The sequence below is a fragment of the Zea mays genome, chromosome 9, assembly GCF_902167145.1.
Source record: "Zea mays cultivar B73 chromosome 9, Zm-B73-REFERENCE-NAM-5.0, whole genome shotgun sequence".
In the NCBI taxonomy this organism is placed as follows: domain Eukaryota; kingdom Viridiplantae; phylum Streptophyta; class Magnoliopsida; order Poales; family Poaceae; genus Zea; species Zea mays.
In genome coordinates, this window is record NC_050104.1 from 154,881,695 (window position 1) to 154,953,329 (window position 71,635).

The window sequence follows — 71,635 nt, forward strand, 5'->3', positions numbered from 1 at the left end:
AGTTGTAGCACAACTCCCCCTAAATATGTGCATCATTCACACATGGACTTTTAAGGTCCGGGGTTGCTTTGTACAACTTGATCACCATAATTAAGCAACAAAATGCATAAAGAACCATGATCAAAGGCATAAAACACATGTATGCTATAAATCAATCCAAGTTCCACGAATCTAAGACATTTAGCTCACTACGCAGCCTGCAAAAGGTCTTCTCATCTAAAGGCTTGGTAAAGATATCGGCTAGCTGGTTCTCAGTGCTAACATAAAACACTTCGATATCTCCCTTTTGCTGGTGGTCTCTCAAAAAGTGATGCCGGATGTCTATGTGCTTAGTGCGGCTGTGTTCAACAGGATTATCCGCCATGCGGATTGCACTCTCATTATCACATAGGAGTGGGACTCTGCTCAGATTGTAGCCAAAGTCCCGAAGGGTTTGCCTCATCCAAAGTAGTTGCGCGCAACACTGTCCTATGGCAACATACTCGGCCTCAGCGGTGGATAGGGCAACGGAAGTTTGTTTCTTAGAACTGCAAGACACCAGGGACCTTCCTAAGAATTGGCACGTCCCTGATGTACTCTTCCTATCAACCTTACATCCAGCATAATCGGAGTCTGAATATCCAATTAAGTCAAAGGTAGACCCCTTTGGATACCAAATCCTGAAGCAAGGCGTAGCGACTAAATATCTAAGAATTCGCTTCACGGCCACTAAGTGACACTCCCTTGGATCGGATTGAAATCTAGCACACATGCATACACTAAGCATAATATCAGGTCTACTAGCACATAAGTAAAGCAAGGAACCTATCATAGACCGGTATGCTTTTTGATCAACAAACTTACCTCCCTTGTTGAGGTCGACGTGTCTGTCAGTTCCCATTGGAGTCTTTGTGGGCTTGGCGTCCTTCATCCCAAACCGCTTGATTAAGTCTTGCGTGTACTTCGTTTGGGAGATGAAAGTGTCGTCCTTGAGTTGCTTCACTTGGAACCCAAGGAAGTAGTTCAACTCGCCCATCATCGACATTTCAAACTTTTGAGTCATCACCCTGCTAAACTCTTCACAAGACTTTTGGTTAGTAGAACCAAATATTATGTCATCGACATAAATTTGGCACACAAATAAGTCACCATCACAAGTCTTAGTGAATAACGTTGGATCGGCTTTCCCAACCTTGAAAGCATTAGCAATTAAAAAGTCTCTAAGGCATTCATACCATGCTCTTGGGGCTTGCTTAAGTCCATAGAGCGCCTTAGAGAGCTTACACACGTGGTCGGGGTACCGTTCATCCTCAAAGCCAGGAAGTTGCTCTAAGTACACCTCCTCCTTGATTGGCCCGTTGAGGAAAGCGCTCTTCACATCCATTTGGAACAACCTGAAAGAATGGTGAGCGGCATAGGCTAACAATATTCGAATTGACTCTAGCCTAGCCACAGGAGCAAAAGTCTCCTCAAAGTCCAAACCTGCGACTTGGGCATAACCTTTTGCCACAAGTCGTGCCTTGTTCCTTGTCACCACTCCGTGCTCGTCCTGTTTGTTGCGGAACACCCACTTGGTTCCCACAACGTTTTGCTTGGGACGTGGCACCAGTGTCCAAACTTCATTTCTCTTGAAATTATTGAGCTCCTCCTGCATGGCCAACACCCAGTCCGGATCTAGCAAGGCCTCTTCTACCCTGAAAGGCTCAACAGAAGAGACAAAAGAGTAATGCTCACAAAAATTAACTAATCGAGAGCGAGTAGTTACCCCCTTGCTAATGTCACCCAATATCTGGTCGACGGGATGATTCCTTTGAATCGTCGCTCGAACTTGAGTTGGAGGGGCATGTTGTGCTTCTTCCTCCATAACATGATCATCTTGTGCTCCCCCTTGATCACACGCCTCTTCTTGATGAACCTGTTCATCGTCTTGAGTTGGGGGTTACACCATTGTTGAGGAAGAAGGTTGATCTTGCTCTTTTTGTTCCTGTGGCCGCACATCTCCAATTGCCATGGTGCGTATTGCGGTCGTTGGAACGTCTTCTTCATCTACATCATCAAGATCAACAACTTGCTCTCTTGGAGAGCCATTAGTCTCATCAAATACAACGTCGCTAGAGACTTCAACCAAACCCGATGATTTGTTGAAGACCCTATACGCCTTTGTATTTGAGTCATAACCTAACAAAAACCCTTCTACAGCTTTGGGAGCAAACTTAGAATTTCTACCTTTCTTCACTAGAATATAACATTTGCTCCCAAAAACACGAAAGTAGGACACATTGGGTTTGTTACCGGTTAGTAGTTCGTATGACGTCTTCTTGAGGAGGCGATGAAGGTAGACCCGGTTTATGGCGTGGCAAGCCGTGTTCACGGCTTCCGACCAAAACCGCTCGGGGGTCTTGAACTCTCCAAGCATTGTCCTCGCCATGTCAATGAGCGTCCTGTTCTTCCTCTCTACCACACCATTTTGTTGTGGTGTGTAGGGAGCGGAGAACTCATGCTTGATTCCTTCCTCCTCAAGGTACTCCTCCACTTGAAGGTTCTTGAACTCAGACCCGTTGTCGCTCCTTATCTTCTTCACCTTGAGCTCAAACTCATTTTGAGCTCTCCTTAGGAAGCGCTTGAGAGTCCCTTGGGTTTCTGTTTTATCCTGCAAAAAGAATACCCAAGTGAAGCGGGAAAAATCATCAACTATAACAAGACCATACTTACTTCCTCCTATGCTTAGGTAGGCGACGGGTCCGAAGAGGTCCATATGAAGTAACTCCAGAGGTCTTGATGTGGTCATTACATTCTTGCTGTGATGAGCACTTCCCACATGTTTACCTGCTTGACAAGCTGCACAAGGTCTATCTTTTTCGAAAGTCACATTTGTTAGTCCTAACACATGTTCTCCCTTTAGAAGTTTGTGAAGGTTCTTCATCCCCACATGTGCTAGACGGTGATGCCACAGCCAGCCCATGCTAGTCTTAGCAATTAAACATGCATCTAGACCGGCCTCCTCTTTTGCAAAATCAACTAAATAGAGTTTGTCGTCTAGTACACCCTTAAAAGCTAATGAACCATCACTCCTTCTAAAGACAGACACATCTACATTTGTAAATAAGCAATTATACCCCATATTACATAATTGACTAACGGACAACAAGTTATATCCGAGCGATTCTACTAAAAACACATTAGAAATGGAATGCTCGGATGAAATTGCTATTTTTCCTAGTCCTTTAACCTTGCCTTGGTTCCCATCACCGAATATGATTGAATCTTGGGAATCCTTGTTCTTGACGTAGGAGGTGAACATCTTCTTCTCCCCCGTCATGTGGTTTATGCATCCGCTGTCGATAATCCAGCTTGAGCCCCCGGATGCATAAACCTGCAAGGCAAATTTAGGCTTCGGTCTTAGGTACCCAACTCTTGTTGGGTCCTACAAGGTTAGTAACAATGGTCTTAGTGACCCAAATGCAAGTTTTATCTCCCTTGCATTTTGCCCCTAATTTCCTAGCAATCACCTTCTTATCCTTTCTACAAATTGCAAAGGAAGCATTGCAAGCATGATAAATTGTAGAAGGTTCATTACTTTCTTTCATAGGTACATGAACAACATTTCTCCTAGGCATATGATGAATAACATTTTTCCTAGGTATATCATGCACAATAGAAGAACTAGAAGCAGGCATAACATATGAATCATAAGAATAATTCCTATAAGCATTTCTAGAGAATTTTCTATCACTATAAATGAAAGCATGATTCTTTTGAACACTATTAGCCATAGGGGCCTTCCCTTTCTCCTTGGCGGAGATGGGAGCCTTATGACTTGTTAAGTTCTTGGCTTCCCTCTTAAAGCCAAGCCCATCCTTAATTGAGGGGTGTCTACCAACAGTGTAGGCATCCCTTGCAAATTTTAGTTTATCAAATTCATTTTTGCTAGTCTTAAGTTGGGCATTAAGACTAGCCACTTCACCATTTAGTTTTGCAATAGAAGTAAGGTGCTCAACACATGCATCAACATTAAAGTCCTTACACCTATTGCAAGTCACTACATGTTCTACACAAGAACTAGATCTATTTACTACTTCTAGCTTAGCATTTAAATCATCATTAACACTTTTTAAACTAGAAATAGTCTCATGGCAAGTAGATAGTTCACAAGAAAGCATTTCATTCCTTTTAACTTCTAAAGCAAGAGATTCTTGGACATCTACAAATTTATCATGCTCTTCATACAAAAGATCCTCTTGCTTTTCTAACAATCTATTCTTGTCATTCAAAGCATCAATTAATTCGTTGATTTTATCAATTTTAGTTCTATCTAAACCTTTGAATAAACTTGCATAGTCTATTTCATCATCGCTAGATTCATCATCACTTGAAGAAGCATATGTAGTACTATTCCTAGTGCATACCTTCTTTTCCTTTGCCATGAGGCAGGTGTGATGCTCGTTGGGGAAGAGGGATGATTTGTTGAAGGCCGAGGCAGCGAGTCCTTCGTCGTCGGATGAAAAGCAATCCGAGTCCCACTCTTTGCCAAGGTGTGCCTCGCCCTTCGCTTTCTTGTAGGTCTTCTTCTTTTCCCTCTTCTTTTCTTGATCCTGGTCACTATCATTATCAGAACAGTTAGCAATAAAGTGACCAACCTTACCACACTTGAAGCAGGAGTGCTTCCCCTTTGTCTTGCTCTTGTTGGGATGCTCCTTGCGACCTTTGAGCGTCGTCTTGAAGCGCTTAATGATGAGGGCCATTTCATCTTCATTTAGCCTGGCCGCCTCAACTTGCGCCACCTTGCTAGGTAGCGCCTCCCTGCTACTTGTTGCTTTTAGAGCAATGGTTTGAGGCTCGTGGATTGGGCCATTTAATGCCTCATCAACATATCTCGCCTCCTTGATCATCATTCGCCCGCTTACGAACTTTCCAAGTATCTCCTCGGGCGTCATCTTGTTGTACCTAGGATTTTCACGAATAGAGTTTACAAGATGCGGATCAAGGATGGTGAAGGACCTTAGCATAAGCCTGGCGACGTCGTGGTCCGTCCATCTCGTGCTTCCATAGCTCCTTATTTTGTTGACCATGGTCTTGAGCCTGTTGTAAGTTTGAGTTGGTTCCTCCCCCCTGATCATTACGAACCTTCCTAGTTCGCCTTCCACCAACTCCATCTTGGTGAGCATGGTGACATCGTTCCCCTCATGCGAGATCTTGAGGGTGTCCCAAATCTGCTTGGCGTTATCCAAGCCGCTCACCTTATGATATTCTTCCCTGCACAATGATGCTAACAAAACAGTAGTAGCTTGTGCATTTTTGTGAATTTGTTCATTGATAAATATGGGACTATCCGTACTATCAAATTGCATTCCATTTTCTACTATTTCCCATATACTTGGATGGAGAGAGAACAAGTGACTACGCATTTTGTGACTCCAAAATCCGTAGTCCTCCCCATCAAAGTGAGGAGGTTTACCAAGTGGAATGGAAAGTAAATGAGCATTGGAACTTTGCGGAATACGAGAATAATCGAAAGAAAAGTTTGAGTTAACCGTTTTCTTTTTCTCCTCGTATTCGTCGTCCTTTTGGGAAGAGGAAGACTCGTCGCTGTCGTAGTAGACTATCTTCTTGATCCGCCTCTTCTTCTTCCCGTCCTTCTTCTTTTGACTCGAGCCGGAGTCAGTGGCTTTGTCATTCCTCGGCTCGTTGAAGATGGACTCCTTATCGTTGACCACCATCCCCTTTCCCTTAGGATCCATCTCTTCGGGCGATTAGTCCCTTTCGTGAAGAGAACGGCTCTGATACCAATTGAGAGCACCTAGAGGGGGGGTGAATAGGTGATCCTGTAAAAACTTGAAACTTAAAGCCACAAACTTGATTAAGTGTTAGCACAATGAAATCAAGTGGCTAAGGAGAGCTCTTGTGAACCACAATTGACACAGTGAAAAACAATCACAAGAGACACAAGGATTTATCCCGTGGTTCGGCCAAGTACAATACTTGCCTAGTCCACGTTGTGGCGTCCCAACGGACGAGAGTTGCACTCAACTCCTTTCAAGTGATCCAATGATCAACTTGAATACCACGGTGTTCTTCTTTCTTTTCTCTTTCCTGTTTGCGAGGAATCTCCACAACTTGGAGCCTCTCGCCCTTACAATGAGATGATCACAAAGAAGCACAGATGTAAGAGTGGGAAGAGCAACACACACAAGCATCAAAGCACGAGCACAAACACGCACACAAGTCACAACTTGAGCTCTAAGATCACACACGGAGTTCTCAACTCAAGAGGAGCTCAAATTGCTATCACAACGAATCAAATGCGCTAGAGAGATGTCTTGGTGCTAAGAGATGATCAAAGAATGCTTGGTGTACTCCTTCATGCGCCTAGGGGTCCCTTTTATAGCCCCAAGGCAGCTAGGAGCCGTTGAGAGCAATCCAGGAAGGCAATTCTTGCCTTCTGTCGACTGGTGCACCGGACAGTCCGGTGCACCACCGGACACTGTCCGGTGCAGATTTCTTTCCTAATCTGGCGCAACCGACCGTTGACGATTAGGAGCCGTTGGCGCACCGGACACTGTCCGGTGCACACCGGACAGTCCGGTGCCCCCTTCTAACCGTTGGCTCGGCCACGCGTCATGCGCGGATTGCGCGGCCGACCGTTGGCTCACCGGACAGTCCGGTGCACCACCGGACAGTCCGGTGATTTATAGTCGTATGCCGCCGTTCAGTTCCCGAGAGCGGCCTTTTCACTAGAGCCAGCCTGGCGCACCGGACACTGTCCGGTGCACCACCGGACCCAGTGCACCCAGACTGAGTAGAGTCTTTTCCATTTGTCTTTTCTCTGATTCTAGCACTTAGACAAATATGTTAATACACAAAAACCAATGTACTAAGTCTAGAATCATACCTTTGTATTGATTTGCACTTTGTCCACCATTTGGCATAGTTTAACACATAACCATTTGTGTTGGACACTTAATCACCAAAATACTTAGAAATGGCCCAAGGGCACATTTCCCTTTCAGTCTCTTCTTCTTCTCGTCCCTCTTCTTGTGACTCGAGCCTGAGTTAGTGGGCTTGTCGTCTCTTGGCTCGTTGAAGATGGACTCCTTTTCCTTGTCATTGACCACCATCCCCTTTTTCTTAGGATCCATCTCTTCAGGCGGTTAGTCCCTTAAATGAAGAGTATGACTCTGATACCAATTGAGAGCACCTAGAGGGGGGGGTGAATAGGTGATCCTGTAAAATCAAACACTAAATAGCCACATACTTGATTATTAAAGTGTTAGTTAAATCAAGTGGCTATGGAACACGCTCGTGCGAACAAAACAATCACCAGAAGCAACACACGAGACACGTGATTTTTATCCCGTGGTTCGGCCAAGTAACACTTGCCTACTTACACGTTGTGGGGTTCCAATGGACGAGGGTTGCACTCAACCCCTTTCAACCGATCCAATGATCCACTTGAATACCACAACTTTCTTCCTTATAGTCTTTCTCCCGTTTGCGAGGAATCTCCACAATTTGGAGTCTCTCGCCCTTACAATGATGATCACAAGAGAAACACAGAAGTAAGGGAGGAGAGCAACACACACAAGAGTCAAATACGCAGCCAAGCACACATACAAGTGAAGACTTGAGCTCAAAGTACAACACATGGAGTTCACAACTCGAATGGATCTCAAATCACTAACACGCGAATCAAATGCGTGGGAGCGGAGTCTGGATGTCTTAGTATGCTTAGAGAATGCTTGGTGTTCTCCTCCATACGCCTAGGGGTCCCTTTTATAGCCCCAAGGCAGCTAGGAGCCGTTGGAGATCAATTTAGAAGGCCATTCTTGCCTTCTGTCGAGTGGTGCACCGGACAGTCCGGTGCACCACTAGACAACCACTGTTCATGTCCGGTGCGCGATCCCCTTTCATATCAGGCGCATCCGAGCGTTGCTCCTCGGGGCTGGTTGGCGCACCGGACACTGTCCGGTGTGCCCAACCGACCGTTGGAGCGAGACACGCGTCGCCCGCAGATTGCGCAGCCGACCGTTGGCCGTGAGCGCCGTTGACTCACCAGACAGTCCGGTGCACCACCGGACAGTCCGGTGAATTTTAGCCACGTCGCCTTCTTCAATTCCCGAGACCGACGAGTTTGTCACGGATGACTCACCGGACAGTCCGGTGATTTATAGCCGTACACCTCCGTCGATTTTCGAGAGCAGCCGGTTCAACGCCGGCCAGCCTGGGGCACCGCACAGTCCGGTGTGCCAGGCCGAGCTGGAGTTGGCTGCACACTGCCAATTCTTTTCCATTCCTTTTCTGCTTCTTTTGTCACTGTTTCTAGCACTTATACAAACACATTAGTATTCAAAAACAATGTACTAAATCTAGAACCATACCTTGTAATATGATTTGTATTTCTCTTCTTTGTTTAGCACATAGTAACTTAACCAATCGTGTTGGGCATTTAATCATCAAAACACTATAGAAGTGGCCCAAGAGCACATTTCCCTTTCACACTCTCCCAAATAAGATAGAGCCTGATGATATGTCCTAATCACACAAGTAGACCTTTGTAAATATGGTCTCCACCTATCTACTGCTAATATAAGAGCAAGAAACTCCTTCTCATAAATGGATAATTGTCTATTCTTCACTCCCAAAGCTTCGCTAAGAAATGCAATAGGTCTATTGCTCTGCATCAACATCGCTAAAAGAGAAATGTGCCCTTGGGCTATTTCTATATTGTTTTGGTGATTAGATGCACAACACACTAGGTGAGAACTAACAAATGTTAAGCAAATGTATATCTAGATGGATCAAGAATAAAGGTAAGTTCTAGACACTTAGGCAATTGTTTAATGTGCTAAACATGCTTGTTTAAGTGATAGGAACTCAATGAAGTCAAATGGAGGAAAAAGCACTTAGTGTGTCGTTGGCTAGTGCAAAGGACAATTCGTTAGGAGCTAATCATGCTAATTGACCATCTCATTTCTGCAGCTTTGCTGACCTTGGGACATTATTGGGGATAGATCCAAGGAAGGTAAGCCCCTTTGCAGAGATACTTGTGACTTTACCGCATCTTCTCGACCCTTCAGTCAATCAGGGGTGTTGTAGGTTTGTTTTGATATCTGAGTAAAACTACCGTGAAGACCTAGTAACTATGTACCATATATAGTTTTATTTCCCATGAGCTGGAAAGTTTTATTTGGCATAGCTTATACTTAAGTGTTTCTTTTTGGTATCTGATGATGTATAATTAGTTAATTATTTGTTTACTTGCTTTTTTTGTCGAATACGCAGGAGAGTTGCGCATCTTTGTTAATAGAAGAAGAGTACGAACACAAATACAAAAACAAGAGCTGGCCAACCAGCTCAACACAGAGCCGACTACTCGCTCAGAATACAACCAAGGGCTTTCGCGCCCGCTCTCACCCACTCGCTAGCAACACCAAGAGCGGAAGAAACTACGGCGTCAACTGAGGATGCCTCACTCCGGAAGCACCTTGCATTTCTCTCTTTCCAAACTTCCCAAGTCACCAACGCAAAGAGAGAATCACCGCCCTTCCTGGCGCCCGGTGGCCACAGCTCTCGCACTCTTTGCCACCAACCAAGGACTGAATTGCAGTCCGTTAGCGACGGTCTGTGAAGCCCCAATTGCGACAAAATGCCATCCCAAACTCGAAGGGAGAAGCTGCAAGTGGCCAATAGATGGTCGCAAGTTTCTTCCGCTGTATTGCAGAGGTGGCAAGTGGTTCTCGCATCGAGTCCGTGACGCCGTCGTCTGTCTGCGGTCCAGAGCCGCCTCCTCCAGGCAAGCCACAAGAAGATTTTGACCCTCAACGGCGCCCACGTCTTCCACACGATCGCGATCTCGGGTAGGTGGAGAGAGCCTTCATGGAGCAGCTGGTACGCTGATTGCACACTGAAATGGCCGTCAGACGACCAACGCAGTTTGCTATATGTGCAGCACCTAAAAGCTGCGTCGTAGATGAATCCTCTATATCACGAGTGCCAGGCTACATATAGAATTCAGGTTCCAGTTTGTTTTGTGACTTTCCGAATTTGATCATAGTTCCCAAAATTTGGATATTGACATGCTGAGAAGATAGCATCCCAGATGATTTATGAGGATAGAACGCGGGGTTCAATTGTTCAGGTGCTTAAACAAGTTCTTTTCTTGAAATAACCTATCTGATGTCTAAAAATCTCTGCGATACATTTGCCCTTGTACGATACAGTGATTTGAACCATGTTCATGCAAATATTCTGTTGGTACACAAGTTGAGGCTGTGATACATTTTGACGATGACAGGGAAGAGCTACAGCAACGGGAACAACAGGTTAGTAGTGTCTAGTTTCAGAGCTATAAAATCAGAGGGAATTGAAGTGGCTAAATTCTCCTTCTTCCTTCTTATTCAAGGAAATTTAGCTACTGTAATCCCCACCAGTTTTATCAAATTTAGCTCCTCAAATCCCTTTGGTTTTGTCGCATCTTATTCCAGAGGAATTCAGCTCTCCTTCAATCTCCGGTTTTGTCGAATTTAGCTCGCCTTCGATGCCTTTTGGTTTTGCCGCATCTTATTCCAGAGGAATTCAGCTCTCCTCCAATCTACTCCGGTTTTGTTCCTCCAATCTACTCCGGTTTTATCGAAGGTTTTGTCGAATTTAACTCTGTCGAGGGTTTTGTCGAATTTAGCTCGCTCCTCCAATCTCCTCCAATCTCCTCTGGTTTTGTCGAATTTAGCTCGGCTTCGATGCAGACACAGAACCCTCACGTTTCTATCCACAACTTACCTGAGATTTGACACCTAAGCCAACTACTATTTGGAAGAAAAATAACCGGCCTGATCGATCATCGGTTATAATTACTTGATACTTGCATATTGCTGGATTGTGTCAAAGCCGTTAACGACATCCTTGACAGCATTGGAATAGCTATTCAGATGTGAACTGATTTCAAGAACACTACTGATGATTCAGTGAATCGGCATTGGGTGGAGGATGCACGAGCATCATGCATTGGTTGAGCAAGGGGCAGGACACATGCATGAGCCTGAAAACTTGTCTGCTTATTTAGGGTACGTTTTATACAAGCGGAATCTAAACTCAGCATGCAGCAAAGCTTAACAAACGACACAACGAACACACATACATAGCCGACTGGCAGGTGGTACTCTGTACGAGTGGTGGTGATGTGGCAATTGGCCATCTGTACGAGGCCACCTGTTTATTTGTACGGAGCAGAGGCCAGCTCTGCTCGGCTGCTCACTCAGCCACTCCTGCTGAACACACCGGCACGTGCATGGTAGCGTTTCTTCAGTTTCTTGGACAACCGGTATGGCGGCTTGTCACCGCCTTCTTCCTCCCTCTCTGGCTCGTCACCACGTCCGCCTCCACCTTCTTCCTCCTCCCTCCGCCGTTCTTCTTCCTCCTCCCTCTCTCTTTCTTCCTCCTCGCGTCTCCGTGCACGCTCCTCCTCCTCTTTCTCTCTCCTCCGCTGCTTCTCTTGCTCCTTCCTGGCCCGCTCTTCTTCCTCTTCCCTCCTCTCTTCTTCCTCCCGTTCCCTTTCCTTCCTCTCCTTTTCCTCCCGTTCCCTTTCCTTCCTCTCCTTTTCCTCCCGTTCCCTCTCCCGCTCTTCCTCCTTTTCCTTCTCCTCCCGTTCCCTCCTCTCCTTTTCCTTCTCACGTTCTCCCGGTCCTTTCCCTTTCCCTCCCCCTTCCTCCTCCCGTCGCTTCCTCTCCTCCTCGGCCTTCTCCGCCAGCTCCTCAGCGCACGATACGCACGGCAGTATCGTCGACTCGCGCTGCGCGGACAGCAGCTTGTCCACGGCGGTCGGGTCCCGCTGCCCCAGCGCCAGCGCCAGCACCTTCTTCCCAATGGCCTGCAGCACGGAGCCCTTCCCGGCCAGGAACTGCGGGTGGTTTTGCCCCATGTGGGTGCTGAACCCGACGAACACGAACGAGTCGTCGTTGAACGACATCTGCGCCATCGGGTGGAACCGCGGCACCACGAAGACGTCGCCTTCCTTCACACGGAACACCGAGTTCCTGCACTGCCACCGCGCGCGGCCGCCTTCGCCTTCGCCCTCATCGCCGCGGCCTCCCGGCCCGCCGCGCCGCTTGTGACCGTGGTGGTGGTCTCCACTGCTCCCGCCCGACGGGCTGCTGCTGCTGCTGCTGCTGCTCGGGCACACCGTCTGCACGATTCCTGAACCCTCTGTCACGATGGCGATCTCCGTGGCCTTGGGGTTCCAGTGAGGCCCCATCATCGAACCCTGCAAAGAAACAGACAACAAACCGGTGGATCGTCGTTGACACCATCATCAGCACAGTGCACAGTGCAAGAAGAACCCTTTGACGTACGTGCTGAGAGATTAACATGGCGAGCTGAGACTGAGAGTGATCGCGTGCTTGATTACCGTAGTCAGGTTCACCATGAACATGCCAATGCTGGATCCGTGCAGCGCGTCGAGGTCCTTGCTAGTCATCATCCGGCTCCACCCGTAGCAGTTCTGGACGTCTGGCTTTCCGGAGTAGAAGTTGAACGCCTTGCTCTTGGACTTCTTGTCCTTGTGCTTGTCCTTCTTCTTCTTCTTCTTGTTAAGGAACTCCTCCGGATCGCGCACGCCCAGCAGAGCGTCGATGATGTTCTCGGTCCAGCCGGGTTTCTTGTCCCCCTTCTCCTCCTCTGGGTTGTAGGCTATGATCGGTGGCGGTGTCTTGGCAGACTTGATCGCTTCTACCACCTCGGGTTTGACCTTGTGGAAGATGCTATCGGTTAGCTTGCTGGTCAACAGGCGTACGCATGACGGGGCAGCCACTATATATGCAACAGTACCAGCTTTCACTTACCCCAAATCCCAGGCGAAGAACGTCTGTCTCGAACCCTTTGACCAGATTGCTGACGCTGGAGTAAGCTTCCACCTTGGGCTTCTGCTTTGATTAATTTGGCACACAACAATCACAGAAGTGTACATGCAATGCATTGCAGAGGAACGGAAGGATGAGTAGGACCGGAGGTTCATTACCGAGGGGTCATCGGCGTTGATGCCTTCGCTGGTGAAGATGGCGTAGATCCGAAGACGCTGTCTACTGGCGTTGGGGTAGCTCTGGATGTACAGGATGCTCCCCTGCTCAAAGTTGTATACGTCTCCTCGCTCCACCTCCAGGGAGCTCTGTTCGCTGCTCTCTTCTTCTATGGAAGTCACCTTGCCCCGCCCTGTCCCTCACAAATCACAGACTCATGTAACTGGTGCTCAAGTGCGTAACAAAGCAAGCTTGCCACGCCACCTACCGCTGTGAACGTAGAACACCATGTCGGCATGCAGCTGCACGGGCAGGAACAGCGCCCCGGGGTCCATGGTGATGAAGTGCAGCCGGTACGCCGTGCCCGCCGCGTCGGCGACGTCCACGGCCGAGACCGAGCCGGCCTCGCTCTCCGCCACCACCCGCCGTCGCTCCTTCTCCACCACCTGGCCGCCCACCCTCCACCTCTCGTGCTTCCCGGACGCCGCGGCCGCCGAGACGACAGCCAGGAGCAGGAGCCACCGAGCAGTCGTCGCCACCGCCATGACCCAAGCTAACTAAGGCAGCTAGAATCTCTGCTCTGAGTTCTCCCCCCGTCCCCGCACGGGCTGCGATCTGCGGAGTGGTGGATCGCGCTTTGGGCCGCTTGATAAGCAGCTAGGCTTGCGCCCTCGGGGACGCTGCGTGCGTGCGACGTGGGTGACGCTGGCGCTGTGGCCGTGCATGGGCGGCACGTGGCGCGGTGGCGACGAGAGTGATGGTCGCCGGTGTCGTGGCGCGTGAGGTGTGCCCCGCCGGCGCCACTTGGCCCGCCCTCCGCAGTGAGCTGGACTGCGCGTTCGGATATGTCCTACTCCTTGACATGCCTGCGCGGTGGGGGAGGAAAGTAGGTCTTCAGGCTGAAGTTTGTAATTTGATGGTTTGTTGGTTATCGGCTAACTGTTTTACGCTTGCTCTAAAATTAGTCGTTTAAATTAAAAAACTAAACTTAGAAAAAAAAATTAAGTAAAATATATCAAGTTAAGTACCAAATTAAACATTCTCTCAATTAATCTCAAATGGTAGATTTTTCTGTTCAGTCGCGGTATAAAACCGTATTTTTTAAGACTTTTACTTATTTCTATCTCTGCTGATTATGGTATTAAGATCCCTACTAAGTGTCCAATACTTTCATTAACTTATTACCAAAAATAAAGTATTATAGGTATTAGAAATCCTCTTAGAGTCTAATACTGTCTCCGCTCTAAAATATAGTTGTTTCTAGTCCATTTTTATTATATCTATATTTATTCAAATGATAATGAATTTATATATATATATATATATATATATATATATATATATATATATATATATATATATATATATATATATATATATATATATATATATATAACGGGAGCCCTGGGCTTCCAATAGTTAAAGGAAACACAGGCCGACCATCCCTGCAAACTGGTTCAACCAGCGCGTCCAAACAGGCGGTCGGGTGCGCCACCTGCCCCACGTCTGTTAGCGCAAAAAAAGGAATGCATGCATAAGTCAAACACGATCCAATGCATGCGCATAAATTTAGGAAAGATATGTGCGGCAGTTTCTATTTTTAAAATCCTTTATTTCCTCCATAAATTTAGGATCGCTGCAACAGCCATGCAGCTAGACGCGTAAGGACCATTTTATGATATATACTGAGACTAAATATGCTACACTGTGTTAATAATTATGCAATTCGATATACTGCGTAAAAATCTGTTACCAGCTGCATGCACACGAATTTATGATAAAAAATGTGCAATGAAAGGAAATGAATTACACGCATAGAAACAAAAAATCGTATTTAATGTTTTATTTCCTTCATAAATATAAGGTCCCTCCAACAGCCATGCAGCTAAAACACATTAAATCTAGTTTATGACATATACTGATACAAATTATACTACATGGTGTAGGTATTTATGCAATTCGTTACACTGCGTAAAAAATCTGGCATGTTGTTCACTGGTGGATGCACCTCCGGGTTGGAGCGTAATAACCTTAAGTTTTAAGCATAAAATCCCTCAATTATAAGTGTATATACCGAGCCAATGTGAGAGGTTGATAGCTCTAGTAGGTTGTTATTACGATCCTATTTTTATGGCAGATCCGAAAAATATGGCAGTCGCATGCATGCGGTTATACAGATCCTAAAATTATGGCAAAATGCATGCATGAGTCAAACACGTTCCCTTGCATGCGCGTAAATTTAGGAAAGATATGTGTGGCGGTTTCTATTTTAAATGCTTTATTTCCTCCATAAATTTAGGATCGCTGCAACAGACATGCAACTAAAACTCGTAATGACCATTTTATGCTATATACTGATACTAAATATGCTACACTGTGTAGATAATTATGCAATTCGGTATACTGCGTAAAAATCTGCTACAGGCTGCATGCACACGAATTTATGATGGAAAGAATATGCAATGAAAGGAAATGAATTGCATGCATAGAAACAAAAAATCATATTTAATATTTTATTTGCTTCATAAATATAGGATCCCTCCAACAGCCATGCAAATAAACGCATTAGAACTAGTTTATGATGTATACTGAAACAAATTATACTACACGGTGTAGGTATTTATGCAATTCCTTACACTGCGTAAAAAATCTGGCATGTTGTTCACTGGTGGACGCATCTCCGGGTGGAGCGTAAAAACCTTAAGTTTTGAGCATAAAATCCCTCAATTATAAGCATAAATACCGAGTCAATTAGAGGTTGATAGCTTTAGTAGGTTGTTATTACGATCCTATTTTTATGACAGATCCGAAAAACATGGCAGCCGCATGCATGCGGTTTCTGTCGGGGACCATAATTAGGGGTACCCTCAAGACGCCTAATTCTCAGCTGGTAACCCCCATCAGCATAAAGCTGCAGAGGCCTGATGGGTGCGATTAAGTCAGGGATCAGTCCATACGAGCGACTCGATCACGCCTCGCCCGAGCCTAGCCTCGGGCAAGGGCAGCCGACCCCGAGGGGTTTCCGTCTCGCCCGAGGCCCCCCTTTTTAACGGCGGACACATCTCCGGCTCGCCCGAGGCCTTGGCTTCGCTAAGAAGCAACCCTGACTAAATCGCCGCGCCGACCGACCGAGTCGCAGGGGCATTTAACGCAAAGGTGGCCTGACACCTTTATCCTGACACGCGCCCTCCGGCAGAGCCGAAGTGACCGCCGTCACTTCGCCGCTCCACTGACTGGTCTGACAGAAGGACAGCGCCGCCTGCGCCACTCCGACTGCAGCGCCACTTGACAGAGTGATGCTGACAGGAAGCCAGGCCTTGCCAAAGGCGCCATAGGAAGCTCCGCCCGACCCAGGGCTCGGACTCGGGCTAAGCCTCGGAAGACGGCGAACTCCGCTCCGCCCGACCCAGGGCTCGGACTCGGGCTAAGCCCCGGAAGACGGCGAACTCCGCTCCGCCCGACCCAGGGCTCGCACTCGGGCTAAGGCCCCGGAAGACGGCGAACTCCGCTCCGCCCGACCCAGGGCTCGGACTCGGGCTAAGGCCCCGGAAGACGGCGAACTCCGCTCCGCCCGACCCAGGGCTCGGACTCAGGCTAAGGCCCCGGAAGACGGCGAACTCCACTCCGCCCGACCCAGGGCTCGGACTCGGGCTCAGCCCCAGAAGACGACGAACTCCGCTCCGCCCGACCCCAGGGCTCGGACTCGGGCTAAGACCCGGAAGACGACGAACTCCGCTTCGCCCGACCCCAGGGCTCGGACTCCGCCCGGGCCTCTGCCGAACGATCTCCGCCTTGCCCGACCCGGGGGCTCGGCCTCGGCCTCGGCCACGGAAGACAGACTCGACCCTGGCTTCGGAGGAGCCCCCACGTCGCCCGACCTAGGGCACAGGCCCGCCACGTCAACAGGAAGCGCCATCATCATCCTACCCCGAGCCGACTCGGGTCATGGAGAACAAGACCGGTGTCCCATCTGGCTAGCTCCGCCAGATGGGCAATGATGGCGCCCCACAAGCTCTGTGACGACGGCGGCTCTCAGCTCTCTTACGGAAGCAGGTGGACGTCAGCAAGGACTCGACCGCTCCGACAGCTGTCCCTCCGCCAGGCTCCGTTGCTCCTCCGACAGCCACGACATCACGCCAGCAGGGTGCCAAGATCTCTCCGGCTGCCACATTGGCATGTACTTAGGGCGCTAGCTCTCCCTCCGCTAGACACGTAGCACTCTGCTACACCCCCATTGTACACCTGGATCCTCTCCTTACGCCTATAAAAGGAAGGACCAGGGCCTTCTTAGAGAAGGTTGGCCGCGCGGGACGAGGACGGGACAGGCGCTCTCTTAGGGCCGCTCGCTTCCCTCACCCGCGTGGACGCTTGTAACCCCCCTACTGCAAGCGCACCCGACCAGGGCGCGGGACGAACACGAAGGCCGCGGGATCTCCACCTCTCTCACGCCCGTCTCCGGCCACCTCGCTTCTCCCCACTTCGCGCTCGCCCACGCGCTCGACCCATCTGGGCTGGGGCACGCGGCACACTCACTCGTCGGCTCGGGGACCCCCCGGTCTCGAAACGCCGACAGTTGGCGCGCCAGGTAGGGGCCTGCTGCGTGCTGACGAACAGCTTCCCGTCAAGCTCCAGATGGGCAGTCTCCAGCAACCTCTCCGGCCCGGGACGGTGCTCCGTTTCGGGAGTCTCGAGTTCATGTCGTTCGACGGCGGCTACGACATGATACTCCTTCCACCGCCGCGCGACAACGACAATGGCGGCCGACGACCCGCCCACCGGCGGCGGAACCGACGACATCTTCCCCGCGTGGTGGAAGAACAACGTTCGAGCTCGCCCCGTCCTCTCCCCCGCCAACGGGGAAGGAGGCGGGGCAACCAAGGCCAAGCGGGAGGCCGCGCTTCGTCGGCCGTCGAGCGAATCGACGTTCCCAGCGCCCCAACGGAGGGCACGCCGGGCGTCGACCTCGCGTTCGAGACGAAGGCAGGCGCCGTCCCCCCACGACACGCTGATCCCGAGCAAGAAGACGACGCCGGCGCACTCGCGGAGAGCTTGCAGGACGTCGCCCTCGTACCTGAGACGACGATGCAACCAGTCCCCGATGTGACTACGTCGCTCCTCGTCGACCAAAAGGTACTGACTAACTCCCATCTTACGTCATTTCGACTCGACCTCAACCCGCCAAGCGACCTCGCTTTGGCGGACGCTCTCATTGAGGCGAGTGCAACCCCACTGGGGTTTCGTATGCGGTCGCCTTGGGACCGATTGACGGACGTCTCGACCTACGGGCCCTCTGGGTCCGAGGAAGATGACGATCCCAGCATCTGTTGGGATTTCTCTGGATTTGGCAACCCCAGTGCCATGCGGGACTTCATGACCGCATGTGACTACTGCCTCTCCGACTGTTCCGACGGAAGCCGCAGCCTTGACGACGAGGACTGCGGCCCAAGCCGCGAATGTTTCCACGTCGAGCTAGGGGATCCCTCCGAAGGCAACCATCTTGGCATGCCGGAGGACGGTGATTTTCCTAGGCCGGCGCCTCGCGCCGACATCCCGCGGGAGCTAGCTGTGGTCCCCGTTCCGGCGGGGGGTCACGACCCACAGCTCGAGCAAGTCCGCGGGGCGCAGGCCAGGCTCGACGAGGGAACAGGGGCGCTTGAGACGATCCGCCGGGACGTCGGGCAGGCATGGGCGGGCCAACCCCCGGCCGGAGAAATACGTCACCTGCCCCAAGGTCTCCAGCACCGCGTCGCCAACGATGTCAGGCTCAGGCCGCCGCCCGCATCCAGCGGGGTTGGTCAGAACCTGGCAGCCGCAGCGATGCTCCTCCGCACGATGCCGGAGCCATCAACCACCGAGGGTCGGCGAATCCAGGGAGAGCTCAAGAATCTCCTGGAAGGCGCTGCGGCCCGACGGGTCGAGAGCACTACCTCCCGAAGGCAGGGATACCCCTCGGAGCCTCACGCCGCGACTTCCCGATTTATGCGGGAAGCCTCGGTCTGCACCGGGCGCACGCGCAACACCGCGCCTACGGCCCCGGGCCACCTTGGCAACGAGCACCATCGACGCGACCGTCGGGCCCTCCTCGACGAAAGGGTGCGCCGAGGCTACCAACCCAGGCGTGGGGGGCGCTACGACAGCGGGGAGGATCGGAGTCCCTCGCCCGAACCACCCGGTCCGCAGGCCTTCAGTCGGGCCATCCGACGGGCGCCGTTCCCGACCCGGTTCTGAAAGTCGCCTAGAGGGGGGGGGGGTGGATAGGCGAAACCTGAAAATTAAAACTTTATCCCCCAACTAGATCCCTTGATTAGTGGTTAGAACAAGATATAATTATCGGAGTATAAAAACTAAGTCCTTGCTTGCAAAGAGTATTGCTTTCAAATAATGCGGAATTGATAAATCAATACTACTAATAAGCTTATGAGATTAAAGCAAGAAGGCTTAGGCAAGAAGAGCAATAACACAAGTTCTCTCTTGCAATGTGTTGCTTCACTAAGTGAGAGTTTAACTTAAAGCAACACCAAATAGAATTAGCCAAGAGTAGTGCAAGAGAAACTTAGAAAGGGAAAAGACAAACAAATCACAAGCAATAAGCACACGAGACACGGGTGATTTGTTTTACCGAGGTTCGGCCCTCGAAGGCCTAGTCCCCGTTGAGGAGTCCACTTAAGGACGGGTCTTTTTCAACCCTTTCCCTCTCTCCACCGATCACTCAAGGATCGGCGAGCTTTTCTTCTTCTCAAGGATCACTCTCGATCCCGCAAGGACCACCACACTCTTTGGTGTCTCTTGCTAGCTTTTACAGGCCTCCAAAACTTTGGAGGAAGTTCGATGGGAGTCAAAACTCAACGCGCAAATGAACACAAAGATGTAGCACACACTATCTCTCAAGGAATCTCACAAGGCACTAGGGCTAAACTCAATTGAGTAGCTCTCAATTGCTTGCTCTCTCTTTTGTGGCACTTGTGTTGGTTGTAGTGGTCTAAATCTTGTGTATAGGATGGATCAATGAATATATGTGGTTGGGAGGGCTTGAGTATGTCAACTAGATGACTTGGAATGTTGCTTGGGCTCCCACACTTGAATTGGCCGGTTGGGGTGGTATTTATAGCCCTCAACCATCCATATAGCCGTTGGGGCGCATCTGCCAGAAATTGCACTGGCGGACGGTCCGTAATAGAGATATGTGTTTTTGCATTGGTTCTGTCCGAGGATCATCCTGGTGTCGCGGATGGTCCGCCGCAAGGGCCCGGACGGTCCGCGCTTAGTCTGTTTTTCCAAAAAGCTTCTCCCGTCCGGAATAATCTACGGTATTCCGGACAGTCGATTTAGAATAGTTGTAGATGAACCTTTGACACCTGTAGAACATATAATCTAGAGCAAACTAGTTAGTCCAATTATTTGTGTTGGGCAATTCAACCACCAAAATCATTTAGGAAAAGGTTTGACCCTATTTCCCTTTCAATCTCCCCCTTTTTGGTGATTGATGCCAACACAAACCAAAGCAAATATATAAGTGCAGTAATTGAACTAGTTTGCAACAGGTAAGTGCAAAGGTTACTTGGAATTATACCAATTTTACATTTCATAAGATATGCATGGATGCTTTCTTCATATTTAATGTTTTGGACTATGCTTGCACCATTTGTTTTGTTTTTGCAAACTCATTTGTAAATTCTTTTCAAAGTTCTTTTGCAAATAGTCAAAGGTAAATGAATAAGATTTTGAGAAGCATTTTCAAGATTTGAAATTTTCTCCCCCTGTTTCAAAAATGCTTTTCCTTTGACTGAACAAAACTCCCCCTCAATAAAATCCTCCTCTTAGTGTTCAAGAGGGTTTTCAGATATTGATTTTGAAAATACTACTTTCACCCCCTTTTGAACACAATAAGATACCAATTTGAAATTTACCAATTGAAAATTATTAGTTTTCTAAAACTTGGTGGTGGGCGGTGCGGTCCTTTTGCTTTGGGCTAATACTTTCTCCCCCTTTGGCATGAATCGCCAAAAACGGATACTTTGAGTGAAATATAAGCCCTTAAATAACTACTTTCTCTCCTTTGGCAAATAAAACATGAGTGAAGATTATACCAAAGACGGAGAGACGGCGGGATACCGGCAAAGAGTGGATAATACCAATGGAGTTGAGTGGAAGCGATGTCTTTGCCGAATACTCCATTTCCCTTTCAATTTAAGACTTAATACATGAGATGCTCATGAAAACATATTAGTCTTAGCCTTGGCACACAATGAAGATAAGAAATATGCAAATGTACCAAAGGAAAGAGACATGATTAAAAATGATATGTCAATTAAGATTAAACAATTCTATACAATATAGATTGCTCCCCCTAAATATGTGCATAGAGAGGAAAACATTTTTTTGGTCTAAAATGCCAAGTGCACATAATTAGGTTAATGAGACCATGTCTATATCATAAAGAGTGTAAAGTGCATTGTGTCATAGTATAAGTGTGATGCTTATGACATTTTATGCACTTATGAAAGCATGTTATAAATATCTCAAGCATTTACCCTTAAGGATTTCAAGGAGACTTAAGGACCATCCACCTTTGGAATAAAAGGCAGCTTATCCTCGTTACAAGGTTAAGCTTTAAGCTCCTTGACAATAAAATTACTTCACCCAGTTTAAACAAAGGTGTAAAAATGAATGTTTGAGAAGTTAAACTAGGTATGAAGCAGGGTTAACGCATGAACATGCTTTCTCTTCCTTTTATACCAGATATGCAAGGAATGTAGGAAGATTTAGGTACATGTATAAATAAGTATTGAATGGTTTTACCTTTTTGTACCTTTACATAGAAATGCTCTCTTCATTGTGCTTTGTCCTTAGTCTTAGTCGCTTAAGACCTATACTCAAGACAATGTATGAGAATATTTTGCACAAGAGAGAGTTCTTCAACTTGTGATCCTTTTCTAAGTCATGTTATTATATATCAAGAAGATCACAAATTGCATAAATATATCATGAATTCTCCTTTTAACTTAGTGCATATCAAGATAGATGTCGATTGAAATTACCAATTGAAATCAAATTGAAATTGCATGAAGCACTAAGAAGCATAAGTGATAATTGAAGTTATTCAATGATCAAACAACAGATGCGATCAAAAGAACAACATAGACATTAGATTTTTTTTAAACAAGCTCAAATATAGGAGAATCCAATAGACATGCTACTTTAATATTGAAAGCTACAAACCTTGACAAAGGTGACAATAATTTATCAAGTTGGATTGAAATTTAGTAGCATGCCTTATGAGAAACTTGTTCTCATACATGAGACTATACGAGATTACTAAGATAACGTGCTAGTCTCAATATAATCAGGATATAGAAATAGACTCCCCCTAAAGATATGCATCAAGAATGAAAGGCAATTGAAAGAATTGGGTGGATGCTCTCATTGTTAAAGGCAAATAGGGAGAAGCACTATTTATCTTTGATCAAGGCTTATAAGATCTGCAATAAACAACTTAAGCCTTGTATTCTCACAATGAAAAAGATTTAGAATACTCACAACCACACCATTGATGCTTTTGACAAACTTATTGTCCAAGTAGGTGTTGTTTCACTTAATGTCTTTCTCTTTCATGTGAGTGTCCTCCCTTTGTAGTTGTTCCTTTTTCCTTCCAAACTTATTGAATATACTCAAGAAAGATGTTAATAGCACAAGGGAGTAAATGATGAATGATGGTTTCTTTAGATAGAAGATAAGAACAATTCATCATCCATAAGTCACATAGACATGAAGTAAATTTCTTAACATTAGTGCACATCAAAAGAAATATGCACTCTCTAAACATTTTGATCAATCACAGGAAATTTACTTCTTCACATTGAATTTATTAATCATCACTTGGAGGCAAGTCAATATGAGAACATATATAGCAAAGGCATGAAATAGATTCTAACGGACAAGTGCATTTTTAAGAATGAGATTGAATGCACATCTAGCCGACTTTGGTTTAATACAGAATCTATTCTTCACAAAGGTAGAATATGATAAATTAGAGTAAGCAACCATTGATGGGAACTATATTTGATTGAGAAGATGAGTTCTCATACCTTTGCTTTACCTTCCTTCCTATGGGTGAAGAGCAACCCTTTGAGGCTTGAGGCTTTAAACTTGCACTCACTCTCTTGTAGATTTCATAAGTGAGCTCAAGAGAAATGTTAATAGCAACATAAGCACTAGTTTCCCTTTGAGTAATCATTTTGATAAGGAATGGAAAATAGATTACTAAAGCATGGAAACTTTATAATATGAACTAGGTTATTCCATGATGCATGCTTAGTTTTTGCTTACAAAACAAGCATAGATAATTCTTTTAAGATTATGGGAATAAATCTAATTCATAACATGGAGAGCGATAGATGAAGAAGAATCATATCCAATATAAGCAGGAAGCAAAAACAACATAATCATTGGATTGACTTTTCCTTTTATGTTAAATTACGCATCTCCACAAAGAAACATACTAATGAGACTACATGGGTTACTTAGATACAAGCATTAGTCTCACTATTCTAGTTATAGAGAGAATGTTCCTTTTGTAGATGTCGTAGGGATTTGAATTCCTTACATGACATCTTATTCTTTTAGGAACTTGGAACATCTTTCTATATCTAGAATCATGGCAATAATAGGATAATAAGTGTAAAACATGCCATGAGTTACTTAATATTGTAAAACATGTAGATTGCCATAGTATAGGAATGATGAATATACAATCTACCATATGAGAGGAACTTCTTCAAAGAATGGTGATATAATTTAAAGATACTTGAAGTGCTTTATTTTTCTATGTGACTACATAAGACACATAAGAAATGATATTCTAAAATATTTGCACTTAAAAGCATAAATGTTACCATCCTATGGCTTTCCTCCATGTTGTAGGTCTTGACTTTTCGGCATAGGATTAATTCTTTATTTCCTACAACATTAATATCTTCCCGAGATGATATGAGTTTTTTAGACATAATAATTTGAAATAACCTTGGGTCAATCTTGGATATGTAGATCACTGTAGATTGATAGCTTGAGTTAAAAAATTGAATTGACTCTCTCAAGCATCCCAAAGCTTCATACCATTTCCATCTCCTGCAAAGCTTGTCAAGCATGTTTTGGTACCCATCGCTTGATGGGTCCATTATGGTTAGTTAACAAAGATCTAGGAACCCAAATGTCCTTTGCGCTAGCGTTTGGCAAATTCATTGCCTTTCTAGCACAAGTTGCAATTTTGGGTTGCCTAGTTATATATGAATCAAATGACAAGCTATGAGTGGAGGAGTTACCAATGGGACAATCATTGCATTGATGTCCCTTTTCCCGGCATGTGTAGCATAGGTGTTTTCCAAGTTTTGAAGATTTCTTCTTTCCTTGTTTGTTGCTTGCTACATGGTTAGTAAAAACTTTCTTTTCTAACCCTATGCCCTTTTGTTTTAAATGGGGACAAGATTTAATAAAGTGTCCCTTCTTTGAACATTTAAAACAGAGTTTATCATCCTTGTTAATAATCAAGCCATTTTTAATATAGGGATATGATCTAATCAAGTGCCCCTCTTCAAAGCATTCACTACACTTCTTGATTCTATTTGTATGAAGTGTAACTTGATTATTACCTTGGATGTTACCTTTTATGGAGGCATAGTTGAGGCTTTTGGAAAAGGTATTGATTTTCTTCTTTTGCTTTCTCCTCTTGGTAATCCTCAAGTCCTTGACATTTTCTTCAAGGGATTTAGTGCATGCCTCGGTTGTTCCCGTCTCAAGCTTCTTCACCATGTGATCACGATTATCTTGAGAAGGTTGAGCAATGCATTTCCCTTTGAGTTGTGTCAAGCTCAATTTTAGCCTCTCATTTTCTTCTTTGAGCTTTTGAAATGTATCATCGTTTGCTCCTGCAGATTCTAGCTCAAAAGAAGATTTGCTTGTCGACGGACAACAAGCATTAGCACATGGTAATGTAGCTTCAATTTGAACACATGTGCAAGAGTGAGGTTGTTGGGATTTTAAGTTTTCTATCACAACCTCATGAGTAATATTCAACATGATATGATCATCCATAAGATTTTCATGAGAGCATAAGAGCATATCATATTTTTCTTGAAAAGCTAGATTTTCAACTTTTAACTTTTCTACTTGGTCCTTAAGCAAGGTATTACTATTTACTAATTGAGTGATACAATGTAAAGAGTTATCTTGCTCAATTGAAATAGTTTCATACCTTTGGACCAAATTAACATGAGAGCACTTTAGCTCCTCATGTTCTTTAGTCAACTCGTCAAAGTATTGCATTTTGATGGAGAGAATATCTTTTAGCATTTGACGAGCTTTGCTTTCCTCTTTCGCTCTTTCTAGAAGTTTGAGCATGACCGCCTTATCTTCTTGGCTTAGGCGAGCGTAGAGTTGCACGGAGCTTCCTTCTTCCTCCTCACCCTCATTTGTGCTTCCGCTATCATTTTCATTAGCCACACAACACATGTGGGAATTGAAATGGGAAGACAAACCTTTTGGAGAGGTGGATTCATCGTTTGGTCTCCATCGGTTATTTTCTTCTTCTTCCTTGCAAGGGTTAGTATCACAAATACCAACGGAAGTAGAAGCACAAAAGGAACTATCATGTTTGGACTTATCAAATTTAGTTTTAATTCTAGTCCAAATATCATGCACATCACAAATAGGTTTATCATATTTTATTATGAAGGCATGATAATCTTCTTTGTTAAGGGATTTACTTAAGATGTCATAAGCTAGATAGTTTAAGTGAATACATCTTAAATCTTCTTCGGAGGCATTTTCCCTAGCATAGTTAGGAGGAATAATACTCTTGTCTAAAATTTGTTCTAATTGAGGATCTACGATTCTAAAGGCATTTATCACTCTAGTAGACCATGAATCATAATTAGAACAATCGGAAAGCAATATCTCAAGAATTACCTCCTTCGGAGTTGTCTTCTTGTTCTTTTGGGATCTTCTACGAGCCATCACTTCGAGTTGTTAGACTCAATATGAAGTGCCTAGCTCTGATACCAATTGAAAGTCGCCTAGAGGGGGGGGGGTGGATAGGCGACTTTCAATTAAAACTTTATCCCCCAACTAGATCCCTTGATTAGTGGTTAGAACAAGATATATAATTATCGGAGTATAAAAACTAAGTCCTTGCTTGCAAAGAGTATTGCTTTCAAATAATGCGGAATTGATAAATCAATACTACTAATAAGCTTATGAGATTAAAGCAAGAAGGCTTAGGCAAGAAGAGCAATAACACAAGTTCTCTCTTGCAATGTGTTGCTTCACTAAGTGAGAGTTTAACTTAAAGCAACACCAAATAGAATTAGCCAAGAGTAGTGCAAGAGAAACTTAGAAAGGGAAAAGACAAACAAATCACAAGCAATAAGCACACGAGACACGGGTGATTTGTTTTACCGAGGTTCGGCCCTCGAAGGCCTAGTCCCCGTTGAGGAGTCCACTTAAGGACGGGTCTTTTTCAACCCTTTCCCTCTCTCCACCGATCACTCAAGGATCGGCGAGCTTTTCTTCTTCTCAAGGATCACTCTCGATCCCGCAAGGACCACCACACTCTTTGGTGTCTCTTGCTAGCTTTTACAGGCCTCCAAAACTTTGGAGGAAGTTCGATGGGAGTCAAAACTCAACGCGCAAATGAACACAAAGATGTAGCACACACTATCTCTCAAGGAATCTCATAAGGCACTAGGGCTAAACTCAATTGAGTAGCTCTCAATTGCTTGCTCTCTCTTTTGTGGCACTTGTGTTGGTTGTAGTGGTCTAAATCTTGTGTATAGGATGGATCAATGAATATATGTGGTTGGGAGGGCTTGAGTATGTCAACTAGATGACTTGGAATGTTGCTTGGGCTCCCACACTTGAATTGGCCGGTTGGGGTGGTATTTATAGCCCTCAACCATCCATATAGCCGTTGGGGCGCATCTGCCAGAAATTGCTCTGGCGGACGGTCCGTAATAGAGATATGTGTTTTTGCATTGGTTCTGTCCGAGGATCATCCTGGTGTCGCGGATGGTCCGCCGCAAGGGCCCGGACGGTCCGCGCTTAGTCTGTTTTTCCAAAAAGCTTCTCCCGTCCGGAATAATCTACGGTATTCCGGACAGTCGATTTAGAATAGTTGTAGATGAACCTTTGACACCTGTAGAACATATAATCTAGAGCAAACTAGTTAGTCCAATTATTTGTGTTGGGCAATTCAACCACCAAAATCATTTAGGAAAAGGTTTGACCCTATTTCCCTTTCAGGTTCCGACCCCCGACTACTATCACAAAGTACTCGGGGGAAACGAGGCCGGAACTGTGGCTCGCGGACTACCGCCTGGCCTGCCAACTGGGTGGAACGGACGATGACAACCTCATCATCCGCAACCTTCCCCTGTTCCTCTCCGACACTGCTCGCGCCTGGTTGGAGCACCTGCCTCCGGAGCAGATCTCCAACTGGGACGACTTGGTCCAAGCCTTCGCCGGCAATTTCCAGGGCACGTATGTGCGCCCCGGAAATTCCTGGGACCTTCGGAGCTGCCGGCAACAGCCGGGAGAGTCGCTCCGGGACTACATCCGGCGATTCTCGAAGCAGCGCACCGAGCTGCCCAACATCACCGACTCGGATGTCATCGGCGCGTTCCTTGCCGGCACCACCTGCCGCGACCTGGTGAGTAAGTTGGGTCGCAAGACCCCCACCAGGGCGAGCGAGCTGATGGACATCGCCACCAAGTTCGCCTCTGGCCAGGAGGCGGTTGAGGCTATCTTCCGAAAGGACAAGCAGCCCCAGGGCCGCCCATCGGAAGAGGCTCCCGAGGCGTCTACTCCGCGCGGCGCCAAGAAGAAGGGCAAGAAGAAGTCGCAATCGAAACGCGACGCCGCTGACGCGGACCTTGTCGCCGCCGTCGAGTACAAGAACCCTCGGAAGCCCCCCGGAGGTGCTAACCTCTTTGACAAGATGCTCAAGGAGCCGTGCCCCTACCATCAGGGGCCCGTTAAGCACACTCTCGAGGAGTGCGTCATGCTTCGGCGCCACTTCCACAGGGCCGGGCCACCCGCGGAGGGTGGCAGGGCCCACGACGACGACAAGAAAGAAGATCACCAAGCAGGAGAGTTCCCCGAGGTCCGCGACTGCTTCATGATCTACGGTGGGCATGCGGCGAATACCTCGGCTCGGCATCGCAAGCAAGAGCGCCGGGAGGTCTGCTCGGTGAAGGTGGCGGCGCCAGTCTACCTAGACTGGTCCGACAAGCCCATCACCTTCGACCAGGCTGACCACCCCGACCATGTGCCGAGCCCGGGGAAATACCCGCTCGTCGTCGACCCCATCGTCGGCAACGGCAGGCTCACCAAGGTCCTGATGGATGGGGGCAGCTGCCTCAACATCATCTACGCCGAGACCCTCAAGCTCCTGCGCGTCGATCTGTCCTCCGTCCGAGCAGGCGCTGCGCCCTTCCACGGGATCATCCCTGGGAAGCGCGTCCAGCCCCTCGGACGACTCGACCTCCCCGTCTGCTTTGGAACGCCCTCCAACTTCCGAAGGGAGACCTTGACGTTCGAGGTGGTCGGGTTCCAAGGAACCTACCACGCGGTACTGGGAAGGCCATGCTACGCGAAGTTCATGGCCGTCCCCAACTACACCTACCTGAAGCTCAAGATGCCGGGCCCCAACGGGGTCATCACCGTCGGCCCCACGTACAAACACGCGTTCGAATGCGACGTGGAGTGCGTGGAGTACGCCGAGGCCCTCATCGCCGACCTGGAGAACCTCTCCAAAGAGGTGCCAGACGTGAAGCGTCATGCCGGCAACTTCGAGCCAGCGGAGACGGTTAAGGCCGTCCCACTCGACCCCAGTGGCGACACCTCCAAGCAGATCCGGATTGGTTCCGGGCTCGACCCCAAATAGGAAGCAGTGCTCGTCGACTTTCTCCGCGCAAACGCCGACGTCTTTGCGTGGAGTCCCTCGGACATGCCCGGCATACCGAGGGATGTCGCCGAGCACTCGCTGGATATTCGGGCCGGAGCCCGACCCGTCAGGCAGCCTCTGCGCCGATTCGACGAGGAGAAGCGCAGAGCGATAGGCGAGGAGATCCACAAGCTAATGGCAGCGGGGTTCATCAAAGAGGTATTCCATCCCGAATGGCTTGCCAACCCTGTGCTTGTGAGGAAAAAAGGGGGGAAATGGCGGATGTGTGTAGACTACACTGGTCTCAACAAAGCATGTCCGAAGGTTCCCTACCCTTTGCCTCGCATCGATCAAATCGTGGATTCCACTGCTGGGTGCGAAACCCTGTCCTTCCTCGATGCCTACTCAGGGTATCACCAGATCCGGATGAAAGAGTCCGACCAACTCGCGACTTCTTTCATCACACCGTTCGGCATGTACTGCTATGTCACCATGCCGTTCGGTCTGAGGAATGCGGGCGCGACGTACCAGCGGTGCATGAACCATGTGTTCGGCGAACACATCGGTCGCACAGTCGAGGCCTACGTCGATGACATCGTAGTCAAGACAAGGAAGGCTTCCGACCTCCTCTCCGACCTTGGACTGACATTCCGATGTCTCAAGGCGAAAGGAGTCAAGCTCAATCCTGAGAAGTGTGTCTTCGGGGTGCCCCGGGGCATGCTCCTGGGGTTCATCGTCTCCGAGCGAGCATCGAAGCCAACCCGGAGAAGATCGCAGCCATCACCAGCATGGGACCCATCAAGGACTTAAAAGGCGTACAGAGGGTCATGGAATGCCTCGCGGCCCTGAGCCGCTTCATCTCACGCCTCGGCGAAAGAGGTCTGCCTCTGTACCGCCTCTTAAGGAAGGCCGAGAGTTTCGCTTGGACCCCTGAGGCCGAGGAAGCCCTCGGGAACCTGAAGGCGCTCCTTACAAAGGCGCCTGTCTTGGTGCCCCCAGCTGATGGAGAAGCCCTCTTGGTCTACGTCGCCGCTACCACTCAGGTGGTTAGCGTCGCGATTGTAGTCGAGAGGCAAGAAGAAGGGCATGCATTGCCCGTTCAGAGGCCAGTCTACTTCGTCAGCGAAGTATTGTCCGAGACCAAGATCTGCTACCCGCAAGTTCAGAAGCTGTTGTATGCTGTGATCCTGACAAGGCGGAAGTTACGACACTACTTCGAGTCTCATCCGGTAACTGTGGTGTCATCCTTCCCCCTGGGGGAGATCATCCAGTGCCGAGAGGCCTCGGGCAGGATCGCAAAGTGGGCAGTGGAAATCATGGGCGAAACGATCTCGTTCGCCCCTCGGAAAGCCATCAAGTCCCAGGTGTTGGCGGACTTCGTAGCTGAATGGGTCGACACCCAGCTGCCGACGGCTCCGATCCAATCGGAGCTCTGGACCATGTTTTTCGACGGGTCGCTGATGAAGACGGGAGCCAGCGTGGGCCTGCTCTTCATCTCACCCCTCGGGAAGCACCTACGCTACGTGCTACGCCTCCATTTCCCGGCGTCCAACAATGTGGCCGAGTACGAAGCTCTGGTCAACGGGTTGCGGATCGCCATCAAGCTAGGGGTCAGACGCCTCGACGCCCGCGGTGACTCGCAGCTCGTCATCGACCAAGTCATGAAGAACTCCCACTGCCGCGACCCGAAGATGGAGGCCTACTGCGATGAGGCTCGGCACCTGGAAGACAAGTTCTTCGGGCTCGAGCTCAACCACATCGCTCGGCGCTACAACGAGACTGCAGACGAGCTGGCTAAAATAGCCTCGGGGCGAACGACGGTCCCCCCGGACGTCTTTTCCCGGGATCTGCACCAACCCTCCGTCAAGGTCAACGACTCGCCCGAGCCCGAGGCACCCTTGACTCAGCTCGAGGCACCCTCGGCTCAGCCCGAGGCGCCCTCGGTTCGGCCCGAGGTACCCTCGGCCCCAGGGGTCGAGGCACTGCACGTCGAGGAGGAGCAGAGCGGGGCCACGCCTGATCGAAATTGGCAGGCCCCGTACCTGCAATATCTCCGCCAGGGAGAGCTACCCCTCGACCAAGCCGAGGCTCGGCGGGTAGCCCGACGCGCCAAGTCGTTCGTCTTGCTGGGCGATGAGGAGAAGCTCTACCACCGGAGCCCCTCGGGCATCCTCCAGCGATGCATATCCATCGCCGAAGGTCAGGAACTCCTGCAAGAAATACACTCGGGGGCTTGCGGCCATCATGCAGCGCCTCGAGCCTTTGTCGGGAATGCCTTCCGGCAAGGCTTCTACTGGCCAACGGCGGTGGCCGACGCCACTAGAATTGTCCGCACCTGTGAAGGGTGCCAATTCTATGCGAAGCAGACCCACCTGCCCGTTCAGGCTCTGCAGACGATACCCATCACCTGGCCCTTCGCTGTATGGGGTCTGGACCTCGTCGGTCCCTTGCAGAAGGCGCCCGGGGGCTACACGCACCTGCTGGTCGCCATCGACAAATTCTCCAAGTGGATCGAGGTCCGACCCCTGAACAGCATCAGGTCCGAGCAGGCGGTGGCGTTCTTCACCAACATCATCCATCGCTTCGGGGTCCCAAACTCCATCATCGCCGACAACAGTACCCAGTTCACCGGCAGAAAATTCTTGGATTTTTGCGAGGATCACCACATCCGGGTGGACTGGGCTGCCGTGGCTCATCCCATGTCGAATGGGCAAGTAGAGCGTGCCAACGGCATGATTCTACAAGGGCTCAAGCCTCGGATTTACAACAGCCTCAACAAGTTCGGCAAGCGATGGATGAAGGAACTCCCCTCGGTGGTCTGGAGCCTGAGGACGACGCCGAGCCGAGCCACGGGTTTCACGCCGTTCTTCCTGGTCTACGGGGCCGAGGCCATCTTACCCACTGACCTGGAATACGGCTCCCCGAGGACGAGGGCCTACAACGATCAAAGCAACCAAGCTAGCCGAGAAGAATCGCTGGACCAGCTGGAAGAGGCTTGGGACAAGGCCTTACTACACTCGGCGTGGTACCAGCAGTCCCTGCGACGCTACCACGCCCGAGGGGTCCGGTCCCGAGACCTCCAGGTGGGCGATCTGGTGCTTCGGCTGCGGCAAGACGCCCGAGGGAGGCACAAGCTCACGCCCCCCTGGGAGGGGCCATTCGTCATCGCCAAAGTCCTGAAGCCCGGAACATACAAGCTGGCCAACAATCAAGGCGAGATCTACGGCAACGCTTGGAACATCAAACAGCTACGTCGCTTCTACCCTTAAGATGTTTTCAAGTTGTTCATATACCTCGCACCCACGCAAAGTTTAGTCATCAAGGAAGGGTCGGCCTCGCCTCGGCAAAGCCCGACCCTCCCTCGGGGGCTAAAAGGGGGGAGACCCCCTCCGCGTCGAAATTTTCCTCGAAAAAGGATCTCTTTTTAGCAGAATTTCTTTCGTGCTTTTTGACTACTTCGAAAAGCGGATCCTGGAAACGACGGAGTACACGTAAGCAGCCAAGGCTGACCGAGCCGAGGGACTCCTACGCCTCCGGGATACGGATACCTCACTCATCACCTTCTGCGATAAGTAACTCGCGTTCGGATAAAGTGATTCCGCGGACCGAACAAGTCTTCACGTTCGGAAGCTCTTCTGCCGAGGCGGTCCTTCAAGCCTTCTCGACTGAATCGGTGACAGGGCCTCGTGGACGGGCGAAAGTACGCGTAAGCGGCAAGGCCGACCGAGCCGAGGGACTCCCACGCCTCTGGGATATGGATACCTCACTCATCACCTTCCGCGAGAAGCAACTCTCGCCCACACAAACATCCCTGTTACCGACGAAAAGTCCAGATGCTCGGAATAAGAGGAAAGGAGACGCGGCTTTACAACGCAGCGAGGGTGTGTTTTCTGGCCTCGGCGACCGCAGAAGGCACACGCTACAAGACCATCTGATCCTGCAGGCTCGGATCTTCACGCTGGAAGGGGGCTGTAGCACCCTCGGCTTCGACAACGCCTTCAGCGAGGTCCGACCCAGCCTCGGACGGCGACGTGGTCCGGGGACTTCTCCGGGAATCCGGCCCGAGCAGGCGGCTCAGCCGGTTACCCCTGGGGCCTCGGCCAACCATCTTCCAAGGGCGCCAGCCCGACCCGAGGCCTCGGCTGATCGACTCCGGCGTCAGCCCCGCTGACGGGCAACCCGGCTAGGCTCCGGCCAACCAGGTTCCCATTTTCGAGCCAACTCCGCCTCTGTTCGTACTGATATCGCTACCCCTGGCCTCGGCTCATCGAAGAGCGGCCAAGGGGTCCCTTTAACTGAGCTAGAGGAGCCTCAGACAACAAGGCCGATCGAGCCGAGGGACTCCTACGCCTCCGGGATACGGATACCTCACTCGTCACCTTGACACGGGGCGACTCATGCTTGGTGAAGCGTTTCAGATAATCAACAGGCGAGACTTAGCGCTCGAAAATAAGGAAAAAACACGGCTCCGTGCCGAAATTACATACATGTTCAGGCCTCGACGGCCACAATGAACAAAAACACTGGCATTCGAAGTGCCATTACAAACGGAACTCCGGTTCCCCCTCCGTAGGTACGAACAACCCCACTCCATGGGGAAGGCCTGCGGAGCAACAGAAGACTGACGAGCGGCTCGCCGCCGCCCGCTCTGACTACGACGACGACGACTCCCGCTCCGGATGGCCGAGCCGCAGCAGTGCAGGCCTCAGGGTGGGCGCTGCTGCAATCTTGCCCTCGCCCACGCCGACGCTCGAGGGGCGAGGACAAGTACGAAGAGCCGGAGGCCCGGGGCGCGGATGGTGGTGGTGATCCCGTCGGCGACGGGGACTTCTCGAGCCGCCTCCGCCTCGGCGCTGATGGCGGGGGCCACCAGCCCCCCGGCAGATCCCCACTCGAATCCTCCCAGACGAGTGGGGCACCTGCCTCTGCGCGAGGGCGCCATCCCGGTGCAAAAGCAGGGCCACCCCAGAACACGAACGCCACCCTAGCAGCGCGCGACATCGTGGGTGGTCCTCCCGTGCACACGGCGCGGCAGCCACCCTCCGGCAGGGGGGGCCGCCGGGAGCCAAGCCGACGACTCCGACACGCTGGAGGTGACGACGCCCGCCGTCGATCAGCCCCACGTTGGCTAAGTCTGCGCCACCTGCGGGGCCAGTGAGCGCCCTCTCCCTCGAACACCGCGGGAAGGGGTGACCCTCGAACCTGCGTGGGAGGTAGAGCGCCGGCTCATCCCGGCCCCCACCCCAGCGAGGATGATGAACATCCTTGAAGCTGAGGGTGGGACCAAGATCGCAGCCCGGCTTGCTTCTCCCCACCCAGGAACTGGCGGTCACCGTCTTGGGTGACCACCAGCGGGGGGAAGCAACCGGGTTGCATGATGAAAATCCTTGAAGCCGAACGATGGCTGAAAGGTACCAACTCCCACGGAGTTGCGTCCCTCCAGCGAGGAGGCGGAAAGACGGCGGATACCCCCCATCCGGGGGCTTGGAAGATGGAAAGACACGACGCATAAGGGAGGAAGAAGACATGGTTGCCTTCCGAAAGGGGTCGCCCTCCTTTTAAAGGCAACTCTCCCTACGTGCGCCCCCAAACGCCACGGGCTGGGTCTTCTCCAACACGCTCCAAGGCCCTCCCCTACGGCTCGGGGGCTGGGTCCCGCATGTCATGCAAACCGGCTCAGAGCAGAAGAAGCCGAACCGCCGCGCGCGGTGCACGCGACCGCCCAGCGGTTACAAGCGACCCCCCACTTTTGCCCAGACGAACGGGCGGAAGGGGCGGGCAGCCATGCAGGCGGCATGCAACCGCGCCAGGTGGACGCGCTTCTCCGACTTCTGACACGCCAGCTTGGAGGCCCAGGCCCACGCGTCACGCAACCAGCGCGCCAGTTGCTGCATGCAAGCAACCGCACCACCACTTGCACCACCGTCGCACCTCTTCGGTTGCGGAACCTATGCCGCGACTCGAGGCGACCCAGCGCACGACCCAGCAGCGCCAGCCTGGCGCGACGGTCAATGCGGCCGAAAGTGGGCCGGCAGTAATGACGGTGGCAGGCGGGCGGGAGCAGCGGTCACGTCGTCAGCCAGGCTCACGTCCCATCCAGGGACAGCAAGAGAGCCTCCTCCCACGGCGTGAAGACGGTGCGCCCGTGATCCGTTCCTCGAACGGCTCACGCACGCGCAACGACCACCCCGCCAACCACTCGCCCCGTCGCATTAACTTCGCGGCGGGACAGGCGGCGCCTCTGGCAGGAGCGGCGGGCGACGCTTCGCCTTCGCCGTAATTACCGCGCCAAAAAAGGTACGCCACGTCGTTCGATTTCGTATCCTTTTCCTTTTTTCCTCTTTCTCTATCTCTTGCAACAGGGACCGGGAAAGGGGGATACCCCGAAAAGGATCCTTCTCTGCGAAGGAACCGGGCTCCGAGCCCCCCCTACTGATCAGAGGTTCGAAGGCTGGCCCTCCGAAGGGTTCAACAGTCGCCTCAGATCGCGTGGGCCCGACACCCACTACTGGTCAGGGGTTCGAAGGCCGGCCCCCCGAAGGGCTCCATGGCCGCCTCAGGCTACTCGGGCTCCGCGCCCATTACTGATCAGGGGTTCGAAGGCTGGCCCCCGAAGGGTTCACAGTCGCCTCAGACACCGAGCGAGGGATGACCAGGGGTACGTTCGATACATAACCGAGGCTCGGGCTGCGCTCCCGAGGTACCCTAGGACATTTCCGAGACCAGCGGGAACGATCTTGTAACGGAATCCCATCGGAGGGAGGCATCGAGCCCTCGGACCCCGTCGCCAGGGGACCGGGTCCGGCAGATCACCCGCAGGTACTTTTGGGCGTGCCTCTGGGCCCCTAGCCGACCCCCAACGAACGGGGCACGGACGTCCACTCGGATCACCCGCTTGCAGCTCACCGGAGACACCATGTTCGGTGCCCATCGAGGGTAACATGGTGCTCTCCCCCCCTCCTCCTTGCGGAAAGGCGACGCAGGGGCGTATGTAAAAAAGCCGAGTCTGTCCCTGATCGTCCTCTCGCCCTGTGCGGAGGCTCGGGGGCTGCTCTCGCAAGCCCGGCTCCGGCCAGACCGTTGACAGCGTCAACATACCAGCCCGAGAGCTTGGGCCCCGACCGTGCACCCGGGCTACGGCCAGTTCGCATGAGGGAACAACCAGACCAGTCGAAGCATTACGCAAGGCATTAAGACCTCGAAGGAGTGAAACCACTCCTCCGAGGCCTCGGGGGCTACACCCGGCGGGTGCGCTCGCGCGCACCCACCGGAACAAAATGCAACCGAGAAAGGCTGGTCCCCTTGCAAAAAAGTGCGACGAAAGCCTCCAAGCGAGTGCTAACACTCCCTTCGAGGCTCGGGGGCTACTGTCGGGGACCATAATTAGGGGTACCCTCAAGACGCCTAATTCTCAGCTGGTAACCCCCATCAGCATAAAGCTGCAGAGGCCTGATGGGTGCGATTAAGTCAGGGATCAGTCCATACGAGTGACTCAATCACGCTTCGCCCGAGCCTAGCCTCGGCCAAGGGCAGCCGACCTCGAGGGACTTCCGTCTCGCCCGAGGCCCCCCTTTTTACGGCGGACGCATCTCCGGCTCGCCCGAGGCCTTGGCTTCGCTGAGAAGCAACCCTGACCAAATCGCCGCACCGACTGACCGAGTTGCAGGAGCATTTAACACAAAGGTGGCCTGACACCTTTATCCTGATGCCCCCCCCCCCCCCCCCCCCCCCGGCAGAGCCGAAGTGACCGCCGTCACTCCGCCGCACCACTGACCGGTCTGACAGAAGGACAGCGCCGCCTGCGCCACTCCGACTGTAGTGCCACTCAACAGAGTGAGTCTGACAGACAGTCAGGCCTTGCCAAAGGCGCCATAGGAAGCTCCGCTCCGCCCGACCCAGGGCTCGGACTCGGGCTCAGCCCCGGAAGACGACGAACTCCGCTCCGCCCGACCCCAGGGCTCGGACTCGGGCTAAGACCCGGAAGACGGCGAACTCCGCTCCGCCCGACCCAGGGCTCGGACTCGGGCTAAGACCCGGAAGACGACGAACTCCGCTTCGCCCGACCCCAGGGCTCGGACTCGGGCTCAGACCCGGAAGACGACGAACTCCGCTCCGCCCGACCCCAGGGCTTGGACTCGGGCTAAGACCCGGAAGACGGCGAACTCCGCTCCGCCTGACCCTAGGGCTCGGACTCGGGCTAAGACCCGGAAGACGACGAACTCCGCTTCGCCCGACCCCAGGGCTCGGACTCCGCCCGGGCCTCTGCCGAACGATCTCCGCCTCGCCCGACCCGGGGGCTCGGGCTCGGCCTCGGCCACGGAAGACAGACTCGACCCCGGCTTCGGAGGAGCCCCCACGTCGCCCGACCTAGGGCACATGCCTGCCACGTCAACAGGAAGCGCCATCATCATCCTACCCCGAGCCGACTCGGGTCATGGATAACAAGACCGGTGTCCCATCTGGCTAGCTCCGCTAGATGGGCAATGATGGCGCCCCACAAGCTCTGTGATGACGGCGGCTCTCAGCTCTCTTACGGAAGCAGGTGGACGTCAGCAAGGACTCGACCGCTCCGATAGCTGTCCCTCCGCCAGGCTCCGTTGCTCCTCCGACAGCCACGACATCACGCCAGCAGGGTGCCAAGATCTCTCCGGCTGCCACATTGGCATGTACTTAGGGCGCTAGCTCTCCCTCCGCTAGACACGTAGCACTCTGCTACACCCCCATTGTACACCTGGATCCTCTCCTTACGCCTATAAAAGGAAGGACCAGGTCCTTCTTAGAGAAGGTTGGCCGCGCGGGACGAGGACGGGACAGGCGCTCTCTTAGGGCCGCTCGCTTCCCTCACCCGCGTGGACGCTTGTAACCCCCCTACTGCAAGCGCACCCGACCAGGGCGCGGGACGAACACGAAGGCCGCGGGATCTCCACCTCTCTCACGCCCGTCTCCGGCCACCTCGCTTCTCCCCCCTTCGCGCTCGCCCACGCGCTCGACCCATCTGGGCTGGGGCACGCGGCACACTCACTCGTCGGCTCGGGGACCCCCCGGTCTCGAAACGCCGACAGTTTCTATTTTTATACAGATCCAAAAATTATGGCAAAATCGTGAGAGTTTCCATTGCATGCGCGCAAATTAAGAATAGCATAAATCTAGGAATTGTCTTTCCAATGTGCATGCAGTAAACTGATATACGAACCCTGTGTTAAAGCATAAAATCATACAGTTTTTAGCGTAAATAATACATGTGGTAGGCATAAAACACAATAAACGAAAAGAAAAATGCGCCGGATCGGAGGATGTCACACGCGATCATCGCTGCGCGCATCTCGCCCCTTCCGTGACGTCGCTCGCTCGAACATCGCGCCTCATGCGTCGCCGTCGCTAATCGCACGTCGACGGGCGTCGCTTGCTCGTCGGCCTTGGAAGTGCCGCCTCCTCGGGGCTTCGGGGACGCCGCCGCTTGCCCGCACAAGGGCCTCGCTGCGGATCGAGGAACCTCCGCCACCGCGCGTCGAGGATCGAGGAACCTCCGCCACCGCGCGTCGAGGTAATGGAGTTGCGGCCACCGGCCTGGGATCCGTCGTCGCCGCTTGCCCGCTCAAGGGCCTCGCTGCGGATCGAGGAACCTCCGCCACCGCGCGTCGAGGTAATGGAGTTGCGGCCACCGGCCTGGGATCCGTCGTCGCCGCACAAGGGCGCTGCCACCGCTCGCCTTCTAGATCGGGGGCCGCCACCGCCGGCCTGGGAACCGCCGCCACCGCATGTCGAGGTCGGGGAGCCACGACCACCGCAGCCACTGGCCGGGGTCCGCCGCGCGCGCGCTATCGGGCAACCGCCGTCGCTAATGAATCGAGATGAGGCATGAAAAATTGAACCCTAGCACTCCGGGTCCTATTTTATAGATGTCTGGATGTGGTCCGGCTCGACCGGATTGCACTGTCTGGCCCGGGCTTCCTTTAGTTATTGGAAGCCCAGGGCTCCTAATATACAATCTATATATATATATATATATATATATATATATATATATATATATATATATATATATATATATATATATATAAACTGCGTTCATATATTACTTAATGAATATATTATTAATCTAAAACGAACTATATTTTTAAACGGAAAAATTACTTTCTTTGACTTATTACCAAAAGCGGAGTTTTAACCCATGATAATTTGTTGTTGAATACTAAAAGTGGTCGGACGGTCCGACGCTAGATCCCAGACGGTTTGTGCCTCCGAGATTATATAAATATGGGCGAGAGTACTTATCTCATGTGTGATTATCGTAACCTATCCATGTGGATATTGGATCTCGCATAGGAACAGATTCAGACCTACTTCCCTATAAATATAAAGGGGTACGACCGATTGAGAACCTCGAACACATTTCAATTGAAAAATCTACTTTATTTACCTTTCTTTATTATTTGTACCCTAGAAGTAGATGTAATGTAGTTCTAGTTGTATCTTTCCGCATATATCTAGATTCACCACTATTCGAATCTATGTCGTCTAGATCTGTCTTAAATGTCCTAGCGATCCAAGACGACCTTAGGGTCTTGCCCCTCACTTTATTGACTCAAGATCTCTATATCATTTGGGAACGACCCCAGTGAACTGCCGATCAGAGCACTCAAAGATCTCTCCCCAATAGGCGAGATCTTGGTTTCAATGAGGAGCAAGACAACTCTACCCCTTTGTATCAAAAAACTTTCAATTCAACCATTGAATTGATAGGGTTCTGCCAAGCAAACTAATCAAAGTTTGAACCATTAAATTGGTAGGGTTGTGCCAAGCCCAAACAATAGTGCAACACTAGGGCGACACTAGAATCTTAGTAGCAAGCTACTTATTAGATTCTCCCTATAAAAAATAGATTTAATATCATTGTGGGCACGTAGCCCACATATCAGATATTAAACTGATAAGAACAGATACTACACTTGATCTTAGCCAAAAGGCCGAGAAAGGTATGAGTTTTGCTGTTGTGGTGCTCCCTGTTTTGTGGACGCCTCACAAGCCACATGTCTGTCACCCAACGATGTGGTACTAACCAATGTTGGTTAGCTGGTGTTTATATACCTAACTAAGGCTCGTTAGCCAAAAAAAAAAAAGAAAGAAAGGCCGTGTTCTGACGCCAGGCTTCGCAACCGGCCCATTAAAAATTAGCTTGGCCTCGGCTTCCGGCACAGCCCAAGGAGAAGCCAGTCGGATTTGTCCGGGAAAGGCACGTGTCAGTTCTAGCCACATCAGCTTCAGCCATGCGAGCTAAACGAGCATGGAACGAATCGGAGATGCGACCGTACGAGTCTACGTATTCTGGTCATGTGTTTGATCACAGCACACATGCCTCTGTCTATATTCCGTAAGCATGTAGCAAATTGCACTATTGCAGTATACGTACGACAGCCACACGGACACTAGATATATGCGAATATGAGGAGTCCGATTACATGCAATTAAAATAACTACTAATTAAGATGTGTTTGAATGCACTAGAGTCTAGAACTAATAATTAGTCGGCTAAAAAATTGTTAGTAAAATTAGCTATCTAACAAATAGTTAGCTAACTATTAGTTAATTTGCTAAAATTAGTTAATAGCTAAAATATTAGCTAGGTTGTTTATATATCTTTAGCTAATTTTAGGATCAGTTTGGGAGGCCTCTCGCTACTTCGAATATGGCTCCGGCTTCTTGAAAGAGGCAGTGTATTTTAGTAAAATCGTTTATATTTTTTGATTTTGTGTATGAGACAAAAGATTACGGTGAAAAAATATTTTATGGAATAATAGTACAACAAAAATATGTTATGGTGAAAAATAATTCATAGAATATTTGCTAGAGTTGAAACTGCATTCAGACTACTTGCTAACTATATTCACTACAGTAAACGGAGAAACGTCCGACGGCCCCCTTACCTCCGACGGCCTCCTACAGGACCGTCGGACATAAGGTTAGGTCCGACGGCCGCAACCGGCTCTCGGAAATAGCCCTCATGTCCGACGGCCTGCGCTTATGTCCGACGGCCCTATAGGAGGCCGTCGGACATAACCTTATGTCCGACGGCCCTATACCTAGCCGTCGGACATAAGCCTTTTTAACGCGCGGGTCCGACCCGCGCGGCTTTCATTTCACCGCGTCGGTTTCAGCCGCCACCGTCCGCTCGGTCGCCGCCACGCCGTCGCCGCCCGTGCTCCGCCGCCCGCCACGCCGTCGCCACGCCACGCCGTCGTCGTCGCCGCCCGTGCTCCGCCGCCCGTGCTCCCACCGCCGCCGCCCGTGCTCCGGCCACCGTCCCGAGCTCCGCCCCGTGCTCCGGCCGCCGCCGCCGTCGCCCCGTTCGTCGGTCGCCGCCGCCCCGTGCTCCGGCCAACGGCCACGTGCGCCCGTCGCCGGCCGGCTCTCCACGCCCGCTAAGCTAAGTGAGTATCCTTAATTAGCAATTTTGTTTATTAAAATTGTATGCTTGCATTAATTTATGTGATTAAAATAGTATGCTTGTATTAATGTATTTGATTAGAATTGTATGTATTAATGCATTTAATTGTTTAGTTTGTTATGTCCGACGGTCAAAATTTGATTAGGTAATTAAAGTAGCTTGTTTTAGTTTATTTAGTGGTACTTTAGATAATTTAAATTTTTAATTTCCGAGGGTAATTATTATGCCCTCGGAAATAAGGTCATTTTATATGATTTGTCATCTATAACAATATTATTTCGTATGTAATATTGTATTGTGGTTTATTAGTTTAATTATTTAATAATGCACGATGATTATAGTTAATCATAGTGTATCGTAGTGTGAACAAACGAAACCTAGGCGTCACCCGTTTCGGCCCAACACACCTTACAAGCGACGCATGTGAGGTATGTTGGGCCGGAATTGTCCCTTTATTGGACAGCCTCGGGGTGACCGACAGAGTCCGTGTTTATGACAAAAGCATGTGCTCCTGCTTAGTTTCGGCAGCATAACCTCTCTGTTCTCCAATTGCACCATTTTTAGGCGTGCGATTGGAGAACAACGGGGTTATGCTGCCGAAATTTCGCACGACCACATGTCTTGTCATAAACACGGTCTCGTCGGTCACTCCTGGGTGGGTTTAGGACCTATCCTTTCCTACAGATGTAGGGGCGTGATTTCTTCGTAAAAACGGAATGCACGTGCATTACTTATCTAATTAAGTTAACGTCTCGTATCTAGTATGGAGGAGAATCGTCGATGGATGTATGAAGGTTGGAAGAAAAGAGGTGCTCTATCAAGTGAGTGGGTGGCCAAGACTGATGCTTTTCTCGACCATGCATTTAATTCTGGGTATGACTTGTTTATACTATTTTAGTTATTCCATATATGTTTGCTTTTATGATAACACTATGGTTTTTGCAGAAACGGTACAAGTTGCCGGACGATGGATCATATGATATGAACGCTCGTTACGTGTTTGAGTTTAACGCGAACGATGTCGTTGCAGATGCAATGTACTATGCACGAATTCAGGCTATAAAGGCATGGTACAGAGCAAATGCTGATGATCGACCGATGCCAAATACAAAGGCCGAGTGGTCATCAATTTACTTGACGGAGGAGCAATACCTAGAGGTAAACAGGTTGTTGCCTCTCATATCGCACAAAGCCATGTATTTGCTTGCTTTATTTAAAAAATTTCATGTAGGTGTCGGTGCCGTGGATGGCCACCCGATCAGACGGTTATCGGGCATTGTGCAGATGGTGGGCTTCCCCTGACTTTCGTGCCATTTCCGAAAGGAACAGGGGAAACCGTGGGACTGAGTCGTTCCACAACTACGGCGGTGATGGTCATGTGCGCTTGGCTAAGCGAATGGTAAGTCACAGTTTGTCGTAACTTTGAATCACATAGAAATGTGTCATTATAACTTTTATGTACAGGAAGTCAAATCCGGCCGTACGCCCACGGATGTGGAGGTGTATATGCAAGGGCATAGGGGTTCTGATCCTCAGAATCCTGATGTGTTATGCACTCAGACGGCCACCGACCGTCTAGTGAGTTGATATTGTTACTCTATTATGTGTGTTGATATTGTTTGCAAGGGCATAGGGGTTATGCACTTATATTTGATATTGTTTGCCTCCAGGCTTCGTATGGGCAGGAGATGGTTCAACGCCATGGGGAGGAGTACGATTGGAGGAGCCAGCCAATCGACCCTCAGGTAGCCTATGCTAGCGCAGGAGGACAAGCCCATGGACGGTGAGATTATTTGATTTGGTTTTCAAAATTGTCATCATATGCTTGCGATTCAACTGAGCCATGAGTTACTATACTAAGTGCATGGTTCACTCTTGTAGGTTGGGTATTTTTGATTCTACGATTGATTCCAGAGAGCTGAGACGCCGTGGACGACAATCCACATCGTCGTCTTCACAGTCGTCCCGTTCACGATCAGCAGCCCATGAGATAGAGCTTGCAGTGTTGCGTCAACAGGCAGAGTACCATCAATCAGTCTTGAGGGAACAATTGGAGTACCAGAGGCAACAATCTGAATACCAGAGACAACAAGCCGAGTACCAGAAGAAGAGGGACGAGTATTATGCAAGCCTCCAGGCCCAAAATCAAGCTCTTCTCTCGGTAAGTTGAAGTAACATTTTGTAGCTTATTTTGCAAAACACTTGATGTGTATCTTGTTTGTTCAACAATGACTTGTATATAATTTGTAGCAACTAGCCCAACAAGCGGGCGTCCCGATGCCGACATATGGGATGCCGCCTCCGGACTTTGCACTGCCAATGCCAATGTTGGCGCCTCCACCTCCGCCTCCGCCTCCGTCACAATTCCCTATGGTATGTACACATATGCGTGTGTGACATGTTCATAAATGTCTTATGTGTTTAAATGAACAACTGAGTGGTTACTATTTCATGTGCTTGTGTTATAGGGATTTCAGACACCACCCGCTTCAGTTGCCGCACCTGGAGATGGGTCTGGTCAGGACGACACAACAAATTCGTGGGTGAACACCATTTTCAACACGCAGAGTCCAGCCGGAGGAGGTGGCTACTCGAACCATCCAGACGATGGATATGATTGATGTGTCGTGATGTTTTTTTATGAAACACTTTGCAACACTTGTTTGTGAGACACAATTTCAGTTTGCAACAACCGTCGAACCTATATGTTGATGTTAAATTTGTGAATGTTAATATTTATGTGAGACTATTTGTGATTGTGAATACTTATTAGAATGTGTGTATTTGTGATTGTGAATGTGAATTTGTATATGTGCATGAATCTGTTTTTGTTTTGTAAATGTCAGATTTTTTAAAAAACAGAATTTTGTGTAAATTCTGTAATTTGTTATGTCCGACGGCTTAATGGTAGCCGTCGGACATAACTCTTTTGTTATTTCCGACGGCATTAACTACCGTCGGACATAAGCAATGCTTATCTCCGACGGCCTAGCGGGAGCCGTCGGACTTAATTCAGTGGGACCCACATCCCGACCGGTAAAACGGTTGGGATTTGTTATCTCCGACGGGCATAGGCAGCCGTCGGAGATAACTTATGTCCGACGGCTGCCGTCGGACATAGCACTATTTCCGACGAGTTATCTCCGACGGCTTAAAGCCGTCGGAGATAAGGCTTGACCGTCGGAAATAATCTATTTTCGACGGTTTATTCCTTATGTCCGACGGCTTTGGCCGTCGGACGTTTCTGCGTTTACTGTAGTGTTCAGAGACTACTAAAGAAAAAAAATTGCTACTTACTTCAATGAAGAAGAAACCGCTAACTGAAGAAATTTGCATTCTGAACAAACGTGCACTGTTGATGCATGGTGAGGACTGAGGACTGTGTGCTCTGTTTGTCGAATGCTTGCCGAACGAGAGCTAGTTGCACTAACTGAAGAAACTTGATAGATGAACGGACTGCATAGCGTGGAGTGACGAGCGGAGACGTGTAGAGCCAAAATTTCTGGCTCCAGCTCTCGACCCTCTTCTGGCTTCTACTCCTCCAGAGTTGTTTTTGGCTCTAGTAGTTAATTCACCTCCTCCTCCAAAGCCCTCTCAAATAGATTCTTAGGGCCCTTTTGATTGGGCTTATTTTTTAGCTTCGGCTCTGGCTCATACAAAAATTGTGCCAAACACCTCTTTTTTTAAATGGCTTCACCAGTGAAGTGCTTTTCCAAAATGAACTAGAAGGCATGAGCCAAAAAAAGTGGCTCATCCGGCTTCGGCTCACGTCATTTTTGCACAATAGCCCTCCCACCAGTCCAAATTATTTTTTTGGTTCTGCCCTCAATCAGCTATACATATAAAAGTATCTATAAAAAGTAAACTATACAAGGGTCTTTCTGAAAAATAACCTATAAGCCGTTTTGCCAAATGATTTTGCAGAATGACTTTGGCTCATCTAAAGAAGTGGCTTCACCTCGTGAGCCAGAGCCAAAGTCTTTTTTGGAGAAGCCAGAGCCCTGCCAAAGGGGCCCTTAATAGTTAATTATCAGCTCTAATACATTCAAACATCTCCTAAAGCATAAAACAACATATGCAGCATATACTGGAATACAGAAAAGGTAGTAATTGGTCCCTCCCTCGCCTATGAAGGGGAGCTGAATTATAAAGGCAGACGAACTTAAATTATAAATGCTTCATCATAGCGTCGGAAAGCTAGCAAGAAAGACTTTTAACACTACTAGACATAACTCTATTCCTCAAGCTCATCTCGAGCAAGACCATCAAAATGCCGTCACGCTGATCCCATCTAACCTATAAATTTACCAATCATGGATCGAAATCATGACAGGACAAAATGAATATGTGATCCTCTATGCTCTGTTCCACATTTTGTTCGCATATTTTATTTCTACAAATATAGTAATGAAATGGACAAATTTAGAAAAACAAAAACAGCACGAACAAAAAATCCATATTTCATCCCTACACAGAATGCATACTTTCCGTCCAAGAGATTCTAATGTTCATATTCTAGAATTTTTAACTTTATTTTTACCCTTAATTAATGTTTTAGACACATAAACTCCATTTAAATTAAAGGTCGAATCATTTAGTTTTATGTCATTCAAATATAAACAATTTACAGACCTTGGAAAATTGGGCTAAAATAAATCTTTCTTTGCTCCAAGGCAAATTAATCAAACTTTTGACTATTGAATTGTTCCCCTAATTAATGTAATAATAGTTTTAAAACATAAAGTCTATTTAACTAAAGTGAAATTACACAATTCTACCATTCAAATATAATTCAATTTTGACGTCAAGATAAATGGACTAAATAAATATAAACCATTTTTTGACAACCTACATATAGGTGCACTAAAATATATCTTCTTTCACTTAAATCAAATTAATCAAACTTTCAACAATTGAATTGGTAGGGTTGAGCCAAGCCCAAGCAATAGTGCAACGCTAGGGCGACACATGAATCTTAGTAGCAAGCTACATATTAGATTCTCCCCATAAAAAATAAATTTAATATCATTGTGGGCACATAGCCCACGTACCAGATATTAAACTGATAAGAACAGATACTACACTTGATCTTAGCCAAAAGGCCGAGAAAGGTATGAATTTTATTGTTGTGATGCCCCTGGTTTTGTACACGTTTCACCAGACATATGCCTGCCATCCTGCGATGTGGTACTAATCAATGTCCGTTAGCTGATGTTTATATTCTTAATCCTAACTAAGGTTGGTTAGCAAAAAAGTAAGAGCGTGTTATGACACCAGGCTTCTCAACCGGCCCATTAAACTATCTTGCTGTGGGCTTCTGGCATAGCCCAAGGATATGCATAGACTTCGATCATTCTCTACGTAATGATCACACGAGGTATTGAAACAGACTATGGCTGGAAAATTCCGTCCCTACTAATGTTTTCTAGAAATTACATTTATTTATAAAAATGATAAAATCAAAATGGGATTCATGTATGAATGAAGTCACATAAAAATATAACCACATTATTGGTTGCACTACTCACAGTGCTCAGGCTTTCGACGTGCGTTGACCGCGTCCAATCCTGTGATTGGTTTCATGCGTCGTCATCCACAAGCCTGGATGAGCGCGTGCAACTTTAGTTCTTTTACCCGTCGAGTCTTGCATGTGTGGAGAACAGGTGAGGGTCTTCACTGGCGATGTAGGCTTGCGCGAGGCTAGCACACGTGGACACGGCAACCAATCAGGCGATAAAAATATAACCCCGTGATTGGTTGCCCTGTTCACCACGCCCAGGCTCTCGGCGTGGGTTGACCGCGTCCAATCATGTGATTGGTTTCCTGCGTCGTCGTCTGCGGGGCCTCGATGAGCACATGCAACTTTAGTTTTTTTACCCGTCTAGTCTTGCACGTGTGAAGAAGCATGTGAGGTTCTTCATTGGCGATGCAGGTTTGCGCGAGGCCGGCGCGCGTGGACACGACAACCAATTAGACGATAAATGAATAAAGTGAATAGTATAATATTTACCTACTATATCTATTACGAAATTGTAATTCATGGTCTGTTTGAAAACTCTGTTTCTAAAAGCCATAGTTTATAATAACATACTTCCTCCGTTCATAAATACATGACATCGTTGACTTTAAAAAAACTTTGTCCACTTGTCTTATTAAAAAAATGAGTCGCCATTTTTTGTGATCTGTTTCATCACTTAAGGTAGTTTATGCTTGACTTAAAATTTTACATTCATGAATAAATATTTTGAATATGACGAGTGGTTAAAGTTTTCGAAAAAAGTCAACAACGTCATATATTTGTGAACGGAGGTAGTAGTTTACTGTATGTCATGACATACAATTGGTATATATTACATCAGTACAATCCAACATATGTTTAGAGACAGTATTTGAGTTGTAGCGTAGGAGAAGAGAAGACTGAAGTTATGTGCAAACAAAAAACTTTGGGTTTTTTACCCTAAAGATACCATGGTATTTGTAAAACCATGGTTTAAAATATAGAGTTTTTAGATATGCTCCCAAATGTCTTTTAGTCTAAAATAACATGGTATTCTTAAATACCACGGTATTGTGTTGGGAGAGAGCGCATGGAATTTTACATAATAAAAGTTGTGTAGCTAAACCTACAACCAGGGTGCCCATCTCATTTTATATCCACCTTCTGATCAAGCATGAACCGTCACCGTGTTGAATCATGTCGCGAGTCGAGTGCCACGTCCCACGTCGGGCTCCTTCTGCAAGCATCCCAAGGTGTAACTCTCAGGACAGAGAAAAAATGCACCGGTGAAGACGAAGAAGAGATCCATCAAGCGGCTTGAAGATCGTCGTGCCCCCTATGCTCGCCCTGCAGACTCGGGGACGTCCGTTGGCGAACCAGCCTATAGCGGTTTCGAAACGTACCTCGTCGCCGAGAGTTTTGGGGAGGACGACTAGGGTTTCCATGAAGTGAAGACACAACCCTTCCCGGCCGTCCGAACCAGCTTCAAAGTCATCAGATTTGTCTCCATTGATTTGCTTCCCATGTTATTTCTTCCTCCCGTTTCTACTCTGTAGTCTCTACATCGGCGTTGTCATCGTTCAAACACGGGCACTGTTCACATCCGAGGTCGTTGCTCGCCACCCGTTCGCCCTCGACTTTCGTGTCTGTCGCCTGTCGCTCGCCAAGCTTTCCCCTGTGTCTCTCGCTAAAAGGAAAATATGTCTTTGGACCATTTCTATTGTGTTTTAGTGATTAAATATTCAACACTTTGTGTTTAGACTAACATTATATTGTATGAGCAATGAGAACGGGAAGTTAAATCAAACTGAGAAAAAGGCACTTTTAGGCTTGAAAGTGGAAATAACACAAATCCATATGGTACCAAGTGAAAAAGGTAAGCTCCGAACATATAGTCAATTGTTTTGGGTACTAATCATATTTGTCTAAGTGCTAGGGAATTTGTGAAGTCAAGCCAAAAGGAGCAAAAAGGAAATTGGGATGAAAAATAGAAAGTTGGACTCATCTGCGTAGCACCGGACGGTCCGGTGCCACCCACCGATAGTCCGGTGCACGGTCTGACCGAAAGGGGTGCTCTCGAGTAAAATAAGCTGGTGTCGACTATAAATCACTGGACAGTCCGCACGGAGCACCGGACAGTCCGGTGAGTCAACGATCACTTGGATCACTGGACGGTTCGGTGCTCCACAAAAGTGAAAACCACACAATTAGGAGATTCATATAATTGCGCTAAAATATGTATTCTTTCACTCTAATCAAATTAATCAAACTTTCCACAATTGATTTGGTAGGGTTGTGCCAAGCCCAAGCAATAGTGCAACGCTAGGGCGACAAATGAACCTTAATAGCAAGCTACATAATAGATTCTCCCTATAAAAAATAAATTTAACATCATTGTGGGCACATGACCCACATATCAGATATTAAACTGATAAGAATAGATACTACACTTGATCTTAGCCAAAAGGCCGAGAAAGGTATGAGTTTTATTGTCGTGATGCCTCTAGTTTTGTACACGTTTCACCAGTGATATGCCTCCCATCCTGCGATGTGGTACTAATCAATATTAGTTAGCTGATGTTTATATATTCCTAATCCTAACTAAGGTTGGTTAGCAAAAAAGTAAGGGCGTGTTATGACACCAGGCTTCTCAACCGGCCCATTAAACTATCTTGCTCTGGGCTTTCGGCATAGCCCAAGGATATGCATAGACTTCTATCATTGTCTACGTAATGATCACACGAGCTATTGAAATAGACTCTGGAAAATTCCGTCTTTTTCAGAAATTACATTTATTTATAAAAAAAGATAAAATCAAAATGGGATTCACGTATGAATGAAGTCAAAAAAAATATAACCGCATGATTGGTTACACGGCTCACCGTGCCCAGACTTTCAACGTGTGTTGACCGCGTCCAATCCTGTTATTGGTTTCCTGCATCGTCATCCGCAAGTCTGGATGAGCGCATGCAACTTTAGTTCTTTTACCCGTTGGGTCTTGCATGTGTGGAGAAGCATGTGAGGGTCTTCACTAGCGATGTAGGCTTGCGCGAGGCCGGCACACGTGGACGCGGCAACCAATCAGGCGATAAATGAATGAAGTGAACATTATAATATTTACCTACTCTATCCGTTACGAAACTGTAAGTCACTTCGGCCCTGTTTGAAAACTCTGTTTCTAAAAGCCACGGTTTATAATAACATACTTCCTCCATTCATAAATATATGACACTGTTGATTTTTTTTAAAAAAACTTTAACCACTCGTCTTATTGAAAAAAATAATGAGTCATCATTTTTTGTGTTTTGTTTTATCACTTAAGGTAGTTTATGATTGACTTAAAATTTTACATTTTTGTGTTTCGTCTTATGATTCACTTAAGGTAGTTTTTGAATAATGAGTCATCATTTTTTGTGTTTCTCAAATCCTTATGTGCAGAAAGAGAAATTCACAGACAGCAGGATGTTACATGCTCCAGAAGCAAGTAACTACGATAAAGGTCCAAAGGGAAATTTAATTTATAACAAGCATATTCGTTGTGTCTAAAGCTGCCATAAAATTCTGAAACGATGATGTAAGGAAAATGCTTTGTACCATAAGGTCAGTCTTAGGCAGAAAGAATCAAATCACAATGATGCAGTCATGCTACTTTTGAAAAATAAAATTCCTATGAGGCGAATACACGAATCATCAATAACCAGCAGCAGCAGGTGAACTGTAAATTGTAACCTGATGAGTACACAATACATAGCGCTCATCAGTGTCATTGGATAGATTTTAGGCACATGTCTGTTAGTGTTACATCTTCCCCAACCTTTGCAGCTACTAATCCTGGAATCCTGGCAGTGAGGTCCCAGCACCAAGCTGCAAAAATGATACGTGCGAATTAGATAAGAGTGTAATTGTAGCATTGTCCTATGAAACAATAATGTACGTGCAGGCGTGCAGAGGAATGCAGGATTCCACAAAGAGATGATTTTCGGCCTCCTCGGACACCTGAAATAAGCAAATTAAGCGATAGGTTCTCACATGCTTCTCGCGCGGGAGTCGAACAGCGGGCGGTGGGAGGTGTACGATAGGGCCGTCGAGGTCCTCGGTGGGTGATACAACGAAGAGGGCGTCAGCCACCCCATGCGCCAGTTCCGTCCCCTTCCGCAGGCACTCCTGCCTCAGCCTCTCCCTGAGTAAACAAGATCACTACTACAAGTAAACAAGATATCATCCAACAAATCAAGAGGGTCATATGTTCACATACATAGCAAAATGTCACATTATAAAGATCTATTATGAGAGCTAGAGCAAAGCAAACTGCTTGTTGTAGATACTTGATAAGAAAATTTAGATATCTCCATACTTCAATCAGTAAAAACATTGAAAACCTGACTTTCAGCATATATTTTCAGTGCGTCTATTGTAATGCCAATATCCATTGGCCATTCAGCTTTATAACCCAACAAGATATCATCCAACAAATCAAGACCTAGCAGTAAAGAATCATGCAGTTAGCAATTTGAGAAATAGAACTTTTTTAGCAAACAAGATGCATGTTGTGGCTTGAGATAACCGAAGACGACATGTTATTTAGTGGTCTCATGAGCCTCCTTACCCCGACCCGCAGCTCTTTGTTCTCACCTCAATTAGATGAAGAACAGTTAGAAGGTTGATACCAGTAATTCATGACTGATAACATAATACATGAGTTGTTGGCTCAAACAAACATGTAAAAGGAAATGATCGGTACTTAACCTGTGAATTCTGGTAGCCATCAATTTCATTTCAGTATCTTCTTGCATCTGATCTGTTCTGGTCAACACTCAATTTCTCATAGAAATGCGCTCTACAATTGTATTAACCATGCCCAGTTTATCAGAATATATGCCATCGTCAATGAAAAAACTTTCTTCCCTAATTTATTTCTCAGATGTAGACACGGTTAAAACACAATAAAAAACTTTCTTCCCTAATTTATTTCTCAGATGTAGACACAGTTAAAACACAATAAAAAAGTTTGTTCCCTAATTTATTTCTCATATATAGACACAATTAAAACACAATAAGGAGTTACATCAGAAATATGAAGTATAGGAGAGTTTGTTTGCTGGCTCTTTTTTATCTTCTTGAACATACTGCTAAATGTGGGTGACAGCTTATCATAATCATAAGTTCTAGGGTTACACTCAACAAACTCATGTCAGTCACAGGTGAGTTGGCTGTACAGTCATCTAGTGGAGCAATCTTGCTTACCGTATCAAAAGTACGACCAACATATCTAACATGAACATCTAGATCCAGCATAGAGAGAAGTATAGAAATTCTGACAAGTGTAAATTACGGGCCTCTTCTCTAGGTTTTTTGCAGCACAAAAATTGCAGGTGTAAGTTCATGGCATGTAACAACTATATTACATGGCTACTGATAGAATTTAGAGAAAGCACACATTGATTCAGTGTCGACTTTTTTGGTGTGGTGTTCGGTTTTTCACTGAAGTTCGGATTGCTTTCCCCAAATCAAATAAACTAAAGAATAAATGAAGCAAGTAGAAGAAATCCCAAATCAAGCAGAGTAAAGAAGGAAGCAAATTGATGCCGTTATCGCACGCAGCACACCTAGCATGGCTGCTACCTCCCTGGCTCTTTGCATGCCCGCACTGCTGCTGCTTGTACCTCGCCTCTCGCCCACGCTGCTCGTCCACATGGCCGGCACTTCTTCCCCTTGCTGCTCACCTAACACCCGCCATGCGCGGCCCCGCTTACAGACCTAGTATGTCGTCGCATGGAGAAACGAAACAGATGGAGAAGTCACAGGCTGAGGGAATTCTGTATTTCTGTGAGTCTCACGTGATGCTAGCTAGCTATAAACATACTTTATGAGCTCCCCAAGCCTAGTATCAGCTTCAACCTTGAGGGAATCCTTATTCATGAACAGTGACGCAACGTTCTTCGGTATCAAGCTGAATGTGCAGACCTATAGAGTGATTACATCAAACACCTGGAGCACCAAAAATAAACCAGCCGATAGCTATGCAAGTGAAAGTAAAAAAACCCCACAACCTCAATGCTAGTCCCCAACAAAAAAGGGTTGCATCCCAGCCAGGAATCCTTACTGACTATTATTTAACAAAAGAAAGGAACATTACTATACTTTTCAAATTTTGGTACTATGCATTCATTATATTGGTCAGCTAAAAATTACATTGTCCCCAAGAAAACACCAGACATGATATGCAATTTACGTGAATTGATGCCTATACAGAAATCATGTTCAGTGGAATTTGTGGAAACATTAACTCTGTTCGTCCTGTTTGGTTAGAACTCAAAAGCAACTAATGCTACTGCTAGTGCGCCAAAACAGTTTGAAGCTATTCACACTCTTGAAACTTCATAAAAAGGTTGCAACGTGCAAGTCATCAGTCCAATAAGACAATAGCTTACCCTGTGCTGCATGCTTCACTTAACATACTTATCGAGTCTGCTGTTATGACAAAAGCATCAGCCCATGCAAGATGTCCCTTGTTAGGTTTAGGTTCTGCAGAAGTAAAAATAGTTGCTAGTTCAACAAGTTGAGCAAAAAGCATAAATACTGAACAACTTAATGCTAGTCTTCAGATTGTACCTTCACCATTCCAAATATAGACCTTGGGATGTCAAGCAAATTCATTAAATACAATATCGGTGACCTACAAACATATAGTTAAACTATCAAGCCTACCGACCTGTACTATAGAACAAATTGCCAAATTCCATACCTTCCATGGTGTTCTTAGAAAGAATGAGAGTCTGACACTCCCACAACTATCTAGCACGTAAAAATTTATATGTTCCCATTTTCTAGCCAAGGCCCTTAATTCATACCATGCATTGATAGGTGGAATTGGAATACCTGGTTTCTGATAGCAATTGCTTTTGTGAAGTCCAATTCAAGTGGGTTAATCACCCAGAGTTAGAGGTGGTGGAATCGTATTCGATTCAAATGGCTTCCAGTTTTCCTCCTACATGATGTATAAACAGAACAAATTCGAAGGATATGAGAAAGATCATAGATGAACCAATCTACAAAATCATATGATATTTGCAATGACCAGTTTAAAAACTCTTAATCCAGTAGAGCATGATTAATTGAGTTGCAAGTAAAAGGTACACTAAAATATCAAATAAACAGAACTATTGCAGGTTGCTGTCAGGTGAGCCCATGTAGAAAATTTTCACTGCGGAGTGGTTAAGAGGGTGTGGATCTTGTGCACTTACAGTGATGGTTCTGTCACCAACTCTGCCATCGAAGAGAACTCCCCACCCATGGATGTCGTCCATCAGGCTCTTGGTCATCCATAGGATAGTGAGATCCTATAAGAATTCTCCAATCGTTCGAGTGAGATTCATGTTATCCAAAGCTTGAATTGGCAAGAAAATCACAAATGCATGCAACTTACCCTGAAGACTGCCAAAACCATCTTCTCTGTAAATGTCATCGAACATTTCAGTCTATCACAAATATATCAAGATGGAGACCCATCAGAAAACTGGAATAAATGACATGCGACATGAAACCAACTTTGGTTGCCAACGCAAATGCTATAAAGAATCATAGAAGGTTTATAAAGCAATAATAATGCAACAACTAATCACATCCACCCATGGACCACAAGAGAATCAAGTGTTGGTAGGTTTGGCGTTAATTTGCTCCCAATAATTTGCATGCCCAACGACCTGATTTATAGCAGTGGATGAGATCCATTTTAGGGCCTCATCGTTTTCAACCCAATTCATATAATCTATATAAATTAAAGGAGATTGATAGGTTTAAATCCGTTAAAAACCTTCATAATTTTTCTCAACCCCATCTCCAATTATAAGGATTAGGAATAACACAACAATGCCTATTCATCATGAGCAGTATGTGCATGTATCCCTCAGTTCGCTATCAATTTTTCTGACATCGAATCTCCAGACACCGAAGGTCCCTAGAAAAAATGGTCTATCGTTTTACTAAGAATATGCATTTGTTATACCTGATGATCACATCAAAGCGCTAGAAAAATATTGAGAGGGATGGGAGCAGACAAGTATGATGCAGTATATTCTACGGTGAAAAAAAGTGCACGTGCCAGCCTCCGGCGACTTTGACGGGCGATCAATCAAATCTTAGAAGGTGGCTTTCTTGAGCGAGGTGATGGTCACCGACGACCCCAACGCGGAGGCGCCGACCTGGATGTCAAAGGAGTCGTAGCTTAAAAGTATTAATAAACACGCATTAGATAATCGAGTCTTATTAGAAATAGTACTAATTCATTCGTATTCGATAATATCAAACAAATTAATATGGATGAAGACATAACCATCAAGTATTATAGACATTAACTAATCAATAACAGAGACAATTTCAAAGAATAATACAAAACACATTGACCTTCATTGTTCAAACTGTCGGTAAGCATTTGTAGAACACAACAATACATTTTTATATTCGTTTGTAATGGTTATCTGTTCGTAAATACTAACAAGAATGTGAAAAATGAAGACTTTACAGTTTTCCTTGCATTAGAAAAAGAAACATGAGTTCACCATATAATCGTTGTGAATTTCCATATTCACACGTTACTGATAGAACCCAGGTACTCCAATGGTTTTATTGGTACTGAATCATGGATTGCGTCAAACTAAAAACAACAGGGAAGAACAATACTATGTTAATCACTTCATATTGTATAGGTGTATGACTAGGGCTGGAAAAAAAGCTCGAGGCTCGCGAGCCGGCTCGGGCTCGATCAGGCTCGGCTCGGCTCGGTGAGGCTCGCGAGCCTAAACGAGCCCGAGCCGAGCCTAATTCTGCGGCTCGCTACACTAACGAGCCGAGCCGAGCCGGCTCGGTGAGGCTCGCGAGCCGGCTCGAGGCTCGGTCCAAACTACTGCTTACTCGTATCTCCGTTGACCAGTGTGTAAGTGTGCTATTTTGGTCACAATTCACAAGGAACTAGAGTGCAGGGACATAATTTTTTATTATATGGAACATATTGTGCTTCAAATTTGAGCTAATGACTATAATTACTATTGTTGAGTATTTGAGTGTACAGGCTCGCGAGCCGAGCCGAGCCGGCTCGCGAGCCTATATCGAGCCGAGCCGAGCCTCATTACCGAGCTCGCTAAGTGACCGAGCCGAGCCTGGCTCGGCTCGCTATTCCACCGAGCCTCACCGAGCCGAGCCGAGCCTGGCTCGGCTTGGCTCGTTTCCAGCCCTATGTATGACCGTGCGTTGCACTCAGGTTATACATCCAGTAAAGAGCGTGACATTTGAAAGCTCATGGGTCAACTGTGTTGCTATTGATGCAAGCGAAGGTTGGCTGGTAACACAATCAGTAATTAGAACTGAATAAAAAATGGAAATGCAACCAATTAAAATTAAGTTTGGAAGGAGCACAAAAGTGTACATGTTCTGAATATTTTAATAGCATACATCTAACTCGCTTTCTCACAAACTGTTGCACTATTCTATCTATAATATACAGCTCGTGTTATTTTTTAAGCTTAGTTTCACTTATTGGTCACCACAACAATCAGGCACCCACTTAACAGTTTTAGTGAGCCTGGCAACCCAAAAAAAGTAAAAAAAACAAACGTATGCAAACCCATTCAGTTAGGTTACAGAGACTATATGGGTTTCCATCTATCTGCTAACACAAACAAGTATCCTTGGTGATTTAGTTAGGTGTGATTTATGTTATATTATTTAGCCACATGCTCTACATCGTTGTAGTCTGTAAAAAAAGAGGAACATATGCATCATGATCATCTTGTAATTAGAACTGAGAAAACTGAAAATGCAACCTATTAAAATAAAGATTGGAATAATGAAAAGACAAACGACTGATTAAAGTATAGTACCTTTTTTGCAGACAATCCACATTAGATAATCATAATGAAAAGACAAACGACTGATTAAAGTATAGTACCTTTTTTTGCAGACAATCCACATTAGATAATCACTCGTAAGCATTGTTAACTTATGGTTCTGGTAAGGTATATGTTGTCCATCAGAAGATAAAGCACCAATAACATTAGCCAAAGCAGAAAGATATTTATTTATACTTTGCGCTTCTTTCAATTGCTTTCCTGCTGAACCAGATTTTTTCTAGATGATAGTTTCCTGGTATAACATTTATTAACAAGGCAACAATTTATCATGAATAGTGCTACTATTATCAAATGCTCATGTCTGCGCCCATGGAATAAGTGGTTTTAGAGATTAACCTGGAGATGGATCTTTTGAGGTAATCTCCAAGGACATCCGGGCACCAGTTTGGCAAAGTCAAAGTCAGACTCCAGAAGTGGTACAACAAATTTGGCGTCATCTGGCTACAAAATACAGCAATATGAGGTGAGAGTAGATACCAATTTTCACAAGGAAAAAAAACTGTAAACATTGGTAAACTTACCCTATCAACAGAAGGTACCATGAGATAATTTCAAAAGGTCATTTCTCAACCACAGTATTCAATAATAAAATTGAGGTAATTGGGAAAAGCAGTTGGTAATAAGTCATTCAGGCCACTCAATCTTCAGCACCTGCTTAAGACCCTGTCTATTTATCACCATACTGCAGCTGCACCATATAAAAGCTGCTTTTATCTAGATCATACATCTGCATGTATGGCATACCAATCTAATACCTCAATGTCACCAGATGGGCAACTGAGGAAGTGTGTTAAGCCGTTACCTCCTTAGAGAGAACTGTGCTTAGTTCAACGCTAGTATCGCGTCATCCACCATGTGAACCCGCTCCTTTTGGTATTCAATGTACAATTCTCTGCAGCAGTCAAAATTAGAATTAAACAGTTATCAAAAGAAAGCTTAACGACAAAAGCAACATGGGTATCTCAGTGTGCTTTCATAACCAACAAGAACATCTCACGATATCAATATCTTCCAAACCACAAACCTGCCACACAAACTATAGTTAAAAAAGGGTGGGTAGATCATGCATTCATTCAATCTTGGCTCTGGCGGAAAGCAAAGGCACCAACATTCATCCCTACTCAGAAATCCCTATTCATAAACACAGTTACATAGTCAACCACTTTCCCCATGTTTGTAATCCTCGTCCAGCAGCTGGCTGCTCGACCCCAACTGTACGCGTATGTGCACGCCAATGGCAGAGACGACAGCCGATGAATCTGCAAGAGGGTTGCAAGTGTGTGTGTGTGTGTACATCAGTACTCACGACAGATAATCACTCGTTCGGAAGATCGAAATCGTGGTGTTGCACTTTACCGGGCGAACAGGATATTTCGATCCCGTGGGGGAAGAGACACATTTTTGGCGAGTAACAATCTCCTGGCCCTAGTTGCTCGAACATCGTCAGGAGGTTCTTCCTCTCCCTTTTCCGCACACAGGATTTGCAGCTAGAGAGACGTTTGGGGCGGGCCATGCTGACACCTACGCCAGTGCGCTGTTGGCGACGGCGAAATCAGGGCTAGGGCGTCGGCGGTGGGATCGGAGCTACGATTGCTGGGGGATTGTGGCTGGGCGGTTAGGTGAGAGAGGGGCGTGAGGAGGAGGGATGGATTGGGGGAGCTGTTGCTCGCGCGGGGCGTGAGCATGATCCGGCGGCGTGAGGAGAGGATGAGGACGGGGATGGCGGGTCATGCCGTGCGGCGTTTGTGGCGGTGGGGTCGAGGTAGGCAGGGCGACGGTGGCTGCGGTTGCTCGCTCGCACGGATGGGAGGGCTGACGAGTGACGACCAGAGTGATGTACGCGCGGGGCTGGGCAGCATCCGACGGACGACGAAACAGAGGTACGGACGGACGGTTGAGATCGTTGGATGGCAGAACAGCGGGAGGCAGGCTACCTTTGCGTTCTTAATAAGTAGTATAGATATTACATCAGTACAATCAAACACATGTTTAGAGACACAATATTTCAGTTGTAGCGTAGGAGAAAAGAAGACTGCAGTTGTGTGCAAACAAAAAACTTTGGTTTTTTTACCCTAAAAATACCACGTATTTGCAAAACCATGGTTTAAAATACAGAGTTTTTAGATATGCTCTCAAATACCTTTTAGTCTAAAATACCATGGTATGCTTAAATACCGCGGTATTGTCTTAGGAGAGAGCGTGTGGTAATTTACATAATACAAGTTGTGCAGCTAAACGTGCAACCAAGGTGCCCACGTTGTCTCATTTTATATCCACCTTTTGATCGAGCATGAACCGTCACCGTGTCGAATCATGTCGCGAGTCGAGTGCCACGTCCCACGTCGGGCTCATGTTGCAAGCATCCCAGGTGTAACTCTCAGGACATAGAAAAAAGGCATCGTTGAAGGTGAAGAAGAGATCCATCAAGCGGCTTGAAGATCGTTGTGCCCCCTATGCTCGCCCTACCGACTCGAGGACGTTTGCTAGCGAACCAGCCTGAGGCCGCGTTCGTTTGCTTTGGTTTGAAAACAGACATGTATTTATTCCTGGTCCATATAGAGTGGATCCGGGTGGTTCACTGGAACCTGGTCTGTTATAGATCCGGCTCTGAAATGAAACCTGGTGGCCACTAAAGTTTGTTCGTTTCAGCCTGGACTAATTCCATTCCATGCAGTTAATTCCATTCCAACAAAGCAACATTTTGCAACAACAGATCTGTCAACACGCAGATCGATCGAGCAGCTGGAAAATCAACGAAGCCATCCATTCCAACAGCTGACGTACCAAATCACAGTCTGCTTATCGTTGATCTATGGCAAGCATAGAATAATTGCTTTCCTATGCAAACCTAATTATAAGATGAAGTAATTTCTTTATACAATATAACTGGATGAACCAGCTAGAGAGCACAGATAATCATCGGAAGTTAACACTGGACTGAAATCTCAGTGATCAGGACAAAAAGCACTAATTAAAGCCACACTAATATCCTGGCTCATACCGAAAGTTCTCAAAGGGGAAGCATCACCGATTGATTACCCAAACCTGTCCAAACAAATGGAACAATTAGATTGGAATATAAAGGCCCAAGTGAATATGGTTGAGTGGAAGGTAAAGACACAAATATCATACCTACTAAGCCATCTCATTTCTTAGCCAAATCAAAGCTGATTCTTGATCCGCTTCACATGCACATATGAAAGTCTCTCTATTCTCTTTGCTCTTGGTGAAGACTGAATATGCTTTTGCCTTCTCCATTTTGGTCACTTCTTCCATTGTGTTCAGAACTGATATGCACCTTTTGATGGAGAAATCTTCACTTTGAGCTGCCTCCTTTTCTCTTGTCTCCTTTTCTCTTGCTTCCTTTTCTCTTGCAGCTTCATCTTCTACTTGCTTGCTCCTCATTTCTAGGTATTTGTTCATCATATTTTCTATGTTGTCAGTCTTTCTAGGCTTCTTTGGTTCCTTTTCTTGCTTGTTTCTTGACGCAGCAGGTCTTCGCTGTCCACTTTCTTCATCTCGTGACAGAGTATTAGTCCTTCCTTGAAGCATATCTTCATTCCTTTCAGCGAGTGCATCATCAACTTCATCATCTACATCATGAACAACATTCAGATCAAAGCCTTGTGGTCCATCTTCTGCATCCTGAAGTTGCTCATTCAGTTCTTCCTCTTGCGGTGCCTCAAGAGAAGTGCAATTCCAAGTCCCTTCAGCCAAGTGTCCTACACAATGACAAAGAAATATATATTATATATTTCAGTATATTATATATTTCAGTACGATGTTTGGAAACTTACCATCATAAAGCTCTCCCAAAGCATCAAAGAGCGGGAAGGTTGCCTTGTTGTTGTTAAACTTCTTGATTTTAGGAAATGTCTGCACAATTAAAAAAACATTGATCAAATACGAGATTATCATTATAAGGTTATCCTACATAACTAATTTAATAATTGAATTTCAATAAATCAACTTACCACCATGAGATTCTCCCACAAAGCTGGTGGTCCTTCAACCATATTCCTTTTCTCATTCCAGGTGGACCCACTCTGTTGCTTTGCTGCTTTGAGCATCTTGTAGTCTCTCTTCAGCTGACCTTCTTTATCCTGAATTTGAGACTTTGTAAAGGAGACATACTTGTTCCTCACATGAAACTCCTTGACCATTCTATTCCACCCTTCGGAGTTCCAACCATTGTCACCTCTATATCCACTTTCTTTAAATTCATGGAGAATGTCAACAAGAGACCTCTCAAGACCTGGATTCCAATCCGCTCTTTGTTTCACTACTACATAAACAATGGTCACGCATCAGTAATACAAAACTTACAAGAAAGCATGAAGAAACATTGAACACAATACCTCTTGGAGAACTTCCACTCTTTTTTGCCCCACTGCATTTAGGAGAAGTCTTCTTTTTAGTAGCACTTGTTGTAGGAATGAACCTACGCAACTTTGGGGAACCACCTATGTTGAACCTTGGGGAGCCTTTTCCAACCATAGCTTTTTAAAGAAAAAACTTATTACATTTTACAATACTACTAATTTAAATTATTACAACTTATTCAACCACGAAAATACTAATTTAGATGTTGTTGGTATTGAGCCCACATTTCTTGGGCGATGGTATCTCTTAAAGCATTGCCTTGTGTAGTGCCTGGGTCACTCATTTGATCACCACTTGGTAGAGCAACAAAGTTTGATGGATCAATATTATCTGGCTGATGATCTAACCAATCTTCATCACCATGAAGTGATCGAATTAGATTATGGAAGATGGCAGCAGCTATAGGTATCTTTACTTGGTTTTCCAGTGTGTGGAACGTGGCAACTTTGAGAATGGGGAAGCGCTTTTTAAGCACCCCCAAAGCCCTTTCCACATGGTTCCTCAGAAGTGCGTGGCGATGGTTGAAGAGCTCCTTCGGGTTCTGTGGTCTTCGATGTCCAGCCCCAAATTCCTTCAAGTGGTACCGAGCTCCTCGGTATGGAGCAAGAAAAGATGGAGTATTTGCATACCCTCCATCAACTAGATAGAATTTTCCTGGAGGTACCTGGAAACCCTTGCTCATAGCTGATCTTAGCACTCTAGAATCTGTGACCGATCCCTCCCATCCACTAGAAACAAAAGTGATATTGAGATCGAAATCACATGCCACCATCACATTTATGCTTAGTGTTCCTTTCCGATTTCGAAAAGGAGAATGTTTATCGGGAGATATGGAAATAGGAATGTGAGTTCCATCAATGGCACCAAGACAATTCTTAAAGAATGGATAGAATCTAGGATTATCTTGGATTTTTTGATGCACTTGATTAGGATCAGGAGGCTGAATGAAGCGACGAGATAGGACAGGAATGACCTTATTGAAGAAGTGGTTGATGTGATGATGGAAGGTGTCATTACTGTGCCCAAAATACACTTGGAGATCCTGATATGAGGCGTTGCGACTTAGCATGTATAAGAAGAACCCCAACTTCTCCTCGACCGTGATCCTTGTATCAACAATGATCCTTCTCCTTCTAAGATAAGTTGCAAGCTCTCTGAAGATATGTGGTTCCATCCGAAATGTAACTTGACAGTTCTTGACATGTCCCTCGAGGAGTCGACGAACCTTAACCTCGCCTGTCTCATTTGAGGTATGACGTTTCTTCTTTTGTCCCCCACCTCTAGTAGAACCCATTAGATATAAGGCGGGGAAAATAAATATCATCATGTCATCATCTTCTTCTTCCCTCCTCTTTCTAATACGATCCCGCAATGAGATACTCATTGTAGAACTAAATAATATAGATGTATTGTCAGGTAGAAGTTAAATAATAAAATAGAATTAAAGCAAATCATGTATCGCTTCAAAAGTACAAGTAACAAGGACTAAAGTAAACCATATATACGTACAAAGAATTTAATACCTTTTGGAGTTGGTACCGGATCCCAAGAGGGAGGAGGTTCACCTTCCCCAACTATAATTGGTGTTGTAGGGATCTATATGTAACAGCTCAAATAAATAGCTGGCATACATGATCATAAAGTATATACTAAATTCTTGAAGAAAACACATGAATCTAGGCACACAAATGAATCGGGATAAATAAATCTACGCAGGACAAATGAATCTAGTTTTCATGTCATTCTGCAAGGAATTCCGGTGACCAGACACCCACCCTACGTTCACAAAACTATATGCTAAAATCAGCGTAATGGAACACATCTCCTTTCAGTTTGAACACAAGATTTGCTGCCAACTCATGTACTGAAAGATACAGGATATATTGAGGCCATGCAATTCTACTCGCCTGTTCATTTCAAACTGGAAAACAAACATAGTCTGGAACTGAAATTTATACCCAAAGTACGTAAGAGCAAGATAAGACCCTGATCCATTGCATGCATGGTGATAATTAAGTGCAAGATTTAGTTTCATCGAAATCTATAATTTGCGATAAATTCAGCGGGAATCGAATTTTCTAGATGCCCAAATCGGAATTCGAATGCTAGAGACAGGCACAGAGCTAGCCTTGCTTCTTTTTATCTGAATGTAACCAAATAATGAAACAGATATATAGAACATTCAGCTCAGGATGCAATATTAAACAGAAGTGTCATGCATGTCCGAATTCAGTCGTTTCAGGCAGGCAATCAATTCAAAAACATTCGCAGGGACTTGATATATACAAGCAGAAGTGAAGGTTTCTGAACAAGAACTTGAGAGGCTGGGCAATGATACTAGCTAGCAGCAAGCAATAGCACGCAGTTCTTGCAGAGCGATAGTAACAAGCAGTAACACACAGTAACATGCACGGACCAGCAGATCGCGCGCGAGAGTGAGAGGGCGCACGAACCAACAGATCCTGCCGAGCAGCCGGCCAACAACGACGCAACGACGGCAGGGGCAGCCGCTGCCGTCAACGGGGCCGGCGGCCAGGCAACTTGTGATGACCCCAACGAGGACAGGAGCGGAGTCGCAGTGTCGAGGAGCGAGATCGAGATCGAGGGTAAGAAGAGAGCAGATCTAGATCCTCACCGGGGAGAAGGCAGCGGGGAGGGTCGTCGTCAGGGTTGTGCGCCGCCGCCGTGCCGGTCGCGTCAAAGCCGCCGTCGCGCCGGTCGCGTCCGCCGCGTTGGTCGCGTCGTCCAGGCTTCGATCCGGAGGCTACGACACAGGGGTTGGTTCCGGGTTGTGGAGTGAAGGGAAATTTCAATTCGGGCCAGTTTCGATTTCAATTCGGGCCAAAACGAACGGTTTCAAAGAGTTATACCAAATTCTAAACCAGGCCCATTGGTTCCACCCGGATAAGGCCTGGAATGGGCTGATCAGCTGAAAACGAACGCGCCCTGAAGCGGCTTCGAAATGTACCTCATCGCTGAGAGTTTTGGGGAAGGCGACTAGGGTTTCCATGTAGTGAAGACGCAACCCTTCCCGACCGTCGGAACCCGCTTCAAAGCCGTCAGGTTTGTCTCTGTTGATTTGCTTCCCATGTTATTCTTCCTCCCGTCTTCTACTATGTAGTCTCTACACCGGCATTGCCATCGTTCAAACGCGGGCACTGTTCACATCCGAGGTCGTTGCTCGCCACCCGTTCGCCCTCGACTTTCGCGTTTGTCGCATGTCGCTCGCCAAGCTTTCCGCTAAGTCTCTCACTGAAAGGGAAATGTGTCCTTGGACATTTTATTTTGGTGATTAAATGCTCAACACATTGTGTTTAGACTAACATCATCTTGTATGAACAATGAGAATATGAAGTTAAATCAAAATGGGAAAAGACACCTTTAGGCTTGAAAGTGGGAATAACACAAATCAATATGGTACCAAGTGAAAAAGGTAAGCTCCGAACACTTAGTCATGTGTTTTGGGTACTAATCATATTTGTCTAAGTGCTAAGGACTTTGTGAAGTCATGCCAAAAGGAGCAAAAATAGAATTGGAATGAAAAACAGAAAGTTGGACAGTCCGATGCCACCCACTGGACAGTCTGGTGCACGGTCTGACCGAAAGGGTTGCTCTCAGGTAAAATAAGTCAGCGTCGGCTATAAATCACCGGACAGTCCGCACGGAGCGTCGGACAGTCTGGTGTGCCAACCGACCAACGGCTAGTGGACACGTCAGCCGGAGCCACCGGTCACTTGGACCACCGGACGGTCCGGTATCCCATAGAAGTGGAAACCAACCAATCAAGAGATTCATAGTCACTGCATTGTGCAATGTCCGGTGTGCACCAGACAGTGCGGTGCACCCGCGTGCAGAAGGCAACCAGGGCCTTCCAAATGGAGCTCCAACAGCTCCTAGGTCCCTTAGGGCTATAAAAAGACCCCACTAGGCACCATGGAGGAAACCCTAATCATTCTTTGAACATCCTACAACACGAGACCTTGCGACCACGTTGTTGCTTTGCTAGATAAGGATTTGAACACATTGTTGAGCTATAACTTCTCTGTGGCATTTCTCGTGGTCTCTTCTTGACTCGTGTGTGTGTGTTGCTGCGATTTGAGTTCTTGTGTGTGTTACTACTCCCTTACTATTGTGCTCAGTGGCGGACGCAGGACGAAAATTTAGGGGGGGCCAAAAAGATCACATGAGAGTCATGATTTTCTAGTTCGCCAAGTCCGCCGACTGTAGGGGACAAGTCATATCGTTGCGACGAACGAGATCTAGCTTGTCGAGCGGATCGACGTCACGATAAAAACAGGACAAAGGACGAAGGCGTCAGGAAGGGGCGAAGTCGGGTGGCGTCACATCGGGAATGGGTCGGCAGCGGAAACGAGGCAGCGAGCAGACTGGTTTAGGTGCTGTTGGGAAGATTAGAGTCAGACTCGTAGATGCAAGGACTGGATCGAGAGGATCCGGCGAATAGGCTCATAACATGGTTGTTTTAGGCCATGTTCTAAACCTTTAGAGCTAATTGTTAACTGATTTTAGCTGGGTTGGGGCATCTAACAACTAATACTTATTTGAGGGGTATAACTAACAATTAGTTGATCCATTCTAAACCTCTTGGGTAATTTTAGCAACTAGCTATTAGTTTTAGAGATTTAGAACAAGACTTTATACCATCTAAAACTTCGATTTTTTTTCTACATTTAATACTAAATAATCATTAGGTATAAAGGGATGTATAAAATTGAGGGGGGGCCATGGCCCACTTTGCCCCCCCTCTGGATCCGCCACTGATTGTGCTTTGATCGAGATTGTTTGTGTAAGGTGTGATAGACTCCAACTTATGGAGATTCCTCATAAAGGGAAAACTTGATATAAGGAAGAACGACGTGGTACTCAAGTTTTATCTTTGCATCACTTGAAAGGGGTTGAGTGCAACCCTTGACCGAAGGAGGTCACCACAACGTGGAGTAGGCATTGGACGAACTACGGGATAAAATCGTCGTGTCTCTCTTGTGCATATCTTTCATTGCGATTGTTGTCTTCCAAGAGTTCTTGTATTTCACTTGTATTGTTGTTCCTAAGTTTAATACACATATCCAAGGAACAACCGAGTGAAGAGTTCTCTTCTTCTTTCCACCTCTATTCCTCAACTTGGTTTTTAGCTTCTACTAACACTTTTTATAAACCAAGTTTGTCTTGTTTAGAGTTAATTTTTGCAGGATCACCTATTCACCCCCTCTAGGTGCTCTCACTCACACCTCATTTATGTGTTCTTCCCTTATCCCGACTTCACCGTGCATGTAGAAGTTGGAGCTTCCTTATTAACATCACACTTTTGTTGTCAGTCGTGCACGTGCATTGTTCGACGAAATTTTCCAAAAGTTTTTTCCTCCGCTGTCGGAGAGTAAATCTCCGGCCGGGTGGCGGAGTGCACCCGCTCTAAATCCTGAGATGAGGAGGGGCTTAGACGTTTTGCTTGATCGTTGGAATGAACGTGAAGAACTCAAGAACACACAAGGATTTAGAGTGGTTCGGGCCGCCAGAGCGTAATACCCTACTCCACTGTGAGATGTATTGCGTGTGAGCTTGTATGAGTTTGCGAGTCTAAGGTGTGACCTAAGATTGTGTGTGTGTGTGTGTAACGTCGCATGCCTCCCCTTTTATAGCTGAAGGGGGGCATGCACAAAGGCACTGGGCCCCGACATGTGGGCCCAGGAACATAAAGAATATAGTGCTTGGAGCCACTAATGTCTGTTGCCGAGACAATCTTCTTGTGCCCTGACGCCCGAGATCTGCGTATCCTTGGCGTACAGGGGAAGCTTCTTGTAGAAGGGATGATGAGTACAGTGTGCTGCCTGGCACAGTCGTACTGTTCGCCAGCGGACCCAGCAGGCGCGCCGCCTGCTGGATGACCGTGACACCACCTGCCAGCGGATGGGACGGGACACATTAAATGCTGAGAGGGCACGTCGCCCGTCAGCGCAGTGGCAGGCGGCGCGTCTTCTCCTCAATAAATGCAGGGGCTACACGACTTCACGTCAGGTTCGACTCGGTAGCTTATGTCATGGGCTACAAGCAGCGGGTCTCCGCCTGAGCAGAAAGTGGAGTGCAAGGCCCACACACGTGTCAACACTGGACCCCTGCTCATACCAGGGTCCTCCTTGTTCCGGGACCCTGCTGGGGTTCGGACCTACCTAGAGGCTCCAGACTTATATGTATAGGGGGTCCGGTGTCCTTCTGTGGGGGTCCGGACTTACTGGGATATGTTGTCTTTCCTTGCCACGTGGCGCCCTTTGGCCTGCCCATGCGGTGGGGTCAGGCGCCGTCCTCCGCGTGGCTAGGAGACGTCGCATGGGTGCGGCGTCTTCATGCTGTAGGAGAGGGTACCCCTGATTTAGGGTCCCGCCTAAGGGGAGGATGCGAGCCTGCAGGTGGGACCAGAGTCTGATTGGCGGTTGGACCGCTGCTCCTACGCGACTGTTGCTGCGATTACTGCCGGCCCGCCTATGGCCATGCCAACTGCCGCGCCTATTCCCACGGCTGACTGGCCTGTGACCATCGTACTTAATGGCATTGTTGGGCCATGCGCGGGGCTGCCTCGAGTCGCTGCACTGGTTCTGAAAAATTTACCTTTTCAGACTCCCGTGACAGCCCCGAGAAGACGTGGCATTGGCGCAAGCGGCGGTGCAGTTTCTTCGCACACGGTAACCGGCGCGCCGGTTACATGACATGTGGGCATGGGCCCCTGAGTTGGACCGCCAGTTGCGGCGGAGCTGAGGGGGCACACAGCCGTGGGACGGTTGTACGCTTCTTGCGTGGCGGTTCGCCTCTTTGACCGCTGGATACGGCAAAGATAAAGGTGCGCTTAACCGTGGGGCGGTTGCATGCCCCTTGCGCGGCGGTTTGCCTTCCTGACCGTTGGTTGCCCCGAAAATGAAGGGGCACGTAACCGCAGGGCAGTTGCACGCTCCTTCTTAGGGTTGGTCTATATGACATGTGGGGCCTGGCCCCCGTGTCATAAGGTGGGATCCTTGGTGCACGCCAGGGGAGACTTCACCCGTGACGCTTCAGGGGCGCAAGTGGGGGGATCTGCCTTTAAAAGGGGGTCGATCTCCCGGGCAGTAGACATGCCTTGCTCCTCTTGCGACCACCGCGCCCTTTCACCTTCTGAGCCTCCAGATGGGGTGCGCTGGTGTTCTCTGGAGGGATCCGTGTCAAGGTTGTCTCTTCCGGCGACTTCACCGTCGGAGAGCGCGCGCTCGTGGTGGTGTCGCCGATCTTGTCTTCTTCTTGCTGCTGTTGGAGGGGTGCAACCCCATGGGAGTTGGCATCCTTCCACCATCATTCGGCTTCAAGGATTTTCATCACATAGCCCGATCGCAACCTCCGGCCGGTGGTCATCCACAAGGATGACTACCAGCCTTGTGGTGGAGAGAAGCGAGCCGGGCTGCGGCCTCCCCCTGCCCTCAACTTCAAGGATGTTCATCATCTGCGCTGGGGAGGAGGGCGAGCCGAGTGGGAGCTTCGCCTTCCACGTGGGCTGGCGGTCCGCTTCTTCCTCCAGCATTCGGGGGAGAAGGGCGCCCATCGGCCTTGCGGGGGAGGCGAACTCTGGGTACGCGGGGCCGGCCGTCTATGGCGCCATCAGCTGCCGCGTGTCTGGCTCCCCGGCCTGTGTGGCTCTGGTGCCGCCTCCTGCCGCTGGGGCGGAGCGTGGCTGCCCGTCCACCGCACGGGCGACGGTCGCGCTGCGCGCGGGTTGGCCACATCCATGGCTTCTCCTGCGCCACCGGTCACACCGGGAGGTCATACAAGACGCCGTACGTTGCGGGGGCGGCGACGGTGTTCTTGGATGGTCTTGTCCTCACTCCCGCAGTGAGGACGGGAGCGAAGACCTCTTCGTGTGTGCTGGTGCAGCCGCTGCCCATCGGTGCAGAGGTGGTCGCTGCCATTGGTGGGGCTGATGTGGTCGCCTCCGCTGGTGAGGCTGCCCACTGCAGAGGTGGTTGACTCCGCTGGCGAGACCATCAGTGCCACCTGCCGCCGGACCTCTGTCCGTTTGGCTTTAATGGTCTCGCTGTTACCCCCATAGGAGGACGGGGGCGAGGACCTATTCACAGTAGCGCTCAACCTGAGGTGATCGCTGCTGCTGGCGAGCCGCTCGGAGCAGAGGTCGTTGTCGCTGCTGGTGCAGAGATGGTCGCCGTCGTTGGTGGGGGTGTCCGGAGCCAGCTTCCAGCGCGACTCTTGCTGGTGCAGCGTAGTTCATTCCTGCAGAAATGGAGCTGGGGTCCCACTTGTAAGGGAATGTAATGACATTTGCTTGAGAGCAAAATGTAATAACATATGTACGCAGGATTTTAGCCTGGGAAGCCTAGTTGTGTGTCCGAACCCCCTAGATGGTGGCTTCAAGTACTAAGACACCTGTCGCAGGGCGGTGGAGTATGCAGGCTCACGGTACGGGACCAGGCTGAGCGGCTACATGGTTTCCGGACCCCCCAGGAGACAAGTACCCGTTCTTCAGAGCCGGACCTCCAGGTTGTTGGACGCACAGGACTTTAGTTTTAAATACTAGGACACCCGCCACGGAGTGGTGGAGTGTGCAGGATTTTGGGTACGGAACCAGGCTAACCGGCCACACAGGCTCCGGACCACCCTATGGAACGGGCATCCGTTCTTTAGAACCGGCCCCCAGGCCTTCCCCTATTTTTGTAAAGAAATAAATATTGCCTTCTAAGCAGCATTTAGCACTTATCTGTGTAACACCTGTTCCTGTTATGTGCGATGTTGTTGACTCCTCCTTAGTACCTGGCCCCCCGCCTGGGATGCAGGCTTGATGTGTTGAGGTTGGATACCAGCGTTTCTGAAAAGGTTGTCAACAATCCTCGGGAGGCAACCTCGTCGGGGTCAGGATCTTGAGAGCACCTAGAGGGGGGGGGGTGAATAGGTGATCCTGTAAAACTTGAAACTTAATGCCACAAAACTTGATTAGGAGTTAGCACAATAAAGCCAAGTGGCTAGAGAGGAGTTCTAGCAAGACACGATAACCACAAGAAGATCAATCACAGATAGACACAATGGTTTATCCCGTGGTTCGACCAAGTTCAACACTTGCCTACTCCACGTTGTGGCGTCCCAACGGACGAGGGTTGCAATCAACCCCTCTCAAGCGGTCCAACGACCCACTTGAATACCATGGTGTTTTGCTTGTTTACTATATCTCGTTTGCGAGGAATCTCCACAACTTGGAGCCTCTCGCCCTTACACTTTGATGTTCACAAAGAAGCACGGAAGTAAGGCTGGGATGAACAACGCACACAAGACAAAAAAAATCAGAGCGCAAATACACACACAAGTCACAACTCGAGCTCACAACACAACCCAAAGAGTTCTCTACTCAAATGGAGCTCTAGTTGCTATCACAAAGAATCGAATGCGCGGAATTGGAGTCTTGGTGCTTAGGAATGCTTAGAGAATGCTTGGTGTACTCCTCCATGCGCCTAGGGGTCCCTTTTATAGCCCCAAGGCAGCTAGGAGCCGTTGAGAGCATTCCAGGAAGGCAATTCTTTCCTTCTGTCGCCTGGCGCACCGGATAGTCCGGTGCACCACCGGACACTGTCCGGTGCGGATTTCTTTCCTTCTTTAGCGAAGCCGACCGTTGGAAATTCAGAGTCATTGGCGCACCGGACACTGTCCGGTGCACATCGGACAGTCTGGTGCCCCCTTCTGACCGCTGGCTCTGCCACGCGTCGTGCGCGGATTACGCGGCCGACCGTTGGCCCGGCCGACTGTTGGCTCACCGGACAGTCCGGTGCACCACCGGACAGTCCGGTGATTTATATTCGTACACCGCCGTTGAAGTCCCGAGAGCAGCCAGTTGACAGACGCCAGCCTGGCGCACCGGACACTGTCCGGTGCCCCACCGGACAGTCCGGTGCACCCAGACCGAGCAGCCTTTTGGCTGTACACAGCCAACTTCTCCATAATTGTTTCTCCTGTTTCTAGCACTTAGACACAATACATTAGTCTTCAAAACAATGTACTAAGTCTAGAAACATACCTTTAATCTTGATTTGCACTTCTTGAGTCCTTGGCACAATTTAACACTTAGGCACTTGTGTTGGACACTTAATCACCAAAATACTTAGAAATGGCCCAAGGGCACATTTCCCTTTCAATCTCCCCCTTTTTGGTGATTTATGCCAACACAATATAAAGCAACTAAAAGAAGTGCAACATCAATGCAAATGAAAACTCAAATTTGTTTTGATTCGAATTTGGCATATTTGGATCATCCTTTGCCACCACTTGGTATTGTTTTTGCAAATCAAACTCAATTCCCTATCTCTAAGTCAAACACACTTGTTGAGACATAAAGAGAGTTGTTCAAAGAGAATTTGATCAAAGATTTCAAAAACTCCCCCTATTTCCCATAATCAAATATTCTCCCCTCAAGAGATCAACTTTTGACAAAAAGAGACATTTAGAAGTTTGACAAAT

General features: G+C 47.9%; 2 protein-coding genes and 3 non-coding genes across 9 annotated transcripts; all 5 read right to left on the minus strand.

Moving 5' to 3' along the window:
- Positions 1–11,006: 11,006 nt before the first annotated feature.
- On the minus strand, positions 11,007–13,649 carry LOC103639475 (vicilin-like seed storage protein At2g18540). Its single transcript, XM_008662225.4, has 5 exons — positions 13,252–13,649; positions 12,986–13,176; positions 12,810–12,890; positions 12,377–12,715; positions 11,007–12,232 (listed from the first exon to the last, which is right to left on the minus strand). Exons 1-5 carry the CDS (start codon positions 13,526–13,528, stop codon positions 11,228–11,230), a joined length of 1,893 nt encoding a protein of 630 aa, XP_008660447.1. The 5' UTR covers positions 13,529–13,649; the 3' UTR covers positions 11,007–11,227.
- A 26,055-nt stretch (positions 13,650–39,704) lies between these two features.
- On the minus strand, positions 39,705–39,897 carry LOC111590183 (U2 spliceosomal RNA). The gene has a single exon (XR_004852904.1). It is a non-coding gene; the product is annotated as a U2 spliceosomal RNA (small nuclear RNA).
- A 6,387-nt stretch (positions 39,898–46,284) lies between these two features.
- LOC111590260 (U2 spliceosomal RNA) lies at positions 46,285–46,477 on the minus strand. Its single transcript, XR_004852893.1, has one exon. It is a non-coding gene; the product is annotated as a U2 spliceosomal RNA (small nuclear RNA).
- Positions 46,478–49,147: 2,670 nt separating this feature from the next.
- On the minus strand, positions 49,148–49,340 carry LOC111590216 (U2 spliceosomal RNA). The gene has a single exon (XR_004852932.1). It is a non-coding gene; the product is annotated as a U2 spliceosomal RNA (small nuclear RNA).
- A 10,164-nt stretch (positions 49,341–59,504) lies between these two features.
- Positions 59,505–64,095, minus strand: LOC103639478 (L10-interacting MYB domain-containing protein-like). 5 transcript variants are annotated; one of them, XM_008662228.3, is made up of 7 exons: positions 63,783–64,095; positions 62,671–62,743; positions 61,123–61,263; positions 60,739–61,046; positions 60,562–60,640; positions 59,897–60,486; positions 59,505–59,809 (listed from the first exon to the last, which is right to left on the minus strand). In XM_008662228.3, the coding sequence occupies exons 3-6, from the start codon at positions 61,259–61,261 to the stop codon at positions 59,900–59,902; spliced, it is 1,113 nt and encodes a 370-aa protein (XP_008660450.1). In that variant the 5' UTR covers positions 61,262–61,263; positions 62,671–62,743; positions 63,783–64,095; the 3' UTR covers positions 59,505–59,809; positions 59,897–59,899. The 5 variants fall into 5 exon arrangements, with proteins under 5 accessions (XP_008660450.1, XP_020399935.1, XP_035818647.1 ...); XM_020544346.3 differs by having other exon boundaries at positions 60,739–61,049; XM_035962754.1 differs by having other exon boundaries at positions 61,123–62,538.
- Between the last annotated feature and the right edge of the window lie 7,540 nt (positions 64,096–71,635).

What these genes read in the sequence shown, in the direction of transcription:
- LOC103639475 (XM_008662225.4), bottom strand. Translation starts at nt 13,528, where the DNA reads ATGGCGGTGGCGACGACTGCTCGGTGGCTCCTGCTCCTGGCTGTCGTC. An exon ending in TTCTTCGCCTGGGATTTGGG is followed by an intron (nt 12,716 to 12,809) that starts GTAAGTGAAAGC and finishes ATCTTCCACAAG; the next exon opens with GTCAAACCCGAGGTGGTAGA. An exon ending in TCATGGTGAACCTGACTACG is followed by an intron (nt 12,233 to 12,376) that starts GTAATCAAGCAC and finishes GTTTCTTTGCAG; the next exon opens with GGTTCGATGATGGGGCCTCA.
- LOC103639478 (XM_035962752.1), bottom strand. Translation starts at nt 62,531, where the DNA reads ATGAGTATCTCATTGCGGGATCGTATTAGAAAGAGGAGGGAAGAAGAA.